We start from the raw sequence: 72089 nt of genomic DNA, 5'->3' as shown, positions 1-72089 counted from the left end.
GGGGACCCAAGGAGGGGGTTGGGTCAAGAGCCCCTCTTCTCCTCATCTTTATCTCTTTGTTTAAGTCAGAGGTATTCGATTTTAGGACACCATCCCATGTTTGGGGACTAGAGCCCATCCCTCAGAGAGGTCATCCCCATTTGGAATACTTTGGTCAAATGTATAATAAGTTGAATACAAAATTATCACCTCAAATCATTCCCTCTTAGGTTTTTTTCCCATGCCTTACATTTTTGGTTAGCCCCATCCCTAGGACAAAGTCTCCAATATCTGCTTAACTGGGGGTTATTTTTAATTCCTTAGGTTCCTTACAAGGCAGGCGTATCTCAAAAAAATCCCCTAGAGATATTCTTGATTTGATTTGAAAATAACATTTCAAGGAATTAAAGCTCCCGTGTCTTTGTTTTAGGAACTAATGTTCATGTCTAAGCCTTTGGTTCATTCAATTCCTCTCTGCCCCCCATTGAAAAAAATCCTTTAAGAGTTTGCACCGTAAAGGATACACACACTTGGATTCACTTCCTTACAAATGTATGAAACTATAGCTTTCAAATTTAGGTGCTCATTATTAACATTATATAATATTATTCATCTTAAAGCCAAATAAGACAAACCAAATAAAAAATTTATGAAACCATAGCTTCCAAATTTAAGTGTTCATAAACATTATCCAATATAATATTATCTAGCTTAAAGCCAAACAAGACAAAACAAACAAAAATATTCCTTAAACTATGCTAAAATAAAATTTGAACATGATCATATCACCTTATGTAACTCTTATGATTTAGACAAATCTAAGTCTAGGCTTTATCTTTCAACTACATCCATTTTAATCTAGGAATTGGCAAAAACAAAAGAGGACTAACTTTCTTGGAATAAGACCTTGCTAACATGGCATTCTATACTTTCTCAACAAATTTAGGCAAACAATTCTTAACATGTTTCTCATAGGTTAGATATTTCTATAGGACTTAGACTTTAACCAAGAGGTTCGACAATTCAGCCATGCATGTCTTAATTCTTCTAGATATTAATCTAAAACTCCTACTCTTGATCACAAATTTAAGCATCATAAAATTCATATGCATGCACCTCCAAAAAATACATATATGCATAAGCATTTAAGCCATATCCATAAATCTACATGCATAGGCATTCACCTCATATCAATTAAGAATAGCAATCATGATTATTTAAGATTTAAATATTAGGCTAAACTAAGATTTCTAAACAAGAGATTATAAGAAATTGAATCACGAGTTAATTAAAAAATGAACCTACATAATAGATTTAATTACACTTAAGATCCTAATTAAACTTCTCTCTTTTTACTTATTACATTGAAGAGGAGGGAAAATCAAGGAGAGATTGAATCTATGTGCCCTTGTACAACAGAAACTTAATCCTTCTTGCATGAATGGATCTTCATAAGCAATAACTTCAACATATATTTCTTTAATCCTCTATCTTTATATAACACCATTCTCTAACACAAGGTAGAAAAATCAAAATCTAGACAAGTGTAAAGAATTGGAGAAGAATACCTCTTATAGCAAAATTGAGATTGAAAGCAAAATTGAGATTGAAAGCAATGTCTTGGCTTTGACTAGAAAAGGTTGTTGTCCAAGTCTTCAAAAGTCTCTTCTTAAAAGAATGATTTAATGTAGATATGTTCTTAAATTATGCTAGATGATTAATTAGAGTAGAAGGATAGCAGAGATGACCATAACTCGATATCTCACACTAAACTAGATTCTTGTATTTTTCATTAGCACATAAGTACTCTACCAAGGCTAAGAAGGTCCCCTTAACATAATCCCATGAACCTCCTCACACACCCATAACATACTCCTTAGCACATAACTCTACCAATGCTAAGAAAGTCACTTTTACTTACAAGAAACCCTTATAGTCACAAAATTCCACCTTTTTATCATAGCAACACTTATATAGCATAGTCCCTCTTTTATTAAACTATTTGTCTAAAGTCTTATCACCTTCATCAACTATGCTTGGAAATGGTTGGCATAGAAAGCTTCAACTTTCACCATCTATAGTGGTTTAGATGCTTCAAGTTGCAGCACCCCATTAGGCGACTCGATTCTTACCTTTAGCTAGTGATGATCAAAACTCAGCACTATGCTGAAGTAGAAGAGCTCCCTCTATGGTAAGTTACAGAAGAAACACTCACCTTCCTCGAGTAGCTAGCAGCAGAGCAAGATCATGAATTTAGATGCTTCTATACAAAATATCAAAATAAGCAAAGAGGGAGGGTGGATAAATTTCTAAAAAAGGAAAAAGGTGGCCAAGTAAATTTATTGCCACCTATACTTACTAAAAAATAGATTATTAAATTTATTATTGCCACCTATCCTTACTAAAAAATAGATTATTAAATTTATTATTGCCACCTATACTTACTTTTAAAAAAAAGATTATCATACCCATCTTAACTAGACAGAAGGGGGAGGTATGATCATGGCTACCCATCCCTTTCATTATTTTAAATTTATTGCCACATACTTACTGAAAAAAATAGATTATTATATCCATCTTAACTAGAAATAAGGGGGAGTTATGTTGATGGCTACCCATCCCTTTCCCTCATAGAGTTATTAACTCTTTTATTCAAGTTAATTTTAAATTATTGACCCATTTACCTTATCAATAGAGCCTACCAAATCTTCTAATACTTAACTCAATGATAGAGAAATTTATTCTTCTCTAGAGAGAGCATAATTTATCAGATCATCATTCCTTCTTTAATGGGCAATATCTAATTTCCTATAAGATGGGCAATATCTAATATCGATAACTTTAGGCCAATATTAGATATAAGATGGGTTTTTTTTCCTATAAGATGGGCAATATCTAATATTGGCAGCTCTAGGCCAACATAAATTCCAACAGACTGTGCAACATCCTATCCCATTAAAGATGCTAAAAATTCAAGAAGTTAACTACATATGAAACAAACTTAGACTATACAATTTCAATACCATAAATTCAATACCTTTGGAGTGTCTAGGATGATCAAGGGTCCTATCTTCTCAGGGGGGATCCTCAAGCATAAGAAAAGATTTGCCAACATATTAATTTGGTTTAATCTTAGCCTAAACTTACTAAAGTGTTAAATTTAAGTTCTTCTTTGATGATCAGGGGTTAAGTGTTACCTTACAAGGTCCAATCATTGAATGAATCAATGAGAGAAGAATCTCACTGGAGCATAGCCCGGGACAAGCATAAGACTGATGTGGTAAGCTTCAATAGATTTCCCTACCTGAGATAATTCTAAGAATTTATTCATCTCCTCCTCTTGGAATCCTAGGGGACAAAACCTTTCTTGTTGGAGGCACACCTTCATATCTTCCTATCTGAGTTGATCTTGATTTAGATGGTTGGACTCAATATGATTCCTCCAACTATTTTAGGCAATACCAGTTATCTTGAGCCAAACAAGGGCCATTTCCTTGGTTGTTATACCCCGCTATGTCAAAGTATTCATCTATGGAATCAATCTAGTTCAAAACCACTTCTTTGAGATTATTCCCTTTCCCTTTGGGAATAGCCCTAGTTGTGATCTATGAAGTGCCTCTTTACATCATTATCTAGTGTCTCTACTTTAGGCATAACATTCTCCACTTCACATCATCTACACCTCATGATTTCTTGTGAAAGAAAATACTCTTTAAATATTGAAATCTTTACAAGAATTAACAAAATTTCTTAGAAATAAGAAAATACTTTGTTTATTTCTTCAAAATTTATGACATCGCTAGGGAAAAATTTCAAGGAACCAAAAAGTTGGAAATGAGGATACTAGCTATATAATTAGAAATTTTCTATGAGAGGGAGATATAGGTTGAGATGGTTAAGCTTGGCTAACTATTCATCTAGGGTAAAGAGGATTTTTCCACAAATCCTATATCCCTTTACAAATTCCAAACTTCCTATAATAATTAGCTAAGCTTAGATTCAAGGCATAATATGGAGGGTAGTCTGTCTATCTCCACAATAAATTTGTCTCTTCACCTTTGTCCCGTTGGTGTTGCCACATTAAATAGGGACTAATAAGGTTGCTTGAAGTAATATTCTTTGGAATTGACATAATAGGTTGTAGCCATTAATCTATCATTGTGGCCATATGCTCAAATGTAACTATTGGATGTCCTATCATTTGAGGGTAGAAGACAAGTTCTAAGCCATACTGCAGTTGCATCATTACTCAAAAGGATAAGATTTTTCAAACAAAGTACATAACAATATTTCTTTATTCCAAAAGTGTTAATAAGTATAATGAAGTAGGTCATCATGCCATTAATGGTCAAGTATTAAGCCCATGGAGTGGTGATATTTACAAGGATGGACATGTATGCCATAATAAACACAATTAAAGGATGGACATGCCATAATAAACATAATTAGAGGCTTAGTTAGCACTTTAAATCCTATGAGAAGGAATATAGTTCCTAAGAGTTCTATACATTAGGCAATGGACTCTATCGTGGCCCCCATAGAGAATTAGGCGATGGACTCTATCGTGTTGTCATGGCCCCCATAGAGAATTATCCCTCTCACGACATCCAACCAAATTAGTATTGCTAGTGTAATTTTCTGTAGTACCAACTTCTCATCCTGGTTGTAGGGTGCCATGATCTACGACCCCAGAGTACCACCTATATCTTTGATCTACAATGGTTTAAAAATAGATGTTCTCGAAGTGTCTGGCTCTTAGGGGATTTACAAGCCATAACTTATGGTGTCACGTGAGTGTAAGGGAGGGGTTTTTGGAAGGGTGGGCTTAAGCTTATAAGTTAGGGGGTAAGGGGGATCTTATGGGGGGGATATGGGGGAGAGGGTGGGAGTAGTGGAGAATGGAAGTAGTCTCACTAGAACAATCCTTATGTAAGGAAAAGTGAATGATTCTTCTAGGTGTTTTCCCTTTATAATCTTTAGTGTAATTTAGCAGTACTTGCTAGATCAGTCCTAGATCACATTATCAAGTGCTAGAGTAGTCAATTATGGTGTAAGTGGTGGGAAATTGGAATTGTGCAACCTTAGGAAGCTCATGGAGTTCTTGAGGAGGAAGAGGCTTTTTCTTTTACCTAGTGATCACTGTAGAGAACTCTCAAACTCATTTACACAAGGTACAATATTCAAATACTCATAAATTATAATTTCCCAATTATTTAACATTAAAATTAACAGTTTTGATCTAAATTAAATAGATAACATGCAAGAAACCCATCTATACGCCAAACCCGATGCTAATAACAAGGAAAAACTGTAAACGAAAAGAAGAAACCAATGAGAAGAAGCACCTCACCCAATCTCTACGGGCATTCCACTAAGCATCCATCAACACAACATTGACATCCTCGTTCATGCCCACTTGTAAGTAAAGGTGAAACACTTCTCACCCTCCTTTTATTGCTTATTATGGATCCTCACTTAGTGGAGAGAGGGCTCACTTCCCACAAAGGGTAGAGCGCTTCCCTCCTTTTACTACTTATTATGGCTCCCCACACTGGGGTAGACCTCTCTCCATGAAGGGTAGAGCTACTACATCCTAGTATACCTCAGTTTGTTTGTAGGTACCCTCCTAGAAAGTCCCAACCCCCCCCCCCCAAAAAAAAAATGTCTAAAAGGTTCTACCCGAATAGTCCCCAACCTAATCATAGCCAACTCACCATGCCACATCACACACACACACACACCTGGCACTAACACAACACTGCCCACAACAATCGTGCACTTACTAAAAACTAAGAATTTAATCTATTCCACAAGCAACCTTTGTGCATAAATCATGGTAGATGGCGCCACATCCACATCGTCACCCTTGCATCATCAAGAGCCTAGAAAGTGTCTTTCGGATCTTCTGGATCAATTCATCAAAATATCCCTTACCATTGGGGATAATTTTTTCTCTCTAGATCCTATGCATTGCACGTGCCTACTTAATGCCCAAGTAAAAAACCCCCTTGAAAATATCTTTACGATGGCCTACCTGATGCTAGAATGTTATGCCGTATTCCATTTACCCAAAGTAGCCCGTTACCTCAATAAGATTGGCCTAGGCCTTGCATAATCCCCATGGGGCTAGATATTTCTCTTACTCTACATTATATTGAGTTGTACCATAATACAAACAATTCGAGGAGGTCAAGATGCTGGATAAGTCACTGTGTTGGATCCTACTCACTAAGGATCTTGTGTCAAGGGCCCTACACCTACTGGCCCATGTATCCATATTCCATTGTGGAAGAGAGCCATGGTCTTGTAAAAGCATGTGTCATTGGGTCTTGCCTTCGAGCTGCACATGCAACTTTCCTATGTGGGTGTGTTAGCTCATCCTCACTCCTTTGGCACACACTAGAATGCTCCTTTGCCATAGGGGTGAAGGGAGAACTCTCTATGTCTAGATAGAGGCAACAAGATATGGTCCTTCATTCTCTCTCCCAAAAGGTGAGGATAAGGGAGTAAACTTGAGTCATGGAAATGGAAAATGTATAAGAAGACCTCACCAAGATATATGTAGCTAGAGGAATTCGATTGGCTCGAGGTTTTGGCTAGAGAGCTGTGATGTCTCATCGAGCTTGCAATGTTTTACAATATTTCGGTACAAATATGATGCATGTTGCTTGAATCTGTATCTTAAAATTATTGTCTCAACACTATATTCATGTGATGCATATGTGTTGTTTGTATGTGGAAGCCATGAAGGTGCCACCTAGGTTCATGGATTGCCGTATATGGATATCATCCATGGGGCGCATTACACAAAGGAATTCGTCCAAGACCTTGACCTCACTTGGTGTAGCATGATTGTTGGTATGATGAATAAGGAAGCAACTCTAGAGGGAAACAAACAAGGTACTACTTAAATGTGGGTGTTCTCCTAGCATGGTTGGTGTGATGATGGACAAGGAAGCGAAGCAACCCTAGAGTGAAACGGGTAGGTTAGCACTTAGTGGCTAAGTGTGCTTACTGATACTAGACATACATGGCTCTTGATGCCGATACTTGGAGTATTCGTCCTGTTGGGATGTCACGAATGATAGAAGTGGCTCCTAGGATTATGGCACTTGTATTGAGGTGGATGTGAGACATGCGGGCTCCTCCAAGCTCCTTCAATCATCATAGTGGTCCAAGAGTGTTCAAGCTTAGCGACGCAATTGGTCTAAGGATCATGATCATGGTGCAAGGAGATTTATGTTAATGATGTGTTACCTTGTGATATATGTGATTGGACATCTAGAATATGCATAATATAAATAGAATTGTATGGTGTAATGATTTTATAAAAAGGATTATTTCCAAGGAGTGCATGTTTGGACTTGTTTATGTTTGGACTTGTTTATGAAAGGATTGTATGATGAAGGGAGGGAGTATTTATACTTAAAAAGGGTGGATGGGAGCCTCTACATGCACATAGTCTACTTAAATTAATGTTAAGCTATACCTACCAATGCTATCCATGTATACCATATAATTTGGGGGCTAAACTCAACTTTAGAGTTATATGCATACACTTTATCTAAAGTGAACTAATGGAAAATCTAGGACACATAAACCACATTCCACCAAGAAAATACCATGACTAATTTAATTACTATCTACCAACCCAAATTCACCTTGTTTTGGCCAAACCATGGTTTTTTGAACCTTAGGATAATTATCTATTACCCAATAAATTAAATTAATGTTGTGCCCACACACATAGGTGTGCCTACTAATTTAATTATTCCATGGGAACCCTTGTAATTTGGCCTTAATATTATCAATTGAATAATGGCACTTGACTGATATTTTTTTCTATTCTAAATAATGGCACTTGAATAATGGCACTTGACTGATATTTTTTTCTATTCTAAATAATTTTATCATTTTTTATTTTTAGCTTATATTACATTTAAATGTGGATACTCATGTGCAGAGGGGGTTTTCCTCATTAACTTTACGCACATGTACACAGGGTTTTCCTCATTTACTGTATGCACATGTGCACACAGAAAAACCCTATGTGCACACAAGGTTTTCCTCATTAACTTTATACACCATTTTACAAAAAAAGGCTTTTTCTATGTAAGATCCCTCTCTAAAGACCCTGAATTAGTATGAAAAAAATCTCATGTGCTAAGTTAAAATCTAGAGAGATAAAGTTGCACCTTGGAAGTTCTTTTAAATGAAAATTTTCTATTTAGTCCTATGTGAAATCAAAAATGTGTTTGGACTCTGTAAGAGTTGAAATCTTTGAGAAAACGACCATCCGAGACCCAAATGGAGCCATGTAACATATCAAAATTTATTTCTTTAATATTTTAAGAATATTGGGATTTATGGATTTTGAAGATAAGTCCTCGAACTTGTCCATCTAGGAATAGGGAAAAATTGCACTTCTCGAACCGGGCCTATAACCATGACTCCTGTGTATCAACTAGGAACAATGACATGGGAATGAAATATTGTTGATGAAAAAAAAAAGTCATTTTATATGCACCACCTTGAAATTGAATAGATTTATGACTTTAGAGTTGAAAAAGTATATGACATATGCTAAGGAAGGCCAAAGTTAGCTTTTTGAGATCTTTATTATAATAATTCTTGGAGGTCAATGAGGTTGCAAGAATTCTGCAAGAAAGCTACACCTAGATTAGCTTGAGATTAGTCTATCTTAACCTAGATTAACCTTGATTAGCTTGATTAGAAAGAAAGCTAAAGGTGACTAAGATATGCAAAGAGTTAAATGATATTCAAAACATGCTAAAGGTTATCAAAAGGTATAATAGACCTAGGGCTAATGCCTTTTATAGTCCCAAGGCCCTCATGCCCTAACACCACATGTGTAAATGCCCCTAAGCCCCATGTGCCTAGGCCCATCCCCCATGTGCATATGTAAGCCTAAAATCCCTTTATTATAAACCATCCCCTCCTACAATGATTTTGTCCTCAAAATCGAAGAGTGGTCGTGCACGAAAGACACATACAAAGGCTATATACAAAAGCAAAAATTAGCATCCAAAACTGAATGTCAATGTCGTGGAAGACCAACACATAACTTGTATGACCCCCGGGTTTAAATGGAAAGGATAAGGGACTTTTGTCGACGATGAAGCTAATGATGCAATTGCTTGGATCAAATGGAAGTCCAAGCCATGTGAAATCCAAGACAATAGCTCTCCATCCTTTGACATCTCTCTCCCTCATTCTCGCAAATTAGAGTTCCCTCTCCTTCACCTCCTCTTGGGATCATCCTCTTCAAAAAATAAGCTCCCAAACTTGCCTCACTTATCTGCTAAATCAATCCCTAAGGATGGATTAGCATAGTAATGCCTTATTAGGGTCATATTTTTTCCTCTCAAGCAATAGTAATTGATTGGTTAGCCTTGTTGCTACTCCATCCCTCCACTAAATCAAGCAAGGTAAGGCTCATTCTAATCCTCACTCGATTGCTAAGATTTCTATGGTTTCCATTTGCACTTGTAGGGTTGATTTAAGGCTTTATTAATCTCATAATGAGGGGTAGTTCTGGTTTTTATTTCATGGAGGCTTCTTGAAGGTTAAGCTTGATCCATAGCCCCTCCCTTGAGTACCTTATAGCATGGTTGGCTTGCTCCCTAATTTAATATAGCTATGGGCTTGCTCAATCATAGGCCATTGTGATTGGATAAACTCTTATTATGTAGTTATTGTCTAAATTTTGTATTAAAAATAATGCCCATAATTTTTATTAGAGATGTTTAATGATGGAATGCTTTGATTAAAAGTATGATTAAGCATATGGTGATTTAAATAAGACATGTTAGAGATTCCTATTGATCATTGACTCACTAAATTGAAGTTGGGAATTCATATTTTGATGATTAGGATAATGTTGGGTACTCATATTGAAGGTTGGCTCGCCTATTTGAAGATGGGCCTTCATATTTGATGTTAGGTTGTTGTTGAGCATTCAGATTGAAGGTTGACTCACTCTATTTGAAGTTGGATATTCATATTGAATGTTTGCTTACTCTATTTGAAGTTGGGCATTCATGTTTGATATTAGGTTGTTGTCGGGCATTCATATCTTATCTTAGGTCAATGTTTGTCATTCATACTTGATGTTAGACCACTGTATTTGATGCTAGGTACTCATAATTAATGATTAGACTACCTTAAATTAATTGGGTACTCTTTTAAAGTTAATTGGTATGGGTACACTATTAAAATGTATAGGAACTCCAAGGAATGATTAGATACTCTATGGTATGGGTACTCTTTTAAAGTTAATTGGTATGGGTACACTATTGAAAATGTATAGGAACTCTAAGGAATGATTAGATACTCTATTAAATGTGTGGGTACCCTATTGATGATTGAACATTCCCTATTGATGATACCCTATTGATGATTGGACGTACCCTATTAATAATTGGATACTTCCCATAAATGCTTAGAAACTCCATGAAGCTCCATGAATGCTACATTTAATGTTTCTTTATGAGTTAGATCATTCAAAGTTACTAAATGATAGGAAGGGATACCAAAGGAAGAGTCGTGATAACTTATAAAAAATCGTAACTCAATCAAAGATTATTAAGCATAGTTACTAAGGGTTAACATTCTAAGACCTTCTTGATTAAGGTCTAGTTTTATAGTTCTTTTGATGATGTAGAAGAGCTATATTGTTAACATTTTAAGACCACCTTGATTAAGGTCCAATTTTATAGAAGAACTATATTGTTAACATTCTGAGAACTTCTTGATTAAGGTCAAATTTTATAGTTCTTTTCATGGTGTAGAGCTATATTGTCAAAATTAAAGGTTAAAATCCTTATGATATTGTTTTAAAAAAAATAAATATAAGTTGACAAAACAACCATAGGAACCAAAAAAGGAAACCCTTGTTCTCTTAAAAACAAACATTAATATTCATCACATAAGGTCATTAAGATGGGAAGACATGTAATCTAGTACCGACAGATGATCTTTCCAAGTGATGTCCTTAACTAAAGCAGTTCATAATAACGACTTTCATATTAGCTAGTGAATTAAAAATTATCAAGTTAAGAGTGACAATCAGGGCCCATTCTAAAGCTTAAATGATGCTCTTCTTTTGAGTAGTCACTGATGTTCTATGATCATCTTGATTGTTTCTAACTATGTTGCACTATGTTGCAAGCTTTGATAAGAGTACGATACCGCAAGAATTTTGAATTTGAAGCATTGGATCTACCCTTTGAAACAACAACCCTTGGGTGAACAAGTCAAGCTTAATGATAATCTAGTATCAACCTTCAAAATAACCATGTTGGGTTCTATGGATCTTGAAGTAATGGATCATTTACAATGAAGGTTTAAGGATTTTTTAATAATACTAAATTATGTATTCTGCCCTTCCCAAATCTAATGAAATGAGCAATGAATCGATACTCGTAAAAGAGAAGTTTTCAACCGAAGCTATTAAAACAAAGTCCAGTATGAAATGAGAGGGCATGACCAACCAAGGTGACTTCTTAGGGTCCTAAATCTTGAAAGAAACAATGCAAGGTCTAAAGTATGTAATCTAGCAAATTGAGAAATTGTTTAAGGAGACCTCAAGTGAGAAAGGAAGATTGATTTGAGGAGTTTATTAGAACTAGTACCTACTAAAATAGATCCCTAATCTCTGATCTTGGACCTAAACTCGACCTACCCTAAGGAAAGATGGATATATGGACCAGTTAAGGGAAACTCTTGTTGGGAGTGTTCCTAGAAAAAGAAATGTAGTTATATTGTTGAACAAAGTCCTCAAAGGCTTCAACTTGAGATGAGGAAAAGTGATATGATTGTGCTATCACGCGGGAAATTTCTTAAAAGGATTGTTCCTAATGATGTCCCTAAGTATGGTATACTTGCCATAATTGTAGAGTATGAGAAAGACAAAGTTTTATCATGAGAGAAGACCTCTAGGAAGTAGAGATGTTTTGATTATCTTCCCATGATTGATGCAATAACTTGGAAGGCATTGCGGGATGTGTGGACCCATGTCTCATGTGATACACTATGGGCCTCAACTTAAGAAATGAGGAGATGAAATGACCACGGTATATATTCAACTCGTCTCTAAGGATAAGGTTGACTCTATGACCCCTCTATGTGTTATTATTTTTGCATAATGGCTCATAACCTTGGATTGTTCGGGATAGGTTGGTGCAAGTGTTAAAGAAGGGCTATATGAATGGTGGTGTTGTGATATATAAAAATTTGTATCATTGTTAACACGGATGGTAATTCCCAAATGACATGGAAGTATAATTCGCAAGCAACAATGATTTATTTATGTGAGCTTTTTCTTTATTAGTAGATGTATGTTGTGATGAATTTAAAAAATGAACCAAGTTAATATGGTTATATTATTGATTTTAAGAATTGTTTTGAGGTGGATCTACCCAAGAGGCCATCGACATCAAGGGTCTAAAGAAATTGACCTCGATAAGGGAACCTAAAGGAGCTAGTTCAGAGTATATTAGGACCTAAGATGAACTAGTTTAGTAGCATATTTTTTGTGCATAAGAAAGTGCTAACACGGATGATGATGATTATGATGATAAGGAATCTATTTTATGAAACAAGACTGGTAATAGAAGGAAACTAGAATCAAGGCTAAAAATTTAACTAAGCCTCATCTAAGAAGCTATAAACCTCTTTTCGTACCACTTTCTCTAAGGCATGCTCAGTGTATGGAATTGGATAATGTTCTCTATGGGTTGTTGTGTTGACTTTCTTAAGATATACACATACTTTGATCTTCCCATTCTTCTTAGGGTTCGTCTTAGGGACTACCACAATGACTAATAAAACCCTCTCACTACGCACAATCTTGTATATAAATCCTATATAAACAAGATTCTAAATCTATTCTTTAACTACTTATTAGTATTAATTAAGTAAGGATGTTGTTTCATAGGTTGTAACCCATTAATTATGGGTGCGGTACGTTGTACCACTTTAGCTGACACTCCTTTCATATCCATGTATTTTCATGCAAAAAGATCCTTGAACTCCTTCAAAAGGTTACTCAATTCCTTCTCTTCATGTGGGGAAGGTCCTTTGCAATGTACATTGGTTTAGGATCCTCTCTTATCCATAGTAAAAGTTTTGAAGTGCTTGGTGTCTTCACCCAAACTCCTAGTGAATTCATTGTGAACATTTACTGCCCCAACATAACTCAACCATTTAGTACTTGTTTGTACACTCCTCAAGAGGAAATTTTTGTTAGCCTAATATGAGAGGCACGCCCAAAGCTTCCTCTTAATGTCATGCCTATCATGGTGCACTCCTCAAGAGATTAATTTTGTTAGCCTAATATGAGAGGCACACCCTAAGCTTCGTCTATATATCAAGATATTTTATGCCTATCATCTCATCATGCATCACATCGATAGATCAACAAGTGTGTCTAATTCACATAAAAGTACAGGTTTTGAATTGGTTTCATAGGCAGCATTGTCCTCTTTGACTTTTCTTCTGACACGTATAGTATATGTGAACTAAAATTGTTTGAGTAGTCATGTAAAACTTGTCTTTAAACAACCTTCCACCCATGGGATGAGTTTTCAAAGTCTTCATGTCAACCTTTAAAATCCGGCCCTCTTTTTGAGTACACATGGTCAGTTGACCGATGGCTCCCTCATAAGGGTTGTCCCAATATCATAGCATATGAATATGGTTTCTTAAGAAAGGCCACCACCACATAAGTTTGATAATAGAAGAGTAAAAATATCTTACACATATGAATCTGATTGTTTAAGAAAGGTCACCACTACACAAGTGTGATAATAGAAGAATAAAAATATCCTAAACTTCAAGTCACAGAGGATTCCAATTGTTTTGGTAATTGTACTATCCACCATTTTCACAGTAAGCTCTATGTTTTCCAAAGGTGCTTTGTTCCATTTCTCCCAATAAACCTTAGTTGCAATTGTAACTCCACCATCACCACCATCTAGGATAGTTTTGGCTTCCCATGCCTAGCAAAAATTTGGGAAGCATGGCATTCGTATCATCATTCTCATAATAACCTCCCAGATAGTTCACTAGAATATTGGCCAAAATTTTCCCCTCGGGCTCTTCCATTACACTCGGGATTGTCACGTGGAAAATCGCTCAATGAGCCCTTCATGCTCCCTTAGAAATTGGCATTAATCCAATTCTTGAAATATACATAGAGTGGGACTCCTTTTTGTAGTAACAACCCAACATGTGTTCTAATCTCTAGGGAAATTAATGTGTGACAACCCAACCTGCATTCCAATCTCTAGGGATAGGATGCTTGTTATATCCCTTGGGTACAGTCTCATATACTTGTCATAATCCAAAATGTAACTTAGAAGTGATTGAGGAACCATTATTTCTTCAATTCTATTCTTCCCTAAACATTTTGCACATTTGGTTTAGATCCCTAATCAAATTTCTCTTTTGAAATCTCTAAGATTTGTCTTGGACTATTTAAACTATCCAAAGGTTCATAAGTTGCAAAGGGTGATTGGATTCAATTTTAATGCCCTTTCGCTAGTCTTAAGCTTTGCCTCGATTTTTTTTATTGAGAGCATTCAAAGTGCATAGGAGTCACCTTTTCTTATTTTACGCTTAATACATTGATACTAGTGGCTTGGGAGCTCCAAGGTCACTACTGTGGACAGTTCTTATATAGACATTCTACACTACACTTGTTACATGTAGCAGTTGATATAGTCATGGCTTGGGTTGCTTGTACATTCTTAATGGGGCATTCCACAAATTTGTGGGATCCCTGACAATGATAGCTATGTAGATGTTCGAGCTACTCATCCTTGAGGTTTTACCCTACTTGGAAAATTTGATGTCTCACCCTTGAGGCTCGACCCTACTTGGAAAAATTGGAATTGATGTTTCGTTGTGGTCCTAATAGGAACTAGGAAATGACTGTAAGGGTTCCTCTATGTAAAGAAAATTTGTATCAACATCAATTTCATATCCCTTGGTATTGGCTACGTTCTTAATCACTTGATAGATCTATTGAGTGGTTCTTAGTACCCAAGCTAAGGCAAATGGAGGTAAAGGCACCTTGGGTACCTTCACACTTCCCTTTGGGTGTTCATTCCTCCAATATCTGGTGTCTAAGTTTGATTTTTTCATGTGGATAGTCTTGGGGAAACTAGTAACCAAAAAGTGGGTCTTGGTTGGTAAGGTAGAGCATAAGAGACACAAGGATATCAAACATTGATTGGTGTTATGATTATCCCACCTTATGAAATGGGGGCAATAAAGTGCTAGCCTAAGTTAGGGACACTAAATACTTTTTTGGTTTTGGCAACATATAGCACACCACAATAGATCCCTCTAAGAATACACATGTGCATACTTGAGGTATCTTCTTGAGCTTCTCAACTTTCGAATTTAGGACCCAACCGCCCCACTAGTGCTACACTAAGCTCATCGATTGACATTTTTGTAATAGAAATTTTTGGTCGATTACATTATCATAACTTGATCGCCAAGTGATAGGTGTTTCTTTGGAAAAACCAGGTGACCAAGTGTACTTGCCCACTAGCTTGCTTTCTCATTCCCATTGTGATTATAGCTTTTCCCACACCTTGAGACATGGTTTCCACAAATTGCAGGCTTGATGTTTCACCCCATTTAATATGATGCAAAATTGTTTCATGGTAGAATTCCATACTAATCCCACACCTGGAGACATACTCTCTCCACAAATGGTAGGGTTGATGTTTCACCCCATTTAATGACAAACTTGTTTCCTCAAGTATGGTAGGATTCCATACTAATCCAAGTTATGAAACCAACCACACCAGGTGTAAGATACGCTTCCCCTCTAAATTGGGTCTCTCCTTTCCTAATTGGGCAATGGTATCCTAATAAGAAGACAAAATTTAATGGTCTTCACGTAGAACTTGCCTAAAATAGATGGTGCTGGATTAATGGTTTAATGACCTAACATAGGCACCTTTGATTGCTTCCTTTGGTAGTAGTTTGGCTACTCCTAGGATTAATGGTTTAATGACCTAACATAGGCACCTCTGATTGCTTCCTTTGGTAGTAGTTTGGCTACTCCTAGGTTGGTTCTGACTAAGACAACCTTGTGCCCTTTCTTCCATGTAACTCTGCTTCTTATAGATATACATCATCAATTGAACATGTTCTCGTCGAAGCTCTTGTTCAATGTGCTCTTCTGGGGTCACATGAACTATTTACCATTATGACTCCACTACGTTATCTCCTTAAAATATCCGTTGGTACTAACCAAAGTTAAAAGTGACCACTGTTTGCAAGGTTCACCCTACAATTTCCAATTCCCTTGAGGTACCCTCTCATTAATTAGCATAGAGGCTCCATGGAAACCATTTTCTCTACTAAGGTTCGTTCTAAATATTCCCAATGCTCCCCCAAATAATCTATTTTGAGGTTGCTTTTGAATAATGTGGAATAATTAGGAGAATTCAGCTTGAAGTGCTAAAGTGTACTAGATATATAGTGCATGCACTATAACATTTATTTAAAAATGTCTAGAAATACATGCTTTTATGCACATTTCTACACTTAAAACCTTGTCAAACAAACTATAGAGTAAACCTTTTTATCGTTGGGAGAAAAAAGAAAACGAAAGTTGTTTATAAAAGCAAAAAATAGTGGTCCTATCAAAAGGTATATAAACTAATGTTGATTTGATGATGTCAACAATATTTGCATATAATTCAAGGATGCCTAGCCTCAATAAGATCTAGATGACATAGTGGTCGACATAACAAAATTTGTTGAGTCTTGCTAAAGATATAAATAAGTACCAAGAGACTTAAGTGACCAAGGGAATGCATCTTGTCAAATTTCTATTAATGCACAATAACACAACATAGTATATGAATACAAGTATTGAATCGTTGATGGGTCCATAGTATATGAATACAACATGGTATATGAATGCTTATACAAGTATAGTTATGCATTCATATACTTATGGTATATGAATGCATCTTGTTAAATTTCTATTATGCATAATAATGCAACTTAGTATGTACTTATACAAGTATGGAACCGTTGATGGGTCCATAGTACTAACACAACATATTATACGAATACTTATACAAGTATTGAACCGTTGCTCCCTAGCTTGCTCACCCATGGAAAACTTGATGGGTCGAGTACTAAAACATACAAGCTAAAAAGAAGGTGCAATTATGAATGTCTTTTACCCATTTGTCAAGGATTTCATCTTACTCTCTTGGGCACAGCTAGGTGTGTGATAAAGTCGACAAAATACAGACAAAAGAAGGCCTGCCTAATTCAAAGTTTATACAAGATCTAGCTAAGGAAAAACTAGCTTGGAATGGTACTTAATGTCAAATGCCTCCTTTCTTCTAATTTCAAATGCACCTATCATTGTTAGAAAGTGTTACTCTAACTCTAGTTCATGAACAAGTGTATAAACAAGTACATTTATCGCACCTTTTGCCATGGAGTATTGGAAACCAAATTGAGAAATTGCTATAATTGCATTACATTAAAGACATCCAATAGAGATGGTAGATCCAAATCGTGAACAAGAAACCTATGATGGTGGTCAAGTGGATTCAAATGAAGAGCTTCAACTTAGATGTCCTTAAGACATTTTAATATTACAAATGCTGTGTAAGAGATTTTCCAACTTTGTAGTCAATAGATGTACTTAAGCCATTTTAATATTATAAATGCTGTGTAAGAGATTATATGTTATGATGAACACAAACACATGTTCTTTCATGGACAAAACTAAGAACAAAGAACTTCTTGTAAATGAACAATTTTGAAGTATCAATGAAAAGGACTACAACACATGGCTTCATCCCCATGTGTGATCTAAATAAATACGCTTCCATGACTACAACAAATGGCTTGAAGTTGTTGCTAAAGGGGAGATAGTGGGCTTGTTATTAAGGATGAGTGGGCTCCCCACTATGATAAGGCCTTTGCACAATTTGTTGTCTCTACCTAGTGTTGTTCTCTTTTGGTGCCCACTTTAGAGTATATGGGTGTACTAGCATGTTGGCCAAGTTACTCTAAATCAATCTTTAAAACTTGCACAAAACACATTGACATTCATTATCAATTCATGCATGATTTGATCATGTTCGATGTTGAGACGATCTAGTACCAAAATACAGAGAATGTGTCGGCATTTTAATGAAGGCTCTTACTAGAGACTAGATGAAGAGACACCTTCATCACCTCAACCTTAAACAACAAAGGCTCTACCATAATGTCCAAGTACCAACTAGCACCATCCACACATGAGTTAGAATCGGCTTTTATTTCACTCCCTTCTCAACAATTTGAAATCAATCATCAAAGCTCCTTTCAAAACCAGATGGGTGTGAAGTTTGCCACCATCACTTTTGTTTAGTGGTGTGAAAGACCCTACTTATTGTGAGTGTAGCCTCCATACCCCACACATTTTGTATCATTTTACATGCATCAGACACGCATGAGATTCCAACTTTGAGTTAGTTTTACTAGCACTAACTAAGAATAGAATCAAGCAAAGAATTGCAATTGAAGGCCACTTTGAGGCGTCATCAAACCACAAAGCAAAAGTTTATTTGGTGATGTCCAAATCACAACAAATAGCAGCCATGCATTCCACCTACATATCACACACTTTAGACTGTGCAGGACCACAAAGGGACACATTTTTGGTCCTGCCCACCAAGCCAATCATTGCGGATCGCACTACCTGTTTTTAGAGCTTATATTGGATCATATGCACATGTATCCTACCCATGTAGAGATCAGTCAAGTATTTATTATGCTCACACAAAACCTTGATGAGTCGGGTGCACACTTGTCATGCAAATGTGCTATGCATTGGCGCGCACATGTATGTGCACATGCATACAAACAGACAGACTATGCACATCCACATTTTAGATATATAAAATCTGCAGCCGTCATTTGGTGCAGTTGGGAATGATTTCAAAAAGGTTTTCTTCTACTGCATTCATTATCCTGGATGCACACAAACATGGTATGCAGTGTGCATGTCTATATGTGTACATACATACATCCATACATGCACACTTCACACATCTGAATATGGAATTACTCAACAGTAGCTTGCTAACATGATAAGGCTGCTGTTTGGAAATTTTTGGGCAAGCATCCACATCTGACTATGGAAATTTTTGAGCAAGCATCACGATGAAGGCATTCATGTGAGGTAACGAAGTCTGTGTGAGAGTAGTTCATAATATACACCAACTAACGCCAACCCCCCCCCCCCCCCCCCCAAAAGGACATACCAAACCCCCATAAAATCCCATACCTGAGAGAAGTAATTTGTTACTTGTATTTATCCATGATTCTCCTCGCTTCTTCTAATGTTAGGTCCGTGCTGCTACCATCTGAGGGACCACCCCGACCGCCAATGTCATTGTCATCGTCATCTTTATTCAGAAAAAAGAAGATGTAGTAACTCACACCTCCAATAGCCTGCAGTGCAGTAGGGTTAGCGCTTTGATCTCTATTTATTGTAGTCTTTGAAGCAAACAAATTACTCCAGTTGGCCTGCAACTTACCAGGATGAACAGAGCTATTGAGAATATGGACTGCAGTAGATAAGAAAAGCCCAAAATGCCCAAAACGGCCACTCCTGCTTGAGCCAAAGGCCTTGGCACAGATTCCTGCAACCAAATGAAGCATCTAAAAAAATAAGAACATATTTGTGTGCTTGCAGACGTGCTAGCTACCTCCATAGTACAAAGTAGGTAACACATTGATCGCTGTTATTACCGTTTCAATAGCATGACTGGCAAGAGAGTACAACAGAGCTAAACTGCAATTAGGCTATGTGCTACTATATCTTGAGTTCCACATGTGGAATCGTATCATTTTAGAAGAGAAAAGGGTACAAGGCCTTGATTCTTAAAAGAGAAAAGGGTACACTAGGCCTTGAGCTTAAATGCAAGAGACTCCGCTCAACCAAGAGCATTACCCTCAAGAATCGAGAGACCACCAGCATTTCTATCAAGCAATACATGGTTGAGATTCTGAGGTCTCACAGGTGTCTTTAGATAGACCTGTCATTCCATCTTTGGCTAGCATGTCTATGGCATACTGCATCACTTGCCATGTCAGTCTATTTGTGCCACGTCATTAGGCAATCTGAAACTGGCCTCAAACATGCATGTCTTTAATGCAACCAAACAAGACCCAACCAAATACCACGTACAAATCTACTGATATGATGAGCATATGGATGTGTTACCATCATACGACATGCATGTCTTGATCCATGGTCTGATGGTCAGGATCATGTCATCACTGCATGTGTCAACATCATCTTTGTCAAATCCCCACGGATCCCCTCGTGATCGATCTTGGTTCGAAACTCGAATCCTGCAAACAAACGAACAAACAAACAAGCAAGGGGGTGCAGGCCTGACTCACCTCCCAACCATGACAGCCGTGGGCGAGCCCACAGTCTTGGCTGTCCCCACCGAGCCACGAGCTGAGCTCACTAGGATGACGTACCGACCAATCTCCTCCTCGCGACGTCCCATACCGCCACGAAGCTGCCCTCGCGGGCCTCGAGATTGCTGCCGGCCTCGGCTGCATAAAGCAGGTGCACGTCTGCACTAGATCCAAGCTCCAAGACCATAGACCTCTCACAAACTCGTGAGACTCTCTATAATACAATAACTAACCTTGGCCACCCTTTTATAGGCTCTTGGCCAGTCATCGGGCGTCCACACTTGGCCGCCCGCCTGTCCATACTTGGACGCCCGCCCATTAGTATTTCCCTAACTCAGCTCGTCAATCAGCCTACCTAGTTTCAAGCTTCCCCAAGCCTCGAAACTAGTCTTGCATGCGTATAGCACACGGTAGATACACACTGTGCACATGATATACTCCCCTTCCTCTAAGAGCTCACTCTTGAGCTCACTAAGAAGCTAGGGTAATCTCTCTGAAGAGTAGTCAATGTCTCCCATGTAGCGTCCTCCTCAACACGATCCTTCCACTTGATCTTGTATTCCGTGATAAGCATATGACGCAATCTTCGTTCACGAAATCCAAGAATCTTTTCACGTTCGTGCGGAACGAATGTCATGTCCTGGACATCTATGATTTCTTGAGGAGTAACTAACTGATATGCTCCACCCAGTACTTCCTTAAGTCTAAGGACATGAAATACAGAATGAACTTTCACATGAGAAGGCAAATCCAATTCATGTGCAACTGAACCAATCCGTCGTGTAACACGAAATGGTCCACAGTATCTAGGGGATAATTTCGGAGATCTACCTGTCCGCAAAGTCTCGGAATCTTTCAGAACTCGCAAATACACCATCGTTCCTTCAGAGAACTCTCTGGGTGAACGATGTCTATTAGAATAAAACCTGTCTCTGTCTTGAGCACTTCTAATAGATTCCTTTGCAACTTGTAACATTTCCTGCATATCTTGCAAAAAATTACGTGCTGCATCATGTTGAAGTCCGGAGAATCCTACTGTAACAGGTGATCTTGGTTGAAAACCATACATAAGCATGAAAGGACTAAACCCTGTACTCGTATGCTTAGTACTGTTATATGCAAATTCTAATATAGGAAGATAATCCTCCCATGAACTCTGTCTTTTGGATACATATGCTCGAAGCATATCCTCCAAAATCTGATTCACTCTTTCAGTCTGGCCATCAGATTGAGGATGATCAGAGGAACTCAAATTCAAAGTTGTTTCCAACTTCTCAAAAACAAGTTTCCAAAAATCACTCGTAAACTTAGAGTCCCTATCACTAACTATGTCCTGCGGTAACCCGTACAGTCTAAACAATTGCTCCATAAACTGCCGAGCTAATTGCGTAGCTGTAATAGTCTTCCGGGTCGGTAAAAATCTAGCCATTTTTATCAAGCGATCTACCACAATCCAAATAGAATCGTGGCCTTGATGTGTTCTTGGCAATCCGGTAATAAAATCCATGGAAATACTTTCCCATTTATTACCTGGGATTTGCAAAGGATGCAACAACCCAGCCTGTCTAAAGCGTTCAGCTTTATTTGCCTGACAAATTTGACACTTGAGAACGTAATCTTCTACATACCTTTCATCTTCGGCCAATAAAAAGTGTGTTTCACTAATGATAGCGTCCTGTGTACCCCAGGGTGTCCAGCAGAAGGGGCGTCGTGACACTCCTTCAGAATCTTGGACCTAATGTCCGGGATCTGTGGTACACAAATTTTGTCATTACGGAATAGCAAACCATTCCGAATCATCCACTGGCCTCCGGCAACCTGAATAGTAGACTGCTCAGTCATCGAGTCTTGGTCAATCAATGAGCTCCCGTCCTGGATCTTCTGCCAAAATGGACCAAAATAACTATCAGTCTTGCAAAGCCCTCTCAATGACTGAAATAAGTCAGTAGAAATCTCGGTGAACGACAAAGTATTCACCTCTCTAATCCGACTAAGCGCATCTGCAATACTATTCATGGACCCTTTCCGATAACGGATCTCAAAATCAAAATCTTGCAGCAACTCCGCCCAACGAGCTTTCCTGCCTCTCAAAAACAACAAAACCGAGAAAATAACGAAGTTGTTTCACTGGTCGTGGTATAGGCCAGTCCAAAACCTTCTGAACTCGGTCATAGTCAATGCTCAATCCATCTCTAGTGATCTTGTGTCCCAAGTAAATGATGTTGGTCATAAAGAACTCACATTTACTTAACTTAGCATATAGTCGATTCTGTCTTAAAATAGCTAAGACAATCGTGAGGTGTATGACATGATCCTCAAGAGTACGACTAAAAATCAAAATATCATCCAGGAACACCACCACAAATTTCCCCAAATGTTCACGAAAAAGATCGTTCATCATTTGCTGGAAAGTGAATGGAGCATTAGTTAACCCAAAAGGTAATACGAGAAACTCGTAATGGCCATACCTAGTCCGAAAGGCGGTTCTTTCGACATGCCTTTCATGAATACGTATCTCGTGATAACAGAAGATAGGAGTCCCATCTAGTTTCGAGCATCATCGCCTTCTATGAGTCCATCACCGGACAAGTGAGATCCTCAAGGGTACATTGCAAGAAATTTCCAGCACTATTGGGGTGAAACACCGCTGCCCTCTATCACCCACTTCTTTTGGCCTCTACATTGATGAGATCTCGAGCTTCATTGACAGATTAGGCAAAGCTCGTCCCACACTAGCAAGCATATTGATCCCCCTACTACTTCATGCAAATGACATCGTCCTCCTTTCAGATTCAGCCAAGGGGATTCAGTGACATTTGGATGCCTTACAGGATTTTTGCACTCAACAAGACCTCACTGTTAACCTTGGTAAAACCAAGGTAATGGTTTTCAATACCTCCCGCCCCTTCACATCTAGATTGAGCTTCACATACAGAGGGGATCCTGTGTAGATTGTCTCATCCTATGTCTACCTTGGTGGCACTTTCAATGGCCGATGCTTCACCATGGTTCCTACAGCACATGCCAGAGTGACACGAGGGATATGCAACCTTGAGCTTACTTGAGCGGCAGTGCTTCCAGGCACATTTCCAGGAGCCCAGGACAAAGGGTTGGCTTTTTGACACCCTATTACACCAACCTTGATGTATGGAGCAGCCTTCATGTCGAATGCAGCCGGCATTCAAGTGCTAAGTGACACATTGGCTCTACATAGTGCAACATGTATACAATAGGATTATCTTTTTTAGGAATATTTTGTCATATGCCGTGGCTCCATTGTGAGCCCCAGTCCGGGACATATCAGGCACGAGCTACACAGGTCAATCTCCACAACCATAGAGAGTCTGCATGTGTCAATCCTCTTACCCACTTGGAGAATTCATCAGATAGGTTCATGTAGAAGTCAGCCTTACGCAGTAGATCTTGCATCAAAAGCATGTTTAGAAGCATGAAACCATAGGCCAGTCACCCCATAAGGAAGCCCTTCATAGGGCATACCTTGGGGTTATGCTTAGCATCATTAGCCACCATAAGCTCTCAATCGACAGCCTGTTTTGGAGCTGCTAACAGCCCTAGACAGCATATAAAATCAGCTGACAGCATAAGAAGGCTTTCAAGCAGCAGTCAGCCAACTTCAGTCAGTCGGCCAGCATTTGGGACATTCAGGGGAATTTAGCGCAGCATTAAATGCTAAAAAAAGGTATTTTTCCCTTGTCCAAAACAGGCCAACAGCAATTGTTGTGAACTGACCAGCAGCAAAACATCGTATAAAAGCAACGCTTCAGTCCATGGCATAAATCATCAATCATCAAATCAGTCTGCAGCAGTACAAGAGCAGTTATGTGTACCTAAAGCCTCCGGCTTCTTGATATTAGCATATATGCTATGACTTATGCCACTTATGATGTGAGTAGTGCCACATATGAACATGGGCTAACCAAGAGCACTTTTCTCCCTTTGGGTTTTTCCCCTTGGATATTAGGTGTGAAAGGACACCACACTTATTGTGTGTATTTTGATATTGTGGAGTCAACTCACTTGCTCCAAATCTTTTGTATATCATCTTCTTTGAGCATCTATCAATCACCATCTCTCTCCCCCACTCTTGAGAGAGCTCACTGCTGTGTGCTTGTTTGTGTCTCTGTTTCTCTGAAACCCTAACCCCTACAGTGGTATCAGAGCTTGGCTGCACGCCCCCACCGGTGGAGTTCCCATCGCCCAACAATTTCCGGCACTACTCCGTTTGGCGACTCTCTCCTGCGCTGTCCATCCGGCACTCTACGCTTCCGTCTATCACTCCCAGTCTCCGTCCGAGCTGTTTCCGCCCGTTCCCCACCTGCTTGGCCCTCCCGCCTCCCATTTCAGCCTCAAAAAGGGGCGGAGCTAGTGGGGAGGGCTCCACCACCGCCCCACCCGTCGGCGGAGCTCGCACCTCGTGAGGCGGCCCATGGCAGAGCTCAGCCCCACCTTGGCCTTACGTGGCAAAGGCCACTTTTGGTGGAAATTTCGACTCTTCTTTCCGTTGACATGACAGATCTGGCCGTCCCGTGCCCCTCCGCAACGCGACGTCCCATCCAGTTGCCGTCGCACGACTGCACCCATCAACCAACTTCACCACCCTGCTCGTTGTCGTCGCTTGCATGCTCGGCTGCTCTCTGGTCAGCTAGCGGCTAGCTGCCTGGTCTTCTGCCCGCCTGCAGCAGCAGCTGCTCCCGCCTGTCGCACCAGCAACACCAACACTCTAGCTGACTACAACATTAAGGAGTCTGCTGCAAAAATCAGGATTTCACAAGGGCAGCATTAGGGTGCAAGATTCAGGAAAATTTTGGGGATTTTGAGAAAATTTGTGCTTAATTGCACAATTACAGTTGTAGGACACTGAATTTTGGGGCTTTCTTAAAATCAGTGCTTAATTGCACAATTAAAGCTCATTGGTACACAGATTTTTGGGGCTTTTGTCAATTATGTGCAATTGACACATAAAACAGCCCATTGGTGCTCAGAAATTTGGGGATTTTCAGCATTGCTTACTTGTAGCCTTGTATTCGGGCAAAACATTTGCACAAGACTTTGTGGTTGCCTGGCATTGCACTTCGGTGCTTTTGGGATTTTGCATGCAAGTGCTTTTTTACAGCATATTTGGTTGCACAAGCATCTCTCTTGCAAGAGATTTCAACACATGGCTGGAAATACAACCGATATATTCGAGGTTTTGTCCCAAGAGGACAAATTGAATGGTAGTAATTACTCCCTATGGAGTTTCACGGTCCGAAATCTACTTGTGGCCAAAGGATTATGGGGTTATGTGTCAGGTGAAGATGTACGCCATGTTGACATAGCACCTAACACACCTGGCCGTGGTGCTCAACAAGCAGCAGTACCCACTCCTCCCTCACAAGAGCAGAAGAGATGGGATACTCGAGATGTTCAAGCGATGGCTTTGATTGCTTTGTCAGTAAAGCAATCAATCATACCACATATTCAGTCTTGCAGGACCTCACGGGCGGCGAGCTTGGTATGTACTTGAAACCATGTATCAGACAAAGAATGAGACCAGGCTTGCATTTCTCAAGAAAGAGCTTGAGAACTTGGACATGAATGAAGGTGATAGTATGGCTAATCATCTTATGAAGATCCAGGATCTTCGGGAGCAGCTGCTCAACATTGATGAGGTCATTTCCGAAAAGGAGTTGGTTTCCAAAACATTATCATCTTTGCCAGAAACCTACTTGAATTTCCACACATCGCTCACTCTATCTATGCGGGGTAACCCTAAACCAATCTTATTTGAAGAGTTGGTTGGTTTGTTGCTACAAGAGGAGCAGAATCGAAAGAACAAATCTTCCAGCATGCAAGGTGATGGGGCTTTTGCTGCCCAAGACAAGGGCAAAGGAAAAGCCAAACACAGTTTTCAGCCAAAGGCTGATTCGGGACAGCCTTCACAAAAGGCTAAAAATGATGCAGGCAAGCCCAAGAAAAAGGGCAAATGTCACTACTGCAAGAAGCTAGGTCATTACTTGAGTGAGTGCAGAAAGAGGCTTGCAAAGGAGAAGAAAAAGGAAAGCAGCATGGCTGTAGATTCTTCTTCATCACTTGCAGGGAAAGATGATGCATCAGTAAATCTTGTGCAGGATGAGTGGACTTTCATTACTTGCAGTTATGATGCATCATTGGAGCATATGTCTCTCAGTGACATGACACATGGTATTTTGACAGTGGTGCTTCTAAACACATCATCTCACGGAGGGATTTGTTTAGGAAGCTTATGGCTTCCCCTGAAGGCAAGCGGGTAACATGTGTGAACAATTCTTCTTATCCAGTTTAGGGTCTTGGTGAGGTGATCCTCACAACAGCAGATGGTGCAGACTTATGTCTTCCAGATGTATTGTATGTGCCAAGGATTAAGAAGAACTTGTTGTCTGTCTCCTCTTTTGCTAAAAGAGGATATGCAGTCAACTTTGAGGACGACAAATGCACAGTGAAAGACCGTGAAGGTGGCTATGCATTGGTCACTTCCGGCACATTGTACCATGGGTTATATCAGCTTGATATGTTTGACAGGAGAGAGCATGATGCCGCAATTCTGCCATGCACCAGGCAGAATTGCGGCATGCCAGGTTTGGGCATGTGAATTATAGCAGTTTGATGCTATTGCAAAGGCATAATATGGTACACGATATGCCTCATGTAGAGTTACCACCAAAACATGTATGTGAAGAGTGCATCTTGGATAAGATGCATAGAAATGTATTCCCAAAAGATGGAACAACAAGGGCTGTCTGAGGGAAATTACAACTTGTGCACAGTGATGTGTGTGGTCCTACGCGGACACCATCTTTTGGAAAGCATCTATACTTTGTAACCTTTATCGATGACTACTCCAGATTTGCTTGGGTGTATCCCTTGAAGGCCAAATCTAATGTATTTGCATGCTTTCAGCATTGTGGCACAAGCTAAAAATCAAACAAGTTGCAAAGTGCAGACCCTCCGTACAAATCGAGGGGGGAAATACATGTCCATTGCTTTCAAAGCATTTATGGCAGATAAAGGCATAAAGCATCAATGCACAATGCTATATTCTCCTCAGGAAAATGGTGTTGCTGAGAGAAAGAACAGGTCTTTCATGGAAATCACTAGATGCATGGTTAAAGGCAAAGGATTGTCTCACAAATTCTGGATGGAGGCAATAATATGTGCTACACATGTGTTGAATAGATGCCCTAACAAAGCATTGAAAACCATCACGCCATATGAGGCCTGGCATGAAAGAAAACCTAAAGTTGATCACTTCAGAGTTTTTGGATGTATAGCATATGCACATGTACCTTGGCAGTTAAGAGGTAAGCTTGATGACAAAGCAACTAGGTGCATATTTGTGGGTTATAGCAGTGGCAGTAAGGGCTACCGTCTCTTTAATCCTTCCACACAAAGGATTTTGGACGGCAGAGATGTTGTATTTGCAGAAAATTCAGACTAGCCATTGGCTGAATTTTTTGGACAGCCACCTTTGGGCCCACATAACATGTTTGAAGGACTTCTCCCATTGGGAATTGATGGCTCAACAGATCAGCCATCAACTTTGCCCAATGGACAGCATTTGGGTGCTCAAAATCAGCCCATGAATGAGCTCATTACACCTCAAAATGTGGAGGAAGCAGTGGAGCAAGAGCCGGCAGCAACGGAGGAGGCTAGAGTTGTATCTCGTTGGCTAGGCCTTTTTTATGCGCTATTGGGACCTTTTGGGGCCAGGCCTCCGCAGGGGCTTTCAGCATGTTTTGGACAATGGGGTGATGCCGCAGAGCTTTTCAGAGGGCTTGATCTATCTTATCCCCAAGGGGGAGGGAGTATCAGATGATATTCGGCATTGGAGGCCTATTACGATCCTCAATACTGTCTACAAGGTCTTAGCAAAGGCCTTGAGTTTGAGGATCCAGCCCTTCCTGGGGGAGTTGATTCATGCTACTCAGACAGGATTTGTCAAGGAGCGCAGTATCCTTGACAACATCTTTACTTTCTGGGAGGCGACGGCCCGAGCTAGATTTCTTGGCGAGGACTTGGTCGTGATGCTTCTCGATTTTGAGAAGGCATACGATAGAGTTGATTGGGGTTTCTTAGAGGGCACTATGCTTCGCCTGGGCTTTGAGCCAGGATGGATCAGAGGGGTGGCGGCTCTGTATTCCACAGCTCGCAGCCAGGTGCTGATTGCAGGAGGACGAGGACGACCAGATCAGTCCGTCAGGGGTGTCCCCTCGCCCCTTTTCTTTTTCTCTTCTTTGCGGAGGCTATGAGCATGTATTTGACGGCAGAGGAGGTTGGTTTGAGAGGACTTCAGCTCCCAGTCCAGGGGGAGGACCTGCTTGATGCTGAGTTTGCAGACGACACGGGCTTATTTTTGCATGGCCAAGAGGCCAATCTTCTTCGGGCAGAGCAGTCGCTCCAGGTTTTTAGTGCAACTTCGGGAGCATTGATCAATTGGCGCAAGACAGTGGCCTTTTGGATCAGTAGTGCTCCCACTCCGGCATGGAGCCCGGACCCCGGTTTTAGATGGATTCCTCCAGGCACAGCAGTGCGGTATTTGGGATGCCAGATTGGCCTAGATTTGTCACCTGAGCAGCAGATTGCCCCGCTTCTTCTAAGCATTCGGAAGAAGCTTTTGTATTGGAGTACAGCTCGACTATCCTTGGCTGGGAGGGTGGTGGTGGCAAATCAGGTGCTGTTAGCGACCATGTGGTACATTACGTCTTGCTGGATTTTCTCGAGCTCTTGCATCAGCCAGGTACAGAGGCTGATCAGGAACTTTCTGTGGTCTGGGCGGGACGGTCAGCCAAATCGGGCAAAGGTTGCATGGGCAGTTATTACACTTCCGCTGGCTCAGGGAGGTTTGGGCATTATAGATCCAGTCGATCAGAGCAGAGCCTTATTGGGGAAGCTTATTGTTCGGGGGTTGCTTCCAGGCGCTGAGCCTTGGAAAGAGCTCCTCTTGCAGCGGCTGCAGGCTCGGGCGCCCCCAGCAGGGGATACTTGGGCACCAGAGATTCGCTGGATCTTCATAGAGATGAGGAGGACAGGCCTCAGTAGAGGATGGGAGGACAGATTTGCTTTGAGTATCCTGAGAGCTTGGGAGCTGCTGAGACCGGGGCTCTCTCAGCGACCTCCTCCTTGTGTTGAGGAGCGGGCCAAACAGCCGCTCATCTGGAGCCCAACGGTTCACACGAAGCAGGGTCATATGCTGGGTTCTTGGCCTCGTCTAGCCTGGGGACCTTTAGCGGCAGGCCCAGCTCGTAGTTTTGGAGACTGGCAGGCCTTCTACAGTCTCCCAGAGGAGATCCAGGTGGAGAGGCTGAGTCACTTCAGAGGGGGGTTGATTATGAGGGATGATATTCAGGAGGCACTCACAGAGGAGTGGTTCACGCCTCTCGAGCCAGTGGCCCCACGGTGGATGGGAGCCTTTACACAGTTGGAGATCCTGATTGCAGTCAGAGCTTGCACTGAGGATGGCAGTTGCCTCTACTTTGAGATTCAGGATGAGGGCAGACTCCAGAGAGTGGAGGTGGAGTCGCCTTTGGTTGCAGAGTGCACCTTTCAGAGGATTCGGGTAGTGGCCGCCGCTTCTCGGAAGTGGCATATTGACCCCGACCCTGCAGATGTGCTCCCGGATTGGCGCATATGGGCATATGCAGCGCGCCCCTTGGCCCGGCTACAGTGGGACCCCAGGGAGTACGAGTGGCATGATCCTTATGCATCCCTTGAGGCCACAGAGATTACCTTTTTCCAGTATACTGTTCGGCTGGGGCGGCATATTTTGGCGGCGAGGAGGACGGTCTCTCCAGCGGCGGCGGGGCATTGGCGGCTACAGGGACTCTCACAGGAGTTCCTGGAGGATTTTTGGGCTCGGCTCTGGGCTAGTCGACAGGCCCGTAGGATCTTGACTTTTCAGTGGCTGGTCGCCCACAGGGGCTCAGCAGTTGGCACTTGGCTTGTTTACAGCGGTCTTCCAGCGGCCTGCGTCCGATGCGGCCACCCTATGGAGACACAGAGACATTGCCTTTGGGATTGCCCTCAGGTGCAGCAGATTTGGCTGCGGATGCTGCGTATTCTGGCTCCCCTCTCTCCAGAGGGTATGTTTACATGGGGTGCCGCTGCTTGGTCGACCTCGTCAGGGCCTGCGATGGGCTATGAGATGGAGCAGGGCAGTCAGGCCATCAGATTTATTAGGGGCCAGCCTCGCCTGGTTCCGGCACCGGATTTCTCGTCCGCCAGCTGGGCACAGGAGAGGGATTTACGATGGGAGCTCCTCAGCAGCCTCACCATCTGGTTCACCTGGAGGGCCCGGTGCTTCATGGCCTTTGAGGGGAGATTGGAGCCACCAGCAGAGACTGTACGGGGGATTTGGCAGGAGTTGATCCACACCCTGCGAGGACAGTACGACCGCATCCGGGGAGACTCGGATGAGGCGATCTTGCGGCGCCAGGCCTTTCACACCACTTGGTGCTGTGGCCCCTTCTACACCTTACACACGGGATCCCCCCGTTGGCACTACAGGCCACCTGTTTGGCTCTTCCCCCCCCCTATTGTATGATTTAGCCTCTCAGTCTTTTGTGCTGATGCTTGTATTTTGCAGCACCTTGAATGGGAGATAGAAGAATTAGGGTTAGAGATTCATGTGGGAGACATACACAGAGAAGCAAGGGAGAGAGAGAGAGAGAGTTGTGGGGATAAGTCAACTCAAGCATTGAGTGTGTGACTCCCCTATCACACATGTATATTGCACTAGTACACATAGTGCACTTAGTACATTAAAAGTACTAAGTGTACTATGTACTATAACTTATGGACTTGTACACACTATAAGGGTGGGCATAATGCCTTTACCCCAACAACCTCCCACTTAAAGGCAAAGTGCCCTTAAATGAAGGAAAAGAAAAATCAGCATGTACATGATAATATACAAGGCCATATCAAGGCTGAAACTGGCCTCATCCAATGCCCATCAAGTGTCTGCAATGAGCAAACCGCTCCGGAGGCAAACTTTTTGTCAACAGATCAGCCGGGTTGTCATTCGTATGAATCTTAACAAGCTGAATTTGCTTGTTTTCTATCACCTCTCTGATGAAGTGATACTTCACATCCACATGCTTCGTCTTTGCATGAAAGACAGGGTTCTTTGCCAACTGGATGGCACTCTGACTGTCACAATGCAACAATGGAATATCCCCTGTATAACCCAAATCAACCACTAACCGAGATAGCCATAATGCCTCCTTGCAAGCCTCTGTGGCTGCAATATACTCGGCCTCTGTAGTAGATAAGGCAGTGCACTTCTGCATCCTGGATATCCATGACACAGCACCTCCTGTGAATGTAAACACATAACCAGTAGTAGACTTCCGGTTATCTAGATGACCGGCATAATCCGAATCCGTGTAACCATGCACTAATGCATCCTGTTTGCCAAAACATATGCGCATATCCTGTGTGCCCTTCAGGTATCTCATGACACCTTTCACTGCTTCCCAATGCTTCTTGCCAGGGTTGGCCATGTATCTAGAAACCACTCCCACTGCAAATGCAATGTCCGGCCTAGTAGCAACCATGGCATACATGAGACTGCCACAAGCTGAAGCATACGGAATCTTGGCCATATCAGCCCTGCCACTATCTGACTGTGGGCTGTCCATAGCACTGAGTTTCACATATGGAGGCAAAGGAGTACTAGTCTTCTTCCCCCCGTCCATATTGAACTTCTGCAAAACTTTGCCAATGTATTCCTTCTGAGACAAATACAACACATGCTCATTTCTATCTCGAAGTATCCGCATACCCAAAATGTGATTTGCATCACCCAAATCCTTCATATCAAAGGTCTGATGCAACCTCTGCTTCAAGGCATCCATCTCCTTACGAGATATCCCGGCAATCAACATATCATCAACATACAAGATGAGGATCAATAGACTGCCATCCAAAGCTTTCTTGGTGTACAAGCAGTGATCTATGTCACTTCTCCTGAATTTCTGGGATTTCATGAATGTATCAAATTTATGATACCATTCCCTTGGTGCCTGTTTGAGCCCATAAAGACTCTTTTTCAGCTTGCTTACAAGCTTCTCCTTTCCACTCACTGCATAACCCTCTGGTTGTTGCATATATATCTCCTCATGGAGATCACCGTGAAGAAAAGCAGTCTTCACATCCATCTGAATCAAGTCCAGATCATCATGTGCAACCAAAGCTAACACAGCTCTAAGTGTGGTCATTTTGACCACTGGAGAGAAGATCTCCTCAAAGTCCACACCATATTCCTGCTTGAAGCCCTTAGCCACTAACCTGGCTTTGTATCTTGGCTTTGCATCTGGTGTAACTTTGAGCCTGTAAACCCACTTGCATGGCAAAACCTTCTTGCCTGCAGGCAAATGCACCAACTTCCATGTTCCATTTTTGTACAGAGAATCCATCTCTGACTTCATGGCACGCTCCCAAAGAGCCTTGTCTGCCCTCTGTAAAGCCTCTTTGTAACATGAGGGCTCCCCACAGTCAGTGAGCATCAAGTAGTCAACCCCTGGAACAAACCTGTCAGGGGCTCTGGAGGGTCTAGTGGACCTCCGTACCCAATGACCATCATTTGCAGGTTGCTGTCCAGCCTGCATATCACCCATTGGTGGCTCCTGTTCCATGCCATAAGGCTGAAAAATCATGCCCGGAATCTCCTCTAACTGTGGTATATCCATAGGGATATCTTCTGCCATCTCTGGCTGTCCATTTGGACCATTCTCAGCACCATTTAAGGGCTGGTTTTGCTGCTGTAATGGCTGATTTACAGCCCTTTGTTGTTGTCCATGATGTCCATCATCATCAAAGATGACTCTGCTAGGCTCCTGTTGCCTTGCAAGCTCCTTATACATGCATGTTTCATCAAAAATGACATCATTGCTGCGTATAATCTTTCTATTCACGGGATCCCAAAGTCTATACCCCATTTCACCTCTGTCACCATATCCTAGGAATATGCATTTGTGAGACTTAGGATCAAGTTTGGTGCGCATTTCCCTGCGTATGTGCACGTACGCAACGCAACCAAACACTCTCAAGTGCTTGTATGACGGAGGCTTCCCTGTCCATACTTCTTCTGGCACTTTCCCACCAAGCCTCGTGTTAGGTGACCTGTTTATAAGATGAACGGCTGTCATAACAGCTTCAGCCCAAAAACCATGAGGTAATGCAGCATGTGACAACATAGAACGGACCTCCTCCTGTATGGTCTTGTTCATCCTCTCTGCTGTCCCGTTTTGTGGAGGATCATAAGAAGTAGAGAGCTCCCTCTTGATGCCTTTAGCATCACAAAAGTCCTGAAACTGTTTGGACATATACTCTCCACCATTGTCGGAACGCAAAGCCTTCAGTGTTTTGCCTGTTTGATTCTCAACATGAGCAACAAACTTCTGAAACACTGAGAATGTATCACTCTTCAAACGAAGAGGATAAACCCACACCTTGCGTGTGGCATCATCAATAAAAGACACACAGTATTTTGCCCCTCCCAAAGAAAGCTGAGGCATCTCACATACATCAGTATGCACAAGCTCTAACTGAGCATCTTTCTGTCCAAGAGCTTTCTTGTGGGGACACTGTAGTTGCCTACCATATATACAATGCTCATAAAACTGAAAACTTGAAAACTTTAGAGAAGGCAAGTAACCCAAACGAGACAATTGCTCCATTCCTTTGACACTCATGTGTCCCAACCGGCTATGCCACATAGAGATTTCCGGCAGCTCGGTTGCATTTACAGTAGCATGGTGACAAACACCAGCATGCATGAAATAAAGAGTGTCCACCTTAGAGCCTCTGGCAACAACCAGTGAGCCCTTACTAATTTTCCACTTTCCACGACCAAATGTGGTAACATAATCAGCATCATCAAGCTGTCCAGTAGAAAGCAGGTTCTTCTTGATCTCAGGCACATGCCTGACATCATGGAGCATAAGCTGTGAGCCATCTGAAAACACAAGCCTCACATCACCTCTGCCAAGAATCTTGCATGCATGGTTATCACCCAAATAAACTACTCCTTCATTGCCAGCAGTATACCTGACAAACAAGTCTCTGCAACCTATGACATGAAAGGAGGCACCTGAATCAATGATCCATGAGTGCATACCATGACCATCTCCTGTAAGAAGTGAATGGGCATCAAGTGAAGACGTGAATAGGACCTCATCCTCACTGTCACCTGCATGTGACACATTGATTTCTTCAATCTTGACTCCACTTTTGCCCTTTGGCTTTACATCTTTGGCTTCATCTTTGCCTTTTCCCTTTTCCTTTTGATCATTTTTCCATTTGTAGCATTGCTTTTTGATGTGTCCCTTCTTGCCACAATAATGGCATTCCAAGTCCTTTTTGGAGCGGGACTTGCTCCTTCCCCGTTCTTGGCTTTTACCCCTTTGTTGGGATCTCCCACGTGCATTCATTGCATTGGACTTTCCAACAGAGTTGTTTTTCCTGTTCATCTCTTCTTGAAGAAGAGCACCCTCAACATCTGCATATAACAGCACAGCATTCGAATTGCTAGTGGCTGTCCTGAATGTATCCCAACTCTCTGCAATATGCAACCTGTCAATGCCTGACTCCCTACAAAATGTGCAAACACTGCACCAAAAGCACACAAAGTGCTCACAGTTGTTCTCCCAAGCTTTATCTCCCACTGCGGAAGCAAGAATGCAACTTTTCTCCCACTGTTTGTGATGAAATCACCAAAATCTGGTTGCTGCAGATTTTGGACAGCACCTTAAATGTGCTCTGTTGCCCTTCCAAAGTACTGTACAGCAGTACCAAGTGCTCACCAATGATGTACCAAACCTGTACCGGCAAGTACAGCAGCTGAAATTGAACCTTTTCCTCACTCAAATCAGTGTACAGCCATGCCAAAACTTGCACAAAGCTGTGCCAAATCTATACCAGCAGGTACAGTAGCAATAACTGCTCTCCTGGCTGTCCAAATGAGTGAAAATCAGACTTTTACAGTCCCGAACACTGCATACAACAGTCCCGAGCAGAAATTGGGGAAAAACCCCTTGACTGCAAGCTGATTTCTGAGGATTCAAGGCATAAATGTCTTGCCTGCTGCTTTGCCAAGCTTAACAAGCATAAAATCTTGAAAAGCCCCTTGATTTAAGATCAATTGCTGATCATACATGGTACACTGGCGCACATGAAGGCATCCAGAGTCTTCGCGATGCTTCCCCCTGGCCACATATACATCCAATACATGAAAGCCCCTTGATTTACAGGCACATTGAGTGCTTGCTAGGCATCAACACATTGCCCAAAGCATCAATTGCGAGTGCTTGCATGCAAATCAACCAAATCGGCACAAAAGCCCCTTGATTTGCACTGCAATTTGCTGCAATTTTGCCCAAATGTGCGATTTCTCACATCATACAGCATGTATGAGTGCTTAATTGCACAATTACATCAAAAGCCCCAAATTTTGACATCCAATTTCCTGCAAATTGATCCTGATTGTGACCAATGTCACCCAATTTTGCCAATTTTGCTCAAAAATTGAGCAATTCAGCACCTGTACCTGCTCAATTGATTGAATTGATAAGAAATTCCCAAAGTTGAAGGCAAATACCTCTTAATTTTTTGAATTTCTCTGATCTGCAAGCTGAATTTCTGTTGTTGCAGGAGAAAAGGGGGGGGCACGTCTGATGCTGCAGAATACTGTTGAGGTTGATGCTGCGCTGAGGTTGATGCTGATACCAAGAAGAGGCTGATGCTATGCTGAGGTTGATGCTGCGCTGACTGGTTGGGCAGCTTGGCTGCGCCTGCTGTCTGGTTGGGCAGCGTGGCTGCTTGAGACGCCAACTCTCCCACGACAGCACAACTAGCCGGGACCAGTTGAAATCGCCGACTCAAAGTAGCGTAACCAGTTACGTATCCGCCGCCTTCGCCTGTTGTATTGACGCCCAGCCGACGACCAAAGCCTTCGCCGCCTCCACCTAGTAGCGCTACACGCGTTGTGTATTCGCCTGACCACCACGCCTTGTGTATTCGCCTACTTACGCGGATCACCACCACGTAGGCGTTGCAGCCGACTGGACCTCTGACTCGCTTACTCACGCCTTGCGTATTCGCCTGGGTACGCTGCTTGGTTCTGGTTCACAGCCAGTTACGTGTCCGCCTGTTTCGCCTAGCGCCAAGGGAGTCAGTTGAATGCGCTGGCCTAGTATTCGATGGACGCCCGCTATGCCATCCACCATGTGCACCACGCCTCTGTAGTCTTCGCTTCACACACCTTGTGGTCACACGCCTTGCTGCTTTGCTCAGCTGTCTCCTACGAATTGGTTTGCCCTGTTCTGCACAGGGCAGCTTCACATGTGCTTTAGCACCTACAAGAGATTCTGCCCACGCAGCACACACAGGCGACCAGTTTTGATGCAGCACGCAGGTCCGTACAGTACATGCAGGCTCTGATACCAGTTGAATGGGAGATAGAAGAATTAGGGTTAGAGATTCATGTGGGAGACATACACAGAGAAGCAAGGGAGAGAGAGAGAGATAGTTGTGGGGATAAGTCAACTCAAGCATTGAGTGTGTGACTCCCCTATCACACATGTATATTGCACTAGTACACATAGTGCACTTAGTACATTAAAAGTACTAAGTGTACTATGTACTATAACTTATGGGCTTGTACACACTATAAGGGTGGGCATAATGCCTTTACCCCAATAGCACCTAGGGAGAGTCTCCCGGGCTGCCATGCTGTATTCACTGCTCTTTTTCTCTTATGAGCAGGAGAGATTTTTTGTAGCCCTATGGGCGTTTTTTATATAACTAATGAAAGGATCTTCTCTCGGGAAAAAAAAAAAAGGCCATTGAATGTAAGTGGGTTTTTAAGTTGAAACGAAAGCCAGATGACAGTGTTGATCGCTATAAGGCTAGACTTGTTGCAAAGGGTTATGCTCAAGAAAAGGGCATTGATTTTAATGAGACCTTTGCTCCCACTTGTCGTATGACTACCATTCGTAGCATTTGTGCATTGGCAGCTCATAATGGTTGGAATGTACATCAGTTGGACATAAAGACTGCCTTCTTGAATCGAGATTTGCATGAGGAGGTGTATGTATCGCAGCCTCGTGGTTTTGTTCAAAAAGGGCAGGAAAACAAAGTGTGCAGGTTGAAAAAGGCTTTATATGGTTTAAAGCAAGCTCCACAAGCTTGGTATGAAAAGATACATGCATATTTGACTGCACATGGTTTTCAGAATAGTCCAACAGAAAGCACTTTATATGCTAAATGTGTGGATGATGTACATCTAATCATTGCTCTCTATGTTGATGACATGCTGCTCACAGGACCAAATGAAAGTCATATTGTTGATTTTAAGGCTGATTTGAATGCCTCTTTTGAGATGTCAGATTTGGGGCATTTGCATCATTATTTGGGGATACAATTTAAACAGTGTGATGGAGGTATTGCTTTGTGTCAGACAAAGTATATTGAGACATTGTTGCGGAGATTTGGCCTTGAAGACTGCAAGCCTATTGCTACTCCAATGGAGACAGGTTTGAAGTTGAGTCTTCATGATGCTAGAGATCACTTCGATGTCACACTCTATCAGACAGCTGTTGGTTGCCTCATTTATGTATGCATTACGAGGCCGGACATTCAGTTTGCAGTCTCACAGGTGAGCAGGTTTATGCATAGCCCAAGGTCTCAGCATTGGAAGGCAGTTAAACGCATCTTTCGCTACTTGAGTGGCACCATACATCTTGGGTTGTTTTATCCCAAGGGGGGATCATTGCCGCCAGATTTACATGCTTTTTCGAACTCAGATTGGGCTGGTTGCTATGACACAAGAGTGTCCACAAGTGGTTTTTGTTTCATGCTCGGTAGCTCATGCATATCTTGGTTGAGCAAGAAGCAACCTACTGTGGCCACTTCTAGTTGTGAAGCTGAGTACAGGGCAACTTTCACAGCTACAGTTGAGTGTGTGTGGCACAGACGGCTTATGGCTGACTTGGGTGTTGGACAGGAGTCTGCCACCTCTATCTTCACTGACAGTCAGAGTGCATTGGCAGTTGCGAGAAACCCAGTTTTTCATGCTCGCACAAAGCACATTGAGGTGCATTATCACTATGTCAGGGAGAGACTCTCAGCAGGAGAGATCAGCTTGGCCTATGTGCCAACACAGGACAACCTCGCCGATCTTTTCACAAAGGCGTTTCCTCGTGAGAAGTTCGAAGCTTTCCGCAAAGCTTTGGGCTTGCTCCCCTTTGTGGACTGATCTACTTCGGGCATGGCACTCCCCTATACATGAGTGCCAGCTCTCGTTCACACCATCACTCCCAGGGGGGGATTTGTTGCCATATATATATAGGCAGTGATGTGTGTGAACACACTTAAGACCGTCGAGACACTTTTTCCCTCTTTAGGAGGTTTTTTCCCCCGGCTTGTATATACGCCCATCCTTCTAGGGCTAACTTATCTTTTGTACATTGACACAATCTAATACATTGTGTGTTGTGTGCATTCTTGCTTCTTCTTCTCTAAGCTTTGTGTGCTTTCCTGCAACCCTAATTCCAACACGACATCACTGGCCCGCTGGGATTCCTCTTGGAAAGAAAATTATAACTGCAGTTTGAGACAACTTCCTGAGAGGATTCACGAGGGACGGCAATTTCAATTTGTACGTGACCTCTGGAACCGGTTTGCCCCATTCCTGTCGTGACTGCTGAAAGTCATCCTTAAGGCTGTCAAAGACGTACTGAGCTTCCATAGTAAGTTCATCATCTTGTGATGCAGGCTCTGATAGGCGGCGCTTAGCATCTGCAGGTCTTTCTTTTCGAGCATATGTACAAAAATCCAAACCTGAAGCCATGATTGAAATACGACTCTCTCTCTCTCTCTCTCTCTCTCTCTCTCTCTCTCTCTCTCTCACACACACACACACACACACAAGGCAGCCAAGAGGCTGAAGAGAAAAAAAGATGGAAGCTATGAAACAAGAAGAGGCAGCGAGTAGCAAATGGAGCAGAGTCGCAGGCGAGCAAGGCACAAACATGAAAAGTCAAGCGGGAGAGCAGGCGAGCCTTACACATACAGTCAAAGAGTCACACAGGCTAGCAGAACTAGAAGGGAGTGATCAGGCGAGCGTCTCACCACACGTGCACACACACAAGGGGGCGAGCAGGTCGAGCAGGTCGCGCAGAGCAGGTTGAGCAGGTCGAGCAGGCAAGCAGGTCGAGCAGGTCCTCCCCCACGCACTTCTCTCTCTCTCACACTCACACACACACTTTTTTTTTTTTTGTGAAACGAAGAAATTATATTATGAAACATCCATTTTACATCAGGGCAGTGCTCGAGAAAAGAGCCTATGCCCTATCCACACTCACACACACACACACACACACACGAGGCTCCCAATCCCCAACATCAATATCAGTCTCCTTTTGAATCCAAGAAAATGGTAAAAAAAAGCATCCCATGAGGTCACACAAGTGGCAATGAAGAAAGACACAAAGAGTTGAGATTGACTAGTGATACAGAGAGCACTCAACTCCAGCACCACCCAAGTATGGAGTTGTAAACTACATGCTCCTTGTTGATGTGCAACATTCAACTCACTAGGTGTACCACACATAAGGAGACAAGTTAGTTGGCATGGAGTAATCAATGCAAAAATATAAGATACAATTTAACTTATCGGAATGTCTCTAATAAGAACTAACCAAGGATAAACTTGACTAGGATGGTCAGAGCGGTTACAAAAGGTCTTTGAGAAGTACTGAAATTTGTTCAACGATGATATTTATCGTACATCGTGACCCCATTGTAATCCTCAGTCTAGGATAAGTCAAGCATGAGCTACATAGGTCATTCTCAGCCATAGCAAGTCGGTCAGTCAGTCAGTCTAAGTCCCTTAACCCACTTAAAGAGACGCATTCGTGCATATACAGCCAGTAGAAACCTTAATTTCCCTAATCCTTAAAGATCATCTCCTACCACTTCAGCTATCCCAACCAAGTTGGCTCTTGGATCAGCATCAATGTTATTAATACCATCTACCCCAAAGTAATGATCATTATTCCACCCCACTCTACTCTATGATTTCTTGTTGGCAGAACTCCCACCAAGCTTTGGGCAAATTGTACCTCATATGCTTGCTGTGTTTATGGCAGTTCACCTCCCCGCTAGGTTTACACAATGAGTTTGGTGCACACCGACAAGAAGCTTGCAGTGACTATATATTGATAAAGCTCTAAGAACTCATTCAATGAACTTTCAACCCCCTTTCCAACTCAGCTCTCTCTGGAAATCTATGCCCTTGTTAATTTCTCTACTACCACCCATGTAGCCTCAACCCAAGAACAAAGATCCTTACCCTTTCTTTCTTTCTTAGAGTCAAATACGAAAAGGAGACGATATATCTAGCCCGATATTTCTGAGCAATGCCTACCATCTCTCTTGCTTCTGCAAGCCCACCAACGGCTTATGCTGATACTCCTTCCCAACACCTCAATGCATCATTTTAATAAGTCTCATAAATTAAATTGGTTTCTCACTTGATCCCAGTAAAGAAGACTCATACCGCTTTCGACGTTGCAAAGGTTTTTCTCAAGGAGATCTTGAGATCACATGGATTGCCTCGAAGAATCGTGAGTGATCATGATATTGAGTTTACTTTGAAATTCTGGAAAGCATTCTTTGAAGCTGTAGAGGAACATCCTTGGATCTTAGTATAGCCTATCACCCGGAAACTGACGGCCAGATAGAAAGAGTAAATCAAGTGATTGAGGATTTTCTTCGATCATACTGTGGTCGTGAACCCTGTAGATAGATGAATTATTTGTACTTGGTGGAATTTGCTTACAATTCTTCTTATCATCACAACATAAATATGAATCCATTCAAGGCATTATATAGACAAGATTGCCTCACTCCTTTGACTTGCTCAGATCCCATAATTAGAGTTGAAGTTTCTAAGCAGATGTTGGATGAAATGGAACATCAAGTCGGATCTATTCACAAGGATATTAAAGCTGCTCAATATAGGCAAATTCAGTATGCCGATCCCCAAAGATCAAAATGAGAATTTGAAGAAGGTGACATGGTATTTGTACGTATTCGACCAAAGAAAAGTTCAATATCTCCGAGAAAATTCAAGAAGTTGTCTCCAAGGGAGTATTGACTTTGTCTCTCCTTGATGAAAGCCTAAAAGTCTCACTAAACTACTTCCAGAAAGCTTTCAAAAGTAAAGTGCTAACGAAATTTGGTGTATTAATACCTATAGCTTCTTTCAATATTGACAAAGCTCTAAAAACTCATCTGATAAACTTTCAAACCCATTTCCAACTCGGCTCTCCCCACTGTAAATCTATGCCTCTGTGTTCTCTCTATTTCGTTTCTCTACCGCCACCCGTGTGTGCACCTCTCACACCGGTTGCATCTTCTATGTAAAATATATATATTCATAGACCAATTTTTCCACAATTTTGTAGACAGATGGCATGTAGTATACAAGGAATAGAGATCATTTCCCTCTTAAGAGTCAAATCCGAAAAGGAGATGATATATCCAGCTTGAGATATCTTAACAATGCCTACCATCTCTCTTGCTTCTACAAGTCCCGCCAATGGCTTATGCTGATTCTCCTTCCCAACACCTCGATATGTCATTCTCATAAGTTTCATACATTATACTAGTATAGACTCTATCTCTCCTTGATGAGATCCTAAAACTCTCAATAAACCACTTCCAAAAGCTTTCAAAAGCAAAGCCCTGACCAAATTCAATGTATTACTTGTCACTTCTACCAACAACCGATCAAGAGCTTGAAACCACAAGCAAGCTACTCCTCAGAATTCATGAAGCATATTGACAAATTGGCCTCATTTGAAGATAACGCATTCTCAAGGAACTCGCCAACGTCCTCTCTAATGTTCTCTCGTAGATTCAAGAATCCGGGATGGCAAATGCACCAAATTCTGGGATAATTGATCAACTGTAACACTTCACAACTTGGGAGCCCTGTCAATCCTCAAGACTGTAAGAGTGCGCACAGGCAAAAGCATAGACAAAGGAAGAGAGAGAGAGAGAGAGAGAGAGAGAGAGAGATTGTAGACAAGATCACTTTATTATAGAAAAAAAGGTTTACAATGGTAATAGCCAGCAAGAAAGCGACCTCCCAGTATTGTAATTCTGCAAGGAATTCGTCCTCATGATCCTGCGTCCAACATCTCCTGGGTGTCACAAGACGCTCAGGCTTCTTCTCACTACCCTGAAAAATCTCCCACAGACCCTTATGAATAAACCAGACATAGTTGTTTCCATCCAACTTGTCCTCCTTGTTCATACAGGGGGGGACCCATATCCACAGCAACAAAGTACGCCACAAAAATCACAAATCTCAACACTCCAAGTGTTGCATGTACGGAAGCCTTGCTATACTGCTCCACAGCCCTAAGCTTGATTAAGAACAAGATACTGATTAAACATGATTAAGACAGAGGAGAGAGAAGAAGAGAGAGATTGGTGTCAAGGTTTTCTTTGTATTTATATGGTACAAAAGGTGGCTTTTGTTACATGCGAAAGCTTCAAGGTAGTTCGGTAACTTCAATGCTCAGAAAATCAGCACTCTTTCACCATGAGAATAACGCACAAAACTGAAAGTAGATGTGCAGAAAATAGAGAGAGAGAGAGAGAGAGAGAGAGAGAGAGAGATATTAAGCGTCTACTAAAGACCCAATGGGCCTATGAGACCAAAGTGCTACAATAATGTCCATGGCATATCTTATCATGGAATGGAAAATAAAACAGAATGAAAACATAAATATAGCTATCTCACTAGGGTGATACAAAACTGTTCATGGAAACTCGTCATGGAATACTAAGAGAGAGAGAGAGAGAGAGAGAGAGAGAGAGAGAGAGAGAATTGGGTTCTGAATACCCTCTGTAGGCCCCCACCACGAACGGTGTATTTACTTTTATTAGAATGATGCAAAATCAGAAAATAAAAGACTGAACCTGGACATTCTTGACTGAGCTAAAACCTCTGCCCTTGACCTTCAGTTTTCACACTTGCGTTAGCTTCTCCTTGGCTTGTCTGGGCCCCTTGAGTAGCTTCAGCACCTTGTGAAGATTCAGATGAATGAATGGAAAGTTGGAAACTAGCCTTGGGTTTTTATACCCCCAAAAGCATCCTGTCGACCAGCTACTAAAGCAGTTGGCCAGCAGCAAACTCCACGACCAGCATTTAATATCAATAAAATGCTGTAAAAAATCCCTGTTCACACTGGACTAGTCCGGGCCACTGTGCATGGGCCATGGGCTGCTGGACAGCCTGTGTGGGCTGTCCCACACCTGGCCGACAGCCCCTGTAAGACCTGGGCCCAGTCGGCTGGCTGTCCCATGGCCAAAGGGTTGGCCGACAGCCCCTCCTAGCCCATCTCATGGCTGGTGGGTACAGCCGGGGCCATCCTGGCCCCTTGGGGGTGGGTCTACACCTCCCCCAAGCCCACATGCATAGTCTTGGGGTAGCTCCATCTCTATATGCACAACCTATATGCCTACTCAGTTGTCTGGCTTCCAATAACCTACTAGATATGCAGAACAACTGACATCATTCCAGAGGGAGACCCACAGCGCGGACTGGCACTGCTTCATGTACAGGACAATGCACACCTGACCTCGGACGCATGTGCACGACAATGCACACCAGACCTGGGACGCATGGAGTGGAACCCTAGCTGACCAGTTTTCCACTCCAGGTCCTAGGTCCTGCACCTTCTTGTTCAGATATGTCCACGTGGCATCCAAGTGCGGGATGCATGTGACTTCCCCTTGTGCTTAACTTGACGGAAGCTACATAGCCTCCAAATAGTCTATCAATAAAGCCGGATAGTCATCAAAGAACTCTTTGTCAAGCCATACCGCTTCATGGGTCCCTCGGTCCTGAAACTTTGTGAGGAATTGTCTGTCTTCAGCCTGAGCCACGCTTGAAGCGGTGCAAAAGGATCTATTCTGGAACCATCACTTTAGCTTCATCAATGATATCTGGTTCCGCTTCGTCTATCACGTCTCAAGGGATCGGACCTGCATATGGTTTTAACCAACTGACATGGAACACATCCTGCATAGTCCAGCTCGGAGGTAGCTTCAACTTCATTGAAACCTCGTTAATCTTTCTCTGGATGGGAAAAGACCCGAAGCTCCTAAATGACAACCTTGGGCATCGCTTGCCCACCTGTTTCAACCTTTGCTTCATGATCCAAAGATAAACCCAATCACCTTCCGAAAACTTCATATCCCTTCAGTCTTTGTTGGCCTGTCGAGTGTAGGCCTTCTGCGCTTTAGCCAACTTGTCTTTTACTGACTCCAAAATCTCCTCGTAAGACTCAGTCAATCTGTTCGTTTCTTCAGGTATTGAAGACGAAGTTCTAGTTAATAGCGACTAGAATGGTCTTCCAAACGTTGCTTCATATGGAGTCTTGCCAATAGTTGAAGAAAAGGAATCATTCAAAACAGCTTGAACTAAAGGCAAATATGATTCCCACTTACCTTACTGATCGTGGACATAACACTTCAGCACCAAAGGCCAATTGGTTGTAGATTTCTGTCTGGCCATCAGTCTATGGGTGAAATGCACTAGAAAACTTCAATTTAGTACCAAAGTTATCAAACAATGCCCTCCAAAAACGACTAGTAAACTTGGCATCTCGATCTGACACTATGGTCCTAGGAATCCCGCCAATCGGGTACCAATGCCGAATGAACAAATGGGCAACATCTTTGACGGTCACATTGACCCTGCATGGAATAACCATAACAAATTTGCTAAATCTATCAACTATAGTCAAGCACTGAGTATTACGCTTACCCGAACCGGGAGGCTGATTCATAACAAAATCCATCGATATATCTTGGAAAGGTCCCTCAGGAATTGGTATGGATTGTAACAACCCTATCTTCTTCCCATGAGAAGCTTTCACCTTTTGACAAATGTCACATTGTTGCACATGTGCAAACACATCTCGCCTCATCTTTGGCCAATAATATTGTCGTTCTAACTTCTCCAAAGTCGACTGCATACCCCGATGACCACCACTAATGGCATCATGGGCGTCATGGAGAAGAGCTGCCCTGAACGACTTCATGACACACAATCGGCCTTTGTAGAAAAGCCAATCATCACGTATCAAAAGTGGCATGGTCCTGTGGCATCCAATGCCTGTTCGCACTGTGTACCAGATTCCTCGGAATCAGCGTATGTGTGCTTCATGTCGTCTAGTCCCGTACCAACAAGGTCGAGTCTAGTGGTCTGAATCAAAGTCACATGTCCCTTCCGGCTCAAAGCATCGGCCACTGGATTGGCCTTTCCTGGAAGGTACTCAATCATACCACCAAATTGCTAGAATACCTGGCTCCAGCGATGCTGTCACTCACTCCATTGTGCACTTGGCATTGTCTGAATCCAGCGTAATGCCTAATGGTCAGTGCAAACCTCAAAGTAACGGCCATAAAGAAAATGCTTCCAATGTTTCAAGGCCTGCATAGCTGCTAGGAGTTCCCGATCGTAGACCGAGTAATTCTTTTCGGCGGGCAATAACTTACGAGACATGTAAGCTACTGGATGACCAATCTATTGTAATACACCTCCAATTGCGATGGGACTCGCATCGGTGATCACTTGGAATGGCTCATCCCACGAGGCAAACGCTAGACAAGGCACTTCTGACAAAGCCACCTTGAGGTTCTTGAATGCCTCCAACGCTCGTGGAGTCATTCGAATGCGCTGTCTTTTAGTCTGGACACCCTTTAGCAGAACTGTGAGGTCCACTGAGAGGTTAGAAAACTTGTCTATGTGGGTGGAGTATGCCTGGCATATACCCACAAAGGATCTGATGTCATAAGCAGTCTGTGGTACTTCCCAATTGACAATCTCGGCCACCTTAGCCGGATCAAGTCGAATGCCTTCTTCTGCACTAATTATATATCCAAGGTAGTAAATCTCGAACAAATAAAATTCCGACTTCTTCTCATTGACGTAGAGCTCGTGCTTTTCAGCAACTTCAGGACTTTCTCCACATCAATGTCATGCTGCTCAATAGTAGCTGAAAATACCAGTATGTCGTCCAGAAATATGAAAACACACTTTCCAATCAATTCTCGGAATACCCGCATCATCATGCGGTTGAAAGTGGCTGGGACGTTCGTCAAGCCAAAAGGCATGACCACAAATTCATAGTGGGCCCATTCCATACGGAAGGCTGTCTTGGGGATATCCCCCTCAACAATCCTCACCTAATGATACCCACTCTTCAAATCGAGTTTTGAGAACACCTAAGCCCCATTCAACCTCTCGAGAATATAGTCTATTCGAGGCATGGGAATCTACTCTTGATAGTCAGCTTACTGAGTGCATGATAATCGACACACAATCGAGAAGACCCATCCTTCTTCTTGATAAACAGGATCGGCGCTACAAATGACGACACACTAGGACAAATAAAGCCAGATTGCAATAATTCTTGGAGTTGGCAGTCCAACTCCGATTCCATTGCCTTGGAAAGGCGATATGGAAACTTGCTCGGGAGTTCCGAGCTTGGGAGGAGGTCAATCTTGTGGTCCTCCAATTTGGACAGGGGGAGCTGGGGAGAGAGATTGTCCCGAAGAAAAATCTTTTGGAACTTTTCATGGAGAGCCAAATACTTTTCGGAAGCACTGGCCACTGTCTGGGCAGTCTAGATGTAAATCATCACACAATGTGTGCCTTTCCTGAGTGCTCGTTTAGCCTGCAAGTGGCTTATGAGCAGAAAGTTCGAGATTCTTGGCTCACACTTAATGGTCACTGGGGGTTGGACACATTCCGGCTAATATGGAAAGTGTGCTTGTCCCACTTGATATCAGGAAGGAACTTGTGAAACCACTGAATGCCCCCAAGATTATGTCTGCTCCTACAAGAGGGGCAACCATAAAATCACGCACAAACTCTATGCCCTGAATGACTAATTTAGCACCTAGAGCTTCAAACTTGACGCTGTCGTTATGCCTATGCTAAAACCCTCAACTTGCTTGTCCACCGAAGTCAGAACAAAACGGGCACACCAAGGACCTGTTCCGTGACCACATCCTCCGTGCTGCCACTGTCAAACAAGACCAACTCTCTGGCCACCTATGTAGCCAAAGGTCTTGAGCAATTTGTGGCGCTCATACTCCTGGTCATGGACGCCCTTCTACTTATCTTCGAGCTCCTTGCTAATGATTGCTCCAACCGAAGCATTGGGATCCGAAGTACTAGGGACAGCCACTGGGTCTGTGTGGGAGCTAGGCTCACCACTGAAGCCATGGAGGCTGGGGTAGCGGTCTGTGGAGTGGTAGTCTTCTTTGGACACTCCCGAGAAGTGTGTCCTTTTGTATGACAAAAGAAACACCTACCCTCCTTGTACTGAGCTGTCTCCTCAACACTCAACTTACCACCGGTCTTGCCTACCTGAGCTTTCTAGTCTGGAGTAAGCTAGGGTGCATTGGTCGAGTTCTTGGAGCCAGAGGCTCCCGTGCTCTGTCCTGGGAAAGACCTCGTCTGGTTCTGGCCTTTTTCCCTCGAGGTGTTAGCCTTGGGAGTAGCCGGCTGGGAAGTCTTGGGCTTTCCGCCATTGTGCTTCATTTCAGCACTTTGCGCAAGCCAGAGTGCGTCTTCGAAGATGGTTGGCCTAAACATACGCACCTCCCACTGGATTTGCGTGTCAAGGCCATAAAGGAATTTCCCTTTCTTATCCTTATCAGATAAGCCCAACTGCAAACATAAGTTTGAAATTTTATTGGCAAACTAAAGAACTGGTTGCGCATTTTGACGCGCTCCCCTAAACTCGTCTTCAAGTCGCTCAAGATAATGGGGCAGTAGAAACCATTGCTTAAGGTTGAGGACAAACTCGTCCCAAACATAAGCTACCATACCTAATCTGGTGTGGGCATGAGCCCACTGGGTCCACCAAGGAATGGCCTCACCTTCCAAGTACCAACTAGCTAAGATCACCCTGTCAGTATCACTTTTTCGAATTGCGACAAAATAAGCTTCAAACTGATGTAACCATGAATAAAGAGTTGTGGGGTCCAGTTTACCATTATACTTATTAAAGTTCATTTTCTCGAGAAAATGACTTGAGGAAGCCGTTGGTGTCAATCTTTTTTTTTTTCCCGAGAAAGATCCTTTCGTTAGTTATAAAAAAAACCCACTGGGCTACAAAACCCCTCTCCTGCTGATAAGAAGGCAGAGCAGAGATCCAATCAAGGCAGCTAGGGAGACTCTCCCTAGGTGCAGAAAAGTACAAATAAAAGTACAAATAACTAAGAGGTTATATCATACAATAGGAGGGGGGAAAATCCAAACAGGTGGCCTGTAGTGCCAGCGGGGGGTACCCGCGTGTAGAGTATAGAAAGGGCCGCTGCGCCAAGTGGTGTGGAAGGCCTGGCGTAGCAAGATCACTCGATCCGAGTCGCCCCGGATGCGGTCATACTGTCCTCGCAGGGTGTGGATCAACTCCTGCCAGATAGCCCAAACAGTCTCTGCTGGTGGCTCCAGTCTCCCCTCAAAGGCTCTTAAACAACGGGCTCTCCAGGTGAACCATATGGTGAGGCTGCTGAGGAGCTCCCATCGTAAATCCCTCTCCTGTGTCTAGCCGGCTGTCGAGAAATCCGGTGAAGGAACAAGGCGAGGCTGGCCCCCAATGAATCTGATGGCCTGGCTGCCCTGCTCCGTCTCGTATCCCAGAGCTGGCCCTGACGAAGTCGACCAAGCAGCGGCCCCCCACGTATACATGCCCTCTGGAGAGAGGGGGGCCAAAATGCGCAGCATCCTCAGCCAAATCTGTTGCGCCTGTGTACAGTCCCATAGGCAATGTCTCTGTGTCTCCAATGGGTGGCCGCATCGGACGCAGGCCGACGGAAAGCCACTGAAGACAAGCCAGGTGCCAACTGCAGAGCCCCTGTGGGCAACCAGCCCCACTGGAAAGTCGAGATCCTACGTGCCTGTCTGCTAGCCCAGAGCCTGGCCCAAAAATCCTCCAGGAACTCTTGTGAGAGTCCCTGAAGCCACCAGTGCTCTGATGCAGCTGGAAAAACCGTCCTCCTCGCAGTCAAAATATGCCTCCCCAAACGAACAATGTACTGGAAAAAGGTGATCGCTGTGGCCTCGAGGGACGCATAAGGATCATGCCACTCGTACTCACCAGAACTCGTCACTAATGAACAACTGTCTCAGTGCACCACTACACTCTTTCAATCGGTGGAGCATCAAGAAGTTTTAGGCAAACCTCGTATCTGAGTATTTGAGGAGCTGACAGCTAGATTTTTTGGAGAATTCATGGCGTAGAAACTAATGGTTTGGGACAAATGTCACTATTTCGCTGCCCACTTGGATGATAGGCCGGATCCATGGCAAGTCCCCAATATCCTTCAAGAGATTATTTAAGCAATGTGCCATGCAAAATGACATGGTGATGTTGGGGTACATGCTCTCAATGATTGCTCCGGCTGCCCTGTTTGAAGCCTCCCCATCAGCAACAAAGCCCACAACTAGGTCTGGGCCAATGATCTCTATGCCACTAGCCCACTCTACTGCTAGCACATCAGCACTCTTCCCGGTTCCAGAAGCATCATGTGAGGCGATGAAGTACATCTCACCGCGGGAATATGCGACAAGGCCATGGATGGACCTCTTCTGCGTATCACTCCATCCATCGGCTATCAGGGACACTCCATTCCTTGCCCATTGTCGCTTCGTATTTTCTGTTGCTTGCTCCACAAGCCTCTTCTCCTTCTCTAGCAATGTGGTGCGCAAGGACTCCGATGATGGGGGCGTATAGTTTGGACCATACTCCCCTATCTTCTTCACCATGACCTTGAAGTAGTCCGATCTATCCACAAAAAATGAATAATTTAATAACCGATCAACTTCAAAGTTCAAAAATCAAGTAAGAAACATTGTAAAATGATAGATCTTAAGCTAGACATCTTAATTCTTGATTACCTGGCAGCATGGAAAGCAATGTGGTCATGAAAGAAGAAGCGGGCTATGGCCGTATCCACCTCTTCCTTCTTCTTGGGGTCCCAACTACCCTCAAGAGTACTTTGCCGGTGTGAGTGTGGATGCGGTCGGCATGGAGAAGGATGGTGTTGGGGCCCGTTCTTGTGGGGCGGGTGATGCGCCCACGGGTGCCGATGAAGTGGATGCACATGGGGATGCCGATGTGGATGCCGAACCTTGGGATGGCCTCACTAGTGTTGCGGGATCCACGGCCACATGCGGCACTCTCCTCCTTGAAAGCAAGGCCTCATGTGCGGCAACACGTTCAAGAAGCCTCCTTCTCGTCTCCGGTGTGACCTGATCACAAAAATCGGACCTCATGACCGGGCTCATGCAAGAGGTGAGCTCTCACTTTATCCGCTCCACCCATTCGCCTATATGGACATAGCTTGCAGGACCATGGGCGAGAGCCTCCTCCACTTCCGCGATGATCGGAGTTGACCTCTTCCCACCAAGACCAACCTTCGGTCCTCCTTCCTCTATTCGTATTGGCGCCGCCGAACGAGGTGCGGGGGATGGTCGCCATGAAGATGCCATGGAGGCAAGTGCAAAGGAGGCTTGAGCAATGGAGGTGAGTGTAGGAGAGAGATGTAGGAGAGGCTAAAGCAAGAGGAGGTGAGACCGTGAGTGTAGGAGAGAGATGTAGGAGAGGCTTGAGCCTTGAGCAATGGAGGTGAGAGTAGGAGAGAGATGTAGGAGAGGCTAAAGCAAGAGGAGGTGAGACCGTGAGTGTAGGAGAGAGATGTAGGAGAGGCTTGAGCCTTGAGGCATGGAGGTGACACTCAAGAGTAGAAGAGAGATGTAGGAGAGGCTTGCCAATGGAGAGGCTAGAGCAAGAGGTGAGTGTAGGAGAGCAACAAGACTACAAGTGAACTTGAAATTACAACTTACCCAAGGTCCCAATGCCACTTGAGCCTTGAAAGTTGAGGGTTGAGGAGAGCTAGAGCCTTGCTGGGTTGCCCAATGCCCACTTGAGTCTTGAGCCTTGAAAGTTGAGGAGTGTTGAGCCTTGAAGTTGAAAGTTGAGGAGCATTGAGGCTCGCTTGAGCAAGGAGCCTTGCAAGTTGCTTGAGCCTTGCCAATGGGGGCTCTTCTTATAGCCATGGGCCAAGTGGGGAGGGATGCTCAACGGCTAGGCACCCAACGGCTACAGGGCGCAACGGCACACTGCGCAACGGTCCGCTGACCGTCCCGTCCAGCTCCGTCCCACACGTCCCGCCGTCCCGGAATCGCCGTCCCCTTGTTGCAGCGTGGGCTCACACGTCCCCTGGCCGTCCCCTGTCCGGTTCCATTCCCGCGCGTTATGGGACGACGTTCCCCCGTCCCAAGGGTCGTCCCCCACGTCCCCTGTGACTATGGGTAAAACCTTTGCCCTTGACCGTCAGCTTTCACCCTTGCATTAGCTTCTCTTTGGCTTGTCTGGGCTCCTTGAGTAGCTTCAACACCTTGTGAAGATTCAGATGAATGAATGGAAACTAGCCTTGGGTTTTTATACCCCCAAAAGCATCCAGTTGCCCAGCTACTAAAGCAGTCGGCCAGCAGGCAAACTCCACAACCAGCATTTAATACCGATAAAATGCTATAAAAAATCCCTGTTTACACTGGACTAAGCCTGGCCACTTGCGGCTATCCCACACCTGGCCGACAGCTCCTGTAAGGCCTGGGGCCCATTCAGCTAGCTGTCCCATGGCCAAAGGGTTGGCTGACAGCCCCTCCTAGCCCATCTCATGGCTGGTGAGTACAGCCAGGGCCATCCTGGCCCCTTGGGGGTGAGTCTACACCTCCCCCAAGCCCACATGCATAGTCTTGGGATATCCCCATCTCTATATGCACAACCTATATGCCTACTCAGCTGTCTGGCATCCAGTAACCTACCAGATATACAGAACAATTGACATCATTCCAGAGGGAGACTCACAACGCGGACTGGCACTGCTTCATGTGCAGGACAATGCACAGCTAACCTCGGACACATGTGCAGGACAATGCACACTAGACCCCGGACGCATGGAGCAGAAGCCTGGCTGACTCGTCCCGGATTGGGCTCTCATGGGACCAGTTTTCCACTCTGGGTCCTGCACCTTCTTGTTCAAATATGTCCACGTGGCATCCAAGTGTGGGATGCACGTGACAGCTTTAATGCTTGTACATGCTTAGGCCTTGGTCAGCCCCATAGGGGTCACCTTCGGGCCCCTTCCTACATATCTTCCACTGACCTCCACTGCTGCCTGAACAGAAAAAACAGCCACCAAACACCAGCAACAAACTGAAAATTGCTCCAAGAAGCAAAATGCAGCACCTTCAAAAGGATGCACCTTGGCACCAGGCGAGACTCGTAAGGCACAGGAGCACAAGAAGAGGGAAATCGCTGATGAAGTAGAGGCACCGAAGAAGAAAACACAGCAGCTCCTCCTTGAAGAAAACACAGCACTTCACTGAAGAAGAAAAAAGCGCAGCACCTTTAAAATGCAGGAGGAGAGGGAAGCGAAAACGCAGAAGGCAACCCCTTTAACCTAGGCAACTGATACCATGTAAGAGTGTGCACAGGTGGAAGCATAGACAAAGGAAGAGAGAGAGAGAGAGAGAGAGATTGCAAACAAGATCACTTGATTATAGCAAAAGAGGTTTACAATAGTAATAGCCAGCAAGAAAGTGCCACAATGTGTGCTTGAGGATGGATGATAACAAGTGAGGGGAGGAAGGCCTTTAAATAGGCAGGCAGCAAGGTCTCACAATCCACACAACGCAACTCAACATGCTTTAATAAATAACGCAAGCCAAATAAATAAGGTTGCCAACTTAAGGCCTTTTCCCCTTACACTAAAGAGATGCACAAATATTTTAACAAAGACAACACAAAGTTCTTCACGTGGGAGGGCCTAGTTAATGTGCAGCCACAGTTAACAATTCCTTCAACCCACTCCTTAAAGAGATGGAAAATTCTCATCAAAACCTCATTCCAGTGGCTAAACTCCTCAATCAAAGACCAAAAAGAGAGGAATTTGTACGAAAACATACACTTGGAAAGGCTTTCACATGTATTCTTGGTCCATTCAATGCCAAAAAATCACACAAGGCTTGCCCTATGGACACATTACAGTGCATTGTCCCTAAATTATCAATAGACCATTATTACTTTAGAGAACTCTTTAGTTAGGCAACGCTTACTTCAATGGAACACAACAGCTAGCTTGGGTTAAGGCATTCACCCTTGCTTGTTCATCCCCGCTTGAGTTCATGTGATGAGAAGAGTGCACTTAATCATCCTCTATCTCTATTAGAGACTAGATTATAAAATATTCCATGTCACAAGTGGAATTTCATAAGCATTTATCTAAAGTTTTGTCTTCATATTCACTTGATATTGCAATGTCAATCAAGCAAATCAAAGGTTAACTTTAAAAGGCTAGCTCTCAAACTTATGCACAAGCCTAGTTTTTGTCAAATTAAGCAAGGCTAGGAAGGAACTTACAGGCACTAGCTTCGTTCCAGCCTCTAGAACATCCCTAGCGATCCTCACCGCCATCCCCATTGCTGCCAAAAAGAAAGAGCAAATGAAGCTCTCTCTCTCTCTCTCTCTCTCTCTCTCTCTCTCTCTCTCTCTCTCTCTCTATATATATATATATATATATATATATACATATACATATATGTATGTATCTACAGAGAGAGAGTGTGTGTGTGTGTATATATATATATATATATGTATGTATCTTCAGAGAGAGTGTGTGTGTGTGTGTATATATATATATATATACACACACACACTCTCTCTCTAGATACATACATATATATATGAAGCAAATATATATATATATACCTAGATGAATCCAGGAACACGCCCAAATTCGCCTAGGACCGTGCATGTTATATACTCACGGTAGTCAACCCACAAGACTATATAACTATCAACTCCATTATGCATAGTATGAAGCAAATATATACATACATATATATATATATACTCTCTCTCTCTCTCTCTCTCTCTCTCTCTCTCTCTCTCTCTCTCTCTCTATATATATATATATATATATATATATATATATATTGTGTGTGCTGTTATCATCTCACGGTATATTACATCTCTGCGTACGATACCCATTCAAAATGTATATAACCTACCTTTGTAGATATCAGGTTTCTGCGCAACAACCCGTAATGTGGATAAATGTCGAAGCGAAGGGCGTCTGGAGGCCTTCCTGCATTGCAATCGCTTGCCAAGGCCCCATGATGATGATGATAGTAGCGGCCGAGAGCAGTGGGGCAGAAGCGCGGGGCAAAGAGCGGCCGAGGCGCATCGGCCAGTAGCCATAGCTGTTGTTTGCTCACTCACCTTCGTGTACCTTTGGTGAGCTAATGTTTTATGAACACGTCAAACTTGATTTTCTTTTTATTTTCGTTTGTTTTTGGTTATATATATTTGGGCCAAAAGGAGAACAGCTCAGAGTAAAAAGAATCTATAAATGCCATGCCTCCCTCCCTTAGTCTTATTCTTACCATTATAAAAATTATAAAAATGCAATATGTAAAGTTAATTTGTGGTCGATGTGGAAGAGAGAGCTAGGATCTGACGTAAGATGGAATATCATTGCATGGTAAGGGGCTGTGGGTACGTGACCGGCGGCACTCAAGTCGGTGTAGTGCGTGCGTGGGCGACGTATGTCGTGCATGCATGGGAGTCTGATTGCTTGCATGATGGCGGAATGGATACACGGTATGGGGGACAGAGGGGAGCAAGACGCCCAAAGTTGGGGCGACTGGGGCATTGAGGACTTGGAAGAAATGAAGATGGCTTGCGAGGAAGTTGAGGAAACTCAAGAGAAGAAGAGACTGCAGGCAGACGGGGTAACAAGCTGACTACACCTCTCACTAGTACAGTCATCGACTCCCAAGGTATGTACCAAGGTCTCTGTAGACTTGGTAAAGAAGCAGGTGAATCTGTTCTCCTTCTACAGTATTATTTTATTCCGATAGGCCCCCTAAAACATTGGATGATGAGTTGCTCCCCATTTTTTAACTTAAGACCAGTAACACAGCCTTTCTCACTGGCCTCTTCTAGGGCAACTATTAGGGGAAGGGAGGCAATGGCAAAAAGAAGAGGGGCTAAGGGGTATCCTTGTCTAGCAGATCTTCTAATTTCAAAACCACCATTTAGAAGAAGAAGACTAGAGTAACCTCCCAAAGACAGAGTGAATATGCAGGAAGCAATCCTAGGGCCAAATCCCAATTTCTCCATGACTCTTGCCACATAAGATCAATGAATCCTATTAGAAGCTTTTTCCAAATCTAGCTGAAGCATAATGCATTTCTGATTTCTTATAGCTACATCTCTCCCTACCATTGCAGCCCCAAAATGTTGTCATAAATGGATCTGCCCTTTATAAACCCCTGTTGTTTCCTAGACATCACCTTCTGAATCATTGGGGTAATCCTTAAGGCTATGACTTTAGGCAGGATTTTGTATACCACTGTTAAGAGGTCTCCAATGATCTGCCAAAAGACCATCCCACCCTAGAGACTTTTCCTTGCCCAATTTAGTAATAGCTTCCCAGCATTCATCATGTTCTATATTCCTTTCCAGCCAGCTGGCCTCTCCTGCATCTATACTTTGCTTTCTGCCCTATATCTTGATCTGGAGGCATCTTCCTTGAGACTCAAAGTGGCACCTAGATAGTCTACCCATTTCCTGGCCACTTCCTTGAGACTCAAAGTGGCACCTAGATAGTCTACCCATTTGCTGGCCACTTCCTCTATATCCTGAATCACTACCCCATTTTCATCCCTAATAATCCCAACTAGCTCCCTGTTGTCCCTCTCTTGGGTTAGCTTAAATAAATGTCTATCAGGTCTCTTTTTGGAGGAAAGGGCATTCCTTTTTATAGCACACGGCATGAAAACTTAAGGTTTCAGGGCACTCAAAAAAATCGAATTTAATATTTCGTGAATGTTTCACGGTGTGAAAATTTAACGTTTCACGGCCTGATAACTTAAGGTTTCATGGCGTTTTAAACAAACAAATTTAATATTCTGTGAAATCCGCGGAGTTCATGGCGTGAACCATTTTTTGCAATTTCACAGAACTAGAGTTCACGCGAAAAAAATTAATTTTAAAAAAATCAAAATTTATAAAACTCGTGAAGTTTGTCGATGTGAAAAGGGGTCCGTCGGCCCCTAAACCGTATATCGATGAATGCACTCTAGGGCTCATCTGAAAGCTGATATCAAGCTCTTTGACTTTGGACCTAGTCGCCCGAAATCAAAATCGACCATTTTAGCCTCCGACTAGCAGCCTCAAAATTTGACCTAGAAATCGAGGCAAAAAACAGCCCAAAAACCACGAAAAAATCGTAAAAAACTACGCGAAAACGATGACGAGCCATATTCGAGCTACTTTTTGAGGGTCTAAACGACAAAATCACGGACAACTCAGGGAAACAAAGTTGTAGTACTTCAAAAATACTACAACTCCCTCATACATAATTTTTCAAAAAAAATGAACACCCTCAAAAACGTGCTGTGAAACAGGGAAAAATTTCTTAGAAAAATTTTTCATCTTGAGATAGTGTTGGAAAATAGGTTTTAGGACCTCCTCTTCCATCTGGAAAGTTCCTAGCATACCCTTTTTTCAGAAAAATATCTCAAGGTTATTCGCGTAGCATACCCTTTTTTCGGAAAAATATCTCTTAAGGTTATTCACGTGCGTATAACACCTAAGCTAATTAGGGCGAAAGGACACCCGTTTGATCCAACGAAGATTATGCCAAGCCTCTTAAGGCTGGGTTGTGGGAAAGTATAAAGAGCAAAAAAAAAAAAGTGATTGCTCATTAAGGAGGCACTCTAACATGGCCACGATAAAGGGATTTCCAGGGATCACACACCAAGGGCTGAACCCAATGGCTAACAACTTTGAGCCATTGAGATCTATGCCACAAATTCACCTCCCAATGATGCCATTGGCCATGCCTATAACAAGCGTGTCATCAGGTTTTACACCCCCTATCACTTCCATCCCACCGGGCTTTCGCCCCTTGCCTAACATTCCCGCCTATAAGTACCAACCCTTTCCTAGATGCCCACACCTTGGACATATTGACTAGTCTAGGAAGGGGGGTGGCCCAAGGACTCATTGAATCTCTTCCAACAAGAGCACTCACGTACGGTCTCAGTGACTTATACAGAAATATGGCCATATAAATTTCTAAAATTATGGGCAAATATGATGGAACAATAGACCCTGTTCAATTCATTCAAATGTTTGAACAGAGATGTGAAGCCTTTGGAAATCCCAACTACCCCACTAAGATACATTGATGCTCGCGATCAAGACCAACTTCAAAACCTCGAAATCAGCCTTTATACATGGCTTTTCTAGACAAGGTGATCGGTGGAGTACAGTGACAGAACTCTATTCAATTGAGCGTCAACCAAATGAATCCATTAGAGATTTTATCCTTAGGATAAAACTCTTAGACTCACGTTGTGAGTCATGGGAAAAATTAAACGATGTTCAATTGAAGAGATGTTTCATGATGGGCTTAAAGAATAATAGCTTACACAACTTGATCATTGTAACCAATCCGGAAACATTCAATCATTGTTGTAAAGAAGCAATACGTTTAGATGACAACATGCTAGAAGATGATCATGCTACGAGGTATTTCTCATCTAAACCAAACTAGACATCCTTAATGCCTTTAAAAGTGAGGAACGAAATGCCTTGTGTTGAATGCAATCACTACAACCATCTCAATCCTCATTATGCATACATGGCACCTGTTCTTCTATACTACATATATTGTAAAACCTTTGACCATGATACTAAAAAGTGTCCTGCTTCATCCACAATGGACTCAAAACCTCCATCTCCCATGCACCAAACAGAAATAGTCCAAAGGGTAGAAACTGCTCAAGAAGCAGTTAATCGAACACTTCAGTGTTTCTATTATCATGGACCTCACAAGGTGGCAGACTACATAGTTTAGAATACTTCCATGCCCATAGTCACTGACACCTTGCGAACCAAGTGTGAACAATGTGGCATTAATCACATGTTCTAAGATTGTCCAAGACGAGTTGCTTCAATGCAACTTGTCTCACAAAATATAACTCTTAACATCTTAAGTGTATAAAACGGGCAATTGGCCACAGTGCCATTGAATGTGCTTACAATTTTACAAGCCAAGGCACGACAAACAGTCAAAAAGAATGTAAAAGACAACACCTCAACATGGGTAGAAGAACATGCTTTAAAACAGAACCCAAAAGAAGGAGCAAAACCTTCTAAAACCAAGAAAAACAAAGGACAACAAACTGTCGAAACCAAGGTCGAATTAAAAGACAGGGAAAAGGAGTCTGTAGAGGACATAAACCCAAAAAGGGACATAAACACGAAAGAGCCAAAAGCTATACATGATGCAGAAGCATCCACCTCAAAGACCACCACACAAACCTCGACACCCATATGTGCGACACAGGATACAAAAACGCAAAAGAAAATTCGATCTCGTCGCGGGGGTAAACATAATGAAGAACTGACAAACTAAAGAAAGTCAAAGAATGAAACAAGTTCTAGTACATCATTAAGTGATGATGAAACAAGTTCTTACTCTTTGCTCAGTGCACCACATAGACCAATCATGCGAAATGTAAAAAGCAAGCTCAAGAGAGCATGCTTAGCTTGGTTGAATGTCTTACAGGGTTGCCAGTTGTGATTGAGACTCATAATGCCAATCCTAAACAATAACCAAAATACAAAGCCCAGAGGAGTACCGCTTCCCCTTTCAAGAGGAAGACATACCCTCTACAGAAGAGTCATTTGAGACAGATTGTACGAATTATATGCTTGAGAAAGCACGTGAGGAATTCAATAATTCTCTTATAAGATTAAAACATTCTCTCAAAACCTCATTTGGAGGAATGCTCTTCTCTCATGATAAAGCCAGCATCACATCAGCACTTGCACCTTTAAGGGCTCAACCTGAGTTATACCAAAACATAAAGAACTCCATAAAACAGGAATGTGAGGATTCACAAGTTTTGAAACATATCTCATTAAGAATTGTCAGAGGGCCAAGTGTGCCAATGTATGCATTGGGTACTCTTGAAAGTGAATGGGAGTATGAAACAGAAACACGATCTGAAGCCGAGTCAATAACCAAAACATCCATGGTTCCTTTGGAAGATTCTATCATGGTATGGTTGGATTTCCCTACATGCAATGATGTTAAGCGCAAACGCGCATTGATTAGCCCTCAATCTAGTCATAACATCATGACAATAGACACTTGGGTGTCATTGGGACAACCTAAACTCATCCCTACAAACAATAGTCTTGCAAGTAGAGCCAATGGACAAAACATTGAAGTTCCAGGTTACTTTAGATACACAACTCAAACAATCGATGGCAATATGGAATTTACATTCCATGTTACCCTAGATTTCCTTGAGTATGATGTCATCCTTGGGCGAAACTTGGGTAGGTGAATCATTGTATTCACTAGATGAATCCATGCAAACAGTCACCTTGAACACTCTTACGCAATGTAAAATTGCTATTACGGGAGGAAGAAACCTTGCAGTAGCTAAAACTTCCAACATATCTTACTGAACACAATCTCATGACCCTCGAGCTATGGGATTTGTTAGGTCAACCAACACTCACGGCACATCTTGAAAGAATAAACTTTAGACAAGACTTGAACATGCCATGTTTGGGGTACTTTGAACATACAATTTTGAACATACAATGTATATTGAAACTAACCACCTCACTTGGAAGTTTTTTGTGGTTGAGTATGTATTAGAAGCAGATTTGATCTTGGGGTATAAATGGACTATTGCTGCCCAAGCACCATGTGCTTTGCTAGTGATAGAGTTATGATGATGGTCAAAGACAAAAAGTTGACAATACCATACTACAAGGAAGAGGATCCAACTTTAATGGATATCTATGATTCTAAACGTAAAAGGATACAAGCCTCCTCCACAAAATTCCCTTTACACAATGTCCTACCATCTGCGTCAACGATCGACTCCGATAAAGCATCTACTCCTTTAACCCCATCCTCACCTACGAAATTTGATGCCAAAACCTCGCAATCAGTAGCTATTCCTGAAGAAGTTCCCAGATCCAAACCATCTATCTCTAACAAGGAAATCAAAGGAAAGTCCCCGGAGCCATGCATCTTCATCGACAAACCTCACCAAAGGAGACAACCACATGCTCAAAGGCCTCGTCATCGAGACAGCCACTCCACAAGAGACTCTAACCTCATCATCATCAACAATACCCATGAGTCTTAAACTTGCACCCTCAGCGCCAACCAAAGTCAAGGAGGGCCCCAAACCTTCCACATCAACCCAATAGAAAACTCCAACAAGGCTACCACACAATCACGATATCTTAATAGTATCAAAATGTGGGTGGAGAAGCGGATACTTGTAGCTCAAGGCTACTATGAATGTGCCAATCAAATTTGGGTGCCTCGACAGTCAAAACCTCTTCCTCAATGTAGCACTCGAAAGCCAAGGAAAAAGAAAAGTACTGCATAAAACCATCCACAAAAGCCTATGCGAATTCCTCAAAGAACTCCAATGCAACAAGTGTGGGTACCAAAAACACTACTGCAGGCACAAGGGTACTACTAAAGAAATACCAAAGCTTAGGTCCCCAAGTGCATCACAAAGTCCCCTAAGCTTGCAGAAAGAAGAAAGCCTCAACACCAAGCACATTAGCCACCAATTTACAGTGTTCATCAAAGATGGGTGCCTATGCATGTACTTCAACAACAAGGATACTATGATGGTAATTACATCATATGGTTGCCAAAATCAAACAATGTGAAGAAAACCTCACCACTGAATTCAACCCCAACCACTTCACCTAAAGTTCGAAAAGAATGGAGGCCCAAGCAACGACTACCAAATCACTCAACAACTCTCGTGCATTCAGCACCAACACAAGATCTTGTGTGTTCAACCAAACAATCAGCAGTCTTTCCTACTGCCTTGACAACATCTGAGTAACAAATTCTAGAATCAATACCCACATTTGCAAACAAAGATTTATGAACGCATCAAGGACAAAATAACAATGATCTTGTCACCCCTTTGTATGTGAGAAATAAGTGCATAAGAAGCGGTTGCTTGCAAGTCATGACTTGCAAGCAAAAAACTATCGAGGTCAAAACTTGCAACTTCACAAGGTCAAAAGTTGCAAATTCATGGAATTCTATCTCACGAAATTACGATTCACGGAGTTCCATCTCACGGCTTAAGAACCTGTACTTTCTCAATTTAAATAGCCATTATATATCTGTTAGCTTATTTCTTACTATTCTTTTAGCTAAATTAATGTAGCAGCTGCTCCATGAGTACACATCCATACTCATGCACTGGAGAACATTTGCACCAAAGCCTTACCATCGACAACTTCCGGGTACATCTCTGGATGGGGGGGCCATGGTGGGCGAAACCTGGTCAATGGTACAACCCATCGCCTGTAATTTTCCTTCAAATTACAAACCTGTCCAAACACCACCACCATCTTCACAAGTCAATGATATTCAATCCTCAGTGAAGATACCTATATTAGCCTCGCAAGTCGACGTAATTCTTTCAATCCTCACCAACAAGTGGCTACTTCAACAAAGAGCAGTTCAATAAGAAGAGCACTTAAATATACATAGGGTTAGGGTGAGCCATAACAAATGATGCTAATACACTTCAGGCAATACAATCTCTCTGCAATGGAATCAAATGATATGCATCACAGTAGGCCTTGGTACATACTAGGAAGCCCTAACAAAAATTTGTATGCAGGAGTTCATTATCAAGGAGGTGAAGACCAAGTTACCCAACCCAGGACCAAGAGGTGGTACCTTAAGGAGAAGCATCTTGTGTATACTTTTGTGGCATTTATAGAAAATCCATTGGTCACTAGACCTATGGTGACGGTTTGGGCTAGTAAATGTGTTTTGGAAAAGCTTCCACCTAAAGGATTCACTACTAAGACTATGATGATAGCTTATATGCAGCTAGGTTATTATGTATCTTGGAGTCAATCCTCTTTTGTATAGGAGGATGAAAGATGGAACTTTCTCTACAAATTACTACATACCAATATAAGAGTCACTTGGAACAAGTTGGGGACTCAGGTGGGTGGTAAAAGGTTGGTGAATGTGAATAGTAGTACTTCTTGGAAGAGGATGTGAGCTTAGAAGGGTTGTCTGAAGTTGTAAAAAGATGGTTGGATGTAAATATTTGCAGGACCTAATATATATTAAATATTCTCCCAAAAAATGCAATATGTAACAAGATTTATGCAAGGTTTTCATATGATGTATCATCATGGCTTAATATAATGCCTTAAGGTCCTTAATCTTAGGTGTTAAATTAATGTCCTAAGGTTCTTTACACCTATCAACCCCCTAACAACCTCCCTCCTCTCCCCTATATATCCAATCTCCCCCACCTTTGACCTGATTACCTTCACTATCATGGTCCACATTCACCTCTCTTACAAAAGAGACTCCTCCTTTTGTATTTTTGTGTGTGTGTGTGTGTGTGTGTGTGTGTGTGTGTGAGAGAGAGAGAGAGAGAGAGAGAGAGAGAGAGAGAGAGACTCCTCCTTTTGTATGTGTGTGTGTGTGTGTGTGTGTGTGTGTGTGTGAGAGAGAGAGAGAGAGAGAGAGAGAGAGAGAGAGAGAGGGAGGGAGGGAGGGAGGGAGGGAGGGAGATTTTAATCTCTCTACATAGGAAAGAGGTTTAACTCTCTACACAAGAAAAGTTTAATCTCTCTACGTAGGACAAAGATGACCATCTCTTCATGCAGCCCATCTCCACACAAGAAAGAGTAACCCATCTCTTCATGCAGCCCATCTCCACACAAGAAAGAGCAACCCATCTCTTTGTGTGCGACACACATTCTACGTACTCTCCTCTATGAGTGTTTGAGGTTATAAGGCTCAAAGTTGAGGCATAGGATCATTTAGTGTGGTAGCTAGCACAAGAATGTCCAACTCCTTGCAAGTGCCTCTTCTCTACGTTAGCTAAGAAAGAGGGTTGCGTGTGTGTGTGTGTGTGTGTGATATATATATATATATATATATATATATATTCAAAATCCTTGTAGTTGTGACAAACTCGTCGGGTGGGAAGTTCCTACCCATGGGGTGCCATGTCCAGAGATTGACCTTTAATGATTTACACTTGTCCAGAGATTGACCTTGAATGTTTTACACTTGTTTTGAATATAGATCTGGTCGGTGCCCTATTCATGGATTAGTCTAGAGTTGCTCATGTAGGGACGTAAATATTAGTTAAAGTTCATTACCTTTTTTAGAGCCTTAAAAGTTGCCTTGTATTTTGGTATTAGAACGTCAGACAATTCAATGCACAATTTGATAGAACGTCATTCCTTGAGGAATGGCGTGCAATTCAACGAGATTTGATGAGGAATGGCACACAATTCAATGAAACGTGATTCAATGAGGAATTGCATGTGATTCAACAAAAACATGTGATTTGATAAGAAATGGAGCAGCATAATTTGATAGAATGTGATTCCATGAGGAATGTTGTGCAATTCGATAGAGAACGTGATTTGATGAGGAATGTTTGTTGTTGATGGAATGTGATTCAATGAGGAATGGTGTGCAATTTGACACCACAAAACGTGATTTGATGAGGAATGGCATGCAATTGGTGATTCCTCAATTTGATAGAACATCATTCCTCGTTGAATGGTGCGTGATTCAAGAAGAAGAATGACGCATACTTTGTGAATATTAAACACATTATTTGACAAGAGGAATCACACATGATTCGAACTTTTTTCACGTGTTTCTCACTCCATGTTTTTCCTACTTTTTTCTCAATCCATGCTTTTCCTAGTTTTTTCTCAATTTTCCTCTCTCCCCTGAGATTTTTCTCGAACCTCTTTCTTGATGGCTTGATTTTCTTTTACCCTTTTTCCTTTTCTAATTTTCCTCTTTCTTCCCCTTGTTCTCAAATTCTTGATGGGCTTTTTGATCTTCTTTTCTCTCTTTTTTTCCTACTCTTTCTTCTCTCCTTTATTTTTTTATTTGTTTCTAAAATTTTCCACCTTCTTTTCCTAACTCTCTATCCTTCCTCCTTCTCTATCTTCCCCTTCTCTCTCTTCTTGCCATGTGGCTTTTCTTACATTTTGTTTTTACCACATTGGAGGAAATCTTGCTTTAACACTCTCTTGGCATGTGGGCATTAGGGGAAGGTTGAGATGTTTTAAAGGGATTATTACTTATTTTAAATTTTTTTCTTAAGGAGGGGACAACTTGGTATATTTTGCTATAACCAGTAGATTATGATATGACTTAGAAAAGTGCATGCACTTTTTGGAGTCCCTATCATAACTTTTTGCATTTCCCCCCCAAATTCAAATTTTAAAATTTTTATTCTTGTCTCCTTCTTTTTCTTCCTTTCACCTCTTACTCTCTTCTCCTCCTCCTCTGCCTCCTCTTCCTCCTCCTCCTACTCTCCTCTCCTCCTTTTTCTTCTCATTGCTTCCTGCTCTCCTCCTCTTCTTATCTCTTCTTGCTCTTCTCTCCTTGTCTCTTCCTACTCTCCTCTCCCTCTTCTCTTCTTGTCTCTTCCTACTCTCCTCCCCTCCTCCCCTCCTCCTCTTTACCTCCCCCTCCTCCCCTCCTCCTCTTTCCCTCCCCCACTTGCCCTCCTCTACTCATCTCTACATCTACTTACTTGCCTACTACTACACCTCATATGTCTCTCCTTCCCCTTTACATCTCCTACATCACTCACTTAAAACTTTTACTTGTGCTATTTCTCTCCCCCTTGTGCTTTCTGATTGTGTAACTCTGTAGCATCCCTCCTTTCCTCATGCCATTTCTCTCCCCATTGTGCTTTCTAATTGTGCAGATGTGTAGCATTCCCTCTTCCCTCACATCACTTCTTTAAACATTTTCCTTATGTATTTCCTCTCCTCCTTGTTCTTTTTAACTGAGTAGCTCTATAGCATCACTTGATCCACCCTCCTAACCTCCTTGTTCTTTGTAACTAAGTAGTTATGTAGCATCTATCTAACTTGCACTTGATCCACCCTCCTAAGATCCTAGCACCACCTTAAGCTTTGTAATACATTGTCGGGTCCTAAAGCCACTCTTGATGCATCTCTATGAACTCTACATCACTCCTAGGAAGAGGTTACAACTTAGGATGACACTAAAGAAGAACATTGATGAGTTGATTATAGCCATAGTCAATGCATGGGGAGAAACACATATTATTACACACTACATGGTAATAAATATCCTAGCTCAAATGTACTTTAGAAGTACTTTCATTTATATCATTGATTTTCCTTGCTTTTTACCACAACAAATGCATTTCCCCATCAAAATACTATAGATATTTTTAGGGGCTTGGGAGACCATACACTATCTTTAAACTCTCTAAGTAATTTAGAAGTATTCTCATTTATATCACTAATTTTCCTTGTTTTCTAGCATATATTGTATTTACATGGTCCCTTTTTTGGGATCTCAAGTGTCCTTTAAAAGTATTCTCATTTATTTTAACTAATTTTCCTTTTTGTGTATGAGGTTCCTTTTGTTTTTAGACGAATATGGATCACTAGCATGATCCCACTACTGAACATAAGCATGGTGGAGGAACAAGGAAGAATAACACCCTCCATGAGATATTCAATTATTCTTCACATGGTGAGAGGGAATTCTTGAACACATGAAAATAGAAGCCCCTCTTACATTCCGTGGTTAAAAAGGTTAAAATCTTGTGAAGAAGTTTAGTATGGGTAGCCTCGAGTGCACGAGAAGGGAAACAACGATGGTCATTATCACTATGGCAAAAACAAGGTAAAATTTTTTAGGGTTATAAAGCCACTCACTATAAATAAGACTCGCTTTATAAATTTATTATTACACAACACAAACAAATCAAACTATTTGTGCAATTTTCTCCACTGCCACACATGTTACAATTTAGAGAGCTCTCATTTAGTAGGAGTGCCCACCCAAGAAAAGTTTTACTAATATCATCAAGGACCATAAGTGGCTCTAAGAAAATCAACAATAGCACATCAGAGAAGCCTAACCAAAACAATGTTAACCCAAGCCATGATCAAGCTTAAAACCTTATCAACAATCATGTGCCTTAGACCATCTACCCTACCCTTGATCCTCATCAACCCTCAAACCTTTAATCTTACTAACCCTAATCCTCTTTCTAAACCTAACCCGATGGAGTTGGTTGGTTCCAATCTTCTCGAGGGGACTCATGTGATCTACCATAACTACCATAGTAATTGCATTGCTCCTTCTAAATACTACATGTATTTTTGGGGGCTTGGAGACCATATAATTTCTTGAAACTATTACATCATAAAAAAGGAATCAAGTAGATTGCATAGAATAAGGGTCCTGAGGACCACAAAAATAATTAAGTAGACTATGGGTAGAATAAGGGTCCCTATTAGGACCACAAAAAGTGAAGTTACTTCTTAAGATAGAGAAACAAAGAAGGAAAACAAGAAGAGGAAGTGAGAGGAAAAGCGAAGGGAGGAAACATATTAAAGGAGCAAAGATACAAGGAGGAAGAAGGCAACACAACAAGCAAGGGAGAAAAGGTTACAAGAAGTGAGAGGAAATGCTAAGGGAAGAAACATGGCAAGCTTTAGAAGAGAAAAGATATATAAGGAGGAAGAAGCAGTACAACAAGTAGGGGAGAAAAGGTTACAGGAGGAAGAAACTGCATGTGACAAGCATGAGAAAAGGTAGAAGAAGCTTATGTTGGGAACTTACTATAATGTATGCTCTAAGAGGTGCAACAAATGTGTCATCCCTTGGGCCAATCAGGCAAGGCCACCACATCCACCAACTAACAACATAGAAAAAGATGACTCTGTATGAGGGTCAAAGCTTTAAAGGAGATTCGAGAGTCCTAGACCACTGACCTTCCCGTGCCCAAGGCGTTGTCAAAGAAGTTTTTGAGGAAGTGGGTACGAAGTGGTGGGTACAAAGGACCATTGCATCTAAGTGGGTACAAAGGACCATTGCATCTAAGTGGCAGTGATGGAGCCTCCCCATAGGAATTTTTGGTCGAGATTTAAGACGACGTGGTCTTATGCCATGTTCATGATGCCAAGCAAATCACTCTCATGCCCAAGGACTTATAGCTAGCCAGACAACTAAGGAGAGATAAGTCATTGCAAAAGTCTATGTACCAAACAAGTTGATGCTAATCTTTGATGTAATATAAGACATGGTTGATTATGTATCGTGGGAGGAGCTTGAGAAAAGAAAGGGAGGCTATGAGAGGTTGTGAAAGGAGGGAAAATGCGTTTATGGGAGGGAGGTTATGAGAGGTTTTGAAAGTTCTTGGAGATCGTAGGTGAAGAGGTGGAGGATGTGCTACCAAACCTTTTGTGCCTTGGGGTAGTCCCATAGGCAATGTCTCTGGCCAACTTGGTGATATGCTTATAGCCACATGCCCATAGCTAAGCTCCAATTGGATCTAAGAGTTAGAGAAAGAAGGAGAACTTTTGGATAATCTGAATAGAGTCTCTACCACAAATCCTTGATGAAAGTTGTTGGGACTCCCTTTGCTTACACCAGTGCTGCTTGTTGCACTAACAGGGTGGTGCCATATGTGGTCTTGAGGAGGATTAGATGACCAAGCTAGGTAGAGTAATCAAAGAATGGGATGGATTTCTCTAGGTCTTGAATCATAGGGTCTCTCCACTACCATCAAAGAATGGGATGGCTTCCTCTAGGTCTTGAATCATAGGGTCTCTTTGATAACCCACCATATGTGAACCAATGGATTGTTCTCCCAAAACCATAAGCATCATGATGCAATGCCTATGATCTCTAGATGAGGGAGATCTATCACTCATTGAGGCAATCCTCATGGTGGGAAGCTAAGGTTTCATGCCAATGGCTAGGGTGCTCCAAGTAGCCTCAAATGGTGGTAGCTAGGTGGCTTCACTACACAAGGGCCTCTGTTGATGCCTTCTCAGGTGAGATCTTGGGACGATGGAGGCACGTGGTAGCTAGGTGGCTTCACTACACAAGGGCCTCTGTTGATGCCTTCTCAGGTGAGATCTTGGGACGGTGAAGGTGCCTCCAAGTAACCTTAAATGGTGGTAGCTAGGTGGCTCCACTACATAAGGGCCTCTGTTTATGCCTTCTCAGTAAGAAAGGTGAGGTGAATATAAAGAGCCACTTCCACTTTAGGAGAAGCCACAAAAGCTGATTTTTGACGAGAGCTATGATGTCTTGTGGAGCTTAGTGACATCTTAGCTTTTAAAAGTGACTTCCTAGCCTGGTGGCATTTTATAGGCCCCAAATCTATGACCATATTCCAACACTCTCTAGTTTGGCCACATGGGCAAGAGAAACCCTCTTGTGCTAAAGCTATGAAATGGAGGAGTGCAAGCTTGACCATGATTTCCCTAGAAAAGTAACGCGAGGTAAAATGTCAAGGAAAGTAGGAAAGAAAGTCAAAGCAAGCAAGAACGTTGGGAGAATTAAGGAAAGTGGTAAAAAGAAGAAAGCAATTATGAAAAGAGTTGAAGTGATGGAGAGCAATCCTAGCAATTGAAGCAAAGAATTCCATCTTTATCTTAGCAATTGGAGTAATTGATTCCATCTTGTTTCCCAATGAAAAGGGATAAAGGTAAAAAACATTAAGAAAAGTAGGAAAGAGAGTCAAAGAAAGTAGCTAAGCTAGAACAACTAGAAGCCCACTCATGCCATAATGTCCACACCTATCTTTTGTACTTATCAATCTACAATACACATAGAAGTCCACATGTCCATACCTATCTTTTGCACTCATCATCTACACATGGCCTACTTCACATCTCCAAAATATGCAGCACTTTTTTTTTTCTAGCGCACAAAATCGCAAACTTTTTTTTTTCTAGTGCACAAAATCGCAAACTTTTAAAAACATGTCTAAGTTAAGAATTACATGTAAATCATGCACAATTCCTCACAAACACGGTTCCTCTAAAAATATCATGTAATTCCTAGTAGGCCATCACTTAATTCCACTTGAATCGCATAATACGAGATTCATCATTGATTACCTCATTATTCTTCATAAACTACACATAATTTTTCTTAAATTCTACATTGTTCCTATCTATACCTGCATTAATCTTAAGTATGGCATTTTCATGTGTTTAGTAGTGTGCCAATCTTGTGCAATTTTGACCCAAGAATTTTTTATAGCTCTCTTTCTTCCAGCCCTCACACACTCTCATTTATTTGCACCCTATTTTTATAAAGACTTGTACCCTCCCTTTACTAGCAAACATCATATCTTTAAAGATGTCGACAGGAGCGGTATTTTAGCATTTCTCTTCTAAGGCCATGTCTTATGAATGTGGAAAACCTTTGAAAATTATTAAAATAATAAAATTAATCTTAAATATAATTGATAAATCACCATAAGTAGAGGTATATCTAGCATTATAATCCAAATAGGTTACGAAATTATAAAGTAGGTTATTTCTCCTAAACCTTACATAGTATTTAAGAGATAAGAGATAGATTTTCCATGACAAATTTTTTTAAATAATTAATTCGATTAAATTTACTTCTTAGAATCTGTTTTAGTTGTTGAGCCTTTAACACCTAGAATATGACAATGGTGTGAGCTTATATGGTGATTTACTTTAGTTATACTAAAAAAACAATGTCTCCACTAAAGTAATTGGTCAAGAATACATATCTAAATATTTCAACTTAGTTAGTAGACAAGATGTTGGTCTCAACTTTAAAAACTGCATTGATAACAAAACAGCGTATATGAACCCTAGTGAGAAACTTATGAAAATAGTGTTTATTATTATATAAAATGACTAGATATTCCTCTTAAAGCCTTATGAGATGTTTAAAAATGTGTGAAGTAGTCTCTTATTCTATAATAATAAATATGGTTTAAAATTTTTAATCTTCATCTAAAATAAAGTGCTTAAAATGATAGATATATATGTGGTTGGCTTTCACAAAATGCACCAACAAAACATAACATTATATAGAACATGGGTGAAAGATTTGGTCCTATTCTATGATTTTTTGATTAGCTATAAAAATCCTTAAGGTTACTTTTTTAAAGATAGTGAAATACCTTAAAATTTTCATTAAGACCTAATTTTTAGAGTTCTCATTGGTTTTTTAACATAAGATGGTTTGTATTATAACGTATATATGTTTGTGAAGCAATGCATATCCAAAAACTTTAAAAGCAATGAGAAATTGGCAAATTAAAGCATCTGATCCAAATATAATCCAAATAGCTTTGCATTCAAACTGTAATTTGGCCTATGAATTCTTATAAAATTCAAAAACCTAGAGGTAACCAATGTGATCCCAAAAAATCCCAATTTTCCTTCACTATGTACTTGATGATAGGAGAAAAAGAGACCTTTTATTTTCACTATTCATGTTTTCGAAATAATTTCATAAAGTTGGTTAGTAAACAAGACATAAATATGTTGATGAACACTTTTCTGTCCTATTACCAAACTAGTGCTAAAGTAAAGAGTCTACCATTCTTCTTACCCATCATGATTAGCTTGCATTTGTTCTTCCTAAAATCTTTCACAAAACATCCATTCTCATTGAATCTTACTTACAAGTCTTGGTCTACCATTTGACCAACTAAAACCATATTCTTTGTGATTGTAGGCACATGAAGTACATCAATGCTTCACTTGGCCATCTTACATCCTTAATGTAACATTCTTAACACAAGTGATGGAATGAATTGTGTCATCCCCTGTCGTAGATACATAACCTGCAATATAGGTTTCAACTCATGAAACCATTCTCCATGGGCCTGTCATGTGATTGGATGCTCCTGAATCCACATAATAGACATCCTCATATGCATCATCAACAATGGAAATCGCATGCTATGTGTCATAATAAAGAAATTCTCTTTTTGTTCCTTGCCACTTTGTTGATGTTTAATTACTTTGCACTTTGCCACTGTTAGAATTCTCTTACTTCTTCCAATAATCCTTTTGCATGTGGCCCTACTTTTTCCACAATAAAAGCATCAAATGGTTGGTTGTGCCAATAACCTCTTCCTCTAGAGGTACCCCTACCTCCAAAACCATAACCACTACCACCTTGTGTAGACTACTACTATGGGGGGTGTTGTTTTGCTGCCATTGGCCTCTATCTCTACCTATGCCTCATACATAAGAAGAGGCTCTCCCCCTACTTCTCTGTCAGTGTAGAAGGCACATTCACCTACACCTGCATGATGAGGTCCTCCCAACTTCTTCTTCTCACTAATGAGAAGAGCCACCAACTCACCAAAATCTGGATAATTCTCTTGAACACTAATGGAAGCATCAAAAGGTTTGTACTTCTTCCTAAGACTTGCTAATGTAGCTATACAACCAAGTCATCATCATCCACACTAGAGAACCTATAGTACCCAAAGCATCTGCGGCACTTTTGATCTTCAACACATAATCATTTATGGACATAGA

At 42.1% G+C, this 72089-nt stretch overlaps 1 protein-coding gene across 1 annotated transcript; it reads right to left on the bottom strand.

Moving 5' to 3' along the window:
* Positions 1–18933: 18933 nt before the first annotated feature.
* Positions 18934–54949, bottom strand: LOC147629202 (uncharacterized). Its single transcript, XM_086812464.1, has 4 exons — positions 54686–54949; positions 54036–54097; positions 19578–19682; positions 18934–19491 (listed from the first exon to the last, which is right to left on the bottom strand). The coding sequence occupies exons 1-4, from the start codon at positions 54873–54875 to the stop codon at positions 19342–19344; spliced, it is 507 nt and encodes a 168-aa protein (XP_086668590.1). The 5' UTR covers positions 54876–54949; the 3' UTR covers positions 18934–19341.
* Positions 54950–72089: the final 17140 nt, after the last annotated feature.

This window comes from Cibotium barometz, chromosome 18, assembly GCF_041138505.1.
Source record: "Cibotium barometz isolate CiBa-2024 chromosome 18, ASM4113850v1, whole genome shotgun sequence".
Taxonomy (NCBI): Eukaryota; Viridiplantae; Streptophyta; class Polypodiopsida; order Cyatheales; family Cibotiaceae; genus Cibotium; species Cibotium barometz.
This window is presented reverse-complemented; position numbering and strand designations above follow the sequence as displayed.

Bases quoted from the DNA above. Each gene is read 5' to 3' on its own strand.
- LOC147629202 (XM_086812464.1), bottom strand. From the start codon at position 54,875: ATGGCTACTGGCCGATGCGCCTCGGCCGCTCTTTGCCCCGCGCTTCTG. The intron at 54,098-54,685 runs GTAGGTTATATA...TCTTTTTGGCAG, and splicing joins GAAACCTGATATCTACAAAG to CAATGGGGATGGCGGTGAGG. The intron at 19,492-19,577 runs GTAAGTTGCAGG...ACTGCACTGCAG, and splicing joins CAATAGCTCTGTTCATCCTG to GCTATTGGAGGTGTGAGTTA.